The following is a 72,089-nucleotide window of genomic DNA, read 5'->3' on the forward strand; positions in this document are numbered from 1 at the left end:
ACTTTTTAAAAGTTACAGTATGACGTGCAAGGGCAGGAATGCAGCCTATATAAAGGCTAAACAGTAGGAATTTCACATCATTCCTTGGAGCCTGAGCTTCACTGTGGATATGTCTGCTGCAGTTGGAGAGAGATCATGTTTTAGGGTTCAAAAATGGGGTGTGCAGGAGTCCAAGGTGTTATTGGACTCCTGGTAGAGAGAGATAAGGACCCCGGCTGCTGCAGGTGAGTATGAGAGCTCAGAGTGCAAATCTGAGGTCTGGGATCATTTGGCCATGGACCTAATCAGTGCTACTGGTATCTCCCTGTACTGGTGAGCAGTGTCATCACCACTATGATGACCTGAAATGTAGGAAGAGGAGAACCTTGGACATTTGGGTCCAAGATGCTATTGATGGGTGCACCCCACAGATATGTAAGCATGTTTTCCAGTAAGTTATGAGTATACAAGCTGAATGTGTGCAAAACTGTTATGCATAATGGTTTGCTTCTCTTACCACAGCTGCAGAAGAGAGGGCTCCCAATGTACAGTCTCATGCTGGACGTTTGGCCAGGACGAGGCGAGTGTGTGATAAGTAAGAAAATCATCAAAGTAATAATACATAACTTAATAATACAGTAAAGTAAATGCATACTCTGCAGTCCTAACAGTCAGGTATGAAATGCCTGGGACATCCTACATCTTTATTAATGTGCCAGTGCATAATCTGAAATGGTAAAGCAAGTTTAAGCGAGTGAGTATGCAGTACTGTGTAGCAAAGTTCCAACTATCAGTTAATGTTGTGGTCTAACCTGATTAAGAGTCACTGTTCTTGTCTGCTCATTGTCTGAAATATGCTGTAGGTTGCACTCAATAAATGAACAGGGTATACGGGAAACTTAACAGAAGTCCTAGACAGCAATACATGTGTCTTAATGCCAGATTTGAAGCAACATTATCAATAAGGTTTAAAAGGAGATGGTGCTTTGATAAGAAATGTTTTCTAATAAGGTGTTCATTATTCATGTATTCACTGCTTGTGTGTTCTAATCCATCACCAGTCAACTCATAACGTGTGATGCAAGAAATAAATATAGTGCAATACTCAGATTAAGGGTCAAGCTTATGTTGTGATAATTTTGTCTGAAATATGTTGTAGATACCACTCAGTGAATGAACAGGGTATATGGGTAACTTAATAGAAGCAGTAGACAGCCATACATGTGTCTTAATGCCAGAGTTGAAACATTATCAATAAAGTTAGCAACATTATCAATAAAGTTTAAAAGGAAATGGTGCTTTGATGTTTTCAAATAAAATGCCCATTATTCCTGTACTCACAGCTTCTGGGTTCCTATCTGATACCAGCCAACTCTTTAACATGTGAAGAAAGAAATAATGCACCAGCAATTGTCAGAAATAAATGTAGTGCAATGCCCAGATTAAGGGGCAAGCTTGTGTTCTGATAATTTTGTCTGAAATATGCTGTAGATAGCACTCAATGAATGAACAGGGTATATGGGTAACTTAACAGAAGGGCTAGACAACTGTACATGTGTCTTAATGCAGGATTTGAAGCAACATTATCAATAAAGTTTAAATGGAGATGGTGTTTTAATAAGAAATGTTTCCAAATAAAGTGTTCATTATTCCTGTGGTCACTACTTGCGGGTTCCACTCCGTCACCATGCATGTGTGTAAATGTATGATTTCACACATCACAATAAAGGTTTTAAAGGACATGGTGCTTTGATAATTCATTTTATTTTCAAATACAGTGCACATTATTCCTGTAGTCACAGCTTATGGGTTCCAATCCCATGAAAGCCAACTGAGAAATGACCAGCTGTCTAATGTAATGTACACAAACATACCTCTCAACTGTCATGATTTTTGCAGAATGTAATGACTGTTGCCCCATATGTCTGGTCCTCGGATTTGCAGATATATGACATTACTTGGAATGTGATTTAATGGGAAATCTGTTATAAGAATACCTTGCTACTAATGTATGAGCACACAATGTAAAAATGTTCCCTGTAGTTGTGCCTTGTACCACCATTTCGTATGGCTTTGCCCATAATGTCCCATGCTAACAGGCTGAGAGCTATGTATGTGCAGCATCAGCTATACAGTAAAAGGGTTCTACTTTATTTAGCCGAAAGCTGATTCCAGCGAATGCAAATCCATCGACACAAATGCATTGAACCATGAAATAAGCAAACTCACAAAACCATGAAATTACCACGAAATTCGAAATGTGGAAGTGTTTTGGTTGGCCTGTCTGAGCTACAGATCTGTAAAGTAAGTATGCGATAGTTACAGACATTAGGGTGTGGGTTAAGGTAAGTGCATAGATAGGTAATGTAATATGGGTAATGTATTTAACGTTTAGAGTAGGGTTTGAGGTAGGGGTTTGGTTAGTGTATGTGTGTGTGGTTTATTTATTTTGTTTGAGTATAGCTCCGTAGGGTAAGTGTGCGGTAGTTACGGACCTTAGGTTAGGGAGGGGTTAAGGAGAGTGCATAGATAGTGGTGTATGTGGGGTTTAGTGTAGGGTTAGAAGTAGGGTTTTGGTTGATGTATGTTTGTGGTTTATTTATTTTGTTTGGATGGGTAGTGTGTACCGGGCAGTGGGATTGGCTGAGTATGACAAATCGGTATTTTGAGTTTCGCGGTTTTGTGAGTTCACTCATTTCGCGGTTCGATGTATATGTGTCGATGGATTTGCATTCGCTGGAATCAGCTTTTGGTTAATTAAAGTAGACTCCAGTAAAAGCAGTCAACATTCTCACAACTGATATCTAACATATCTAGTAGTATGTGTAGTTATAATATGTGTGAAGTTACTAATATACTTTTTCTCTCTCACCCCAACCCTTTTTTCTTTTATTTATTAATTATATTATTCTTATAATTTCATATTAATATATTATTTATAATTATCTCTTATGTTGGCCTTCTGTATAATTTAATATTGCCTTGTTAAACTTTCATTTACATTATTTATAGTTCTGTTCCTCATTATATTGTTTAATATTTCTTTCAATTACTCATGTTTTTTATCTTATATTATTAATTACATTTACTTGGTTATGTTTATTTTTACCTTATGGTTATATTTAATTTACCACAGCTTGACAAGGTAGGCCAATTCCAGGTGATCCACCTATCTTAGCTCTCCTGACTGTGGTACAAGGTCCAACATGTCTGGGTCGCAGCCTGGTGGTGCCCCCTCTGCTGTCCCTGCACTACCTGTTACATCAGGTAGCTCTGCCCCACAGGCTGATGGTGGTTCCCCTCTGGGAGTGGAGGTGGAGGATGTGATTTTGTCACCCACAATAAACTGCCAGACATGGTGCATGAGCTGCTGTACCAAACTGTCGGTGCAGTCCTATGCCGGATGGAGAGCATGCTGTCCATCCTGATGGGACAGTCTGGCCCCAGGCACCGGCATTGGCCACTGCCTTCACCAGAACAGTGCTGGTTCAGTGCTGACAGTTCCATGGGTGAGGACTTGAGTCCCACTGCTACTGTGTCTGATGTCTATGGGACTGGGATTCCACAACACCCTCCCAAACCAAGGTGTTCACCCCCTCTTGTGTCACATACCAACACTGTCTGCTTGCTTGTCTGTCTGCAAAAGCTTCCTCACCTTCCCAGCTTACATCCCCCACACATATCTATGTCCATTCCACAACATTCCACTCCCACCTTAAAAAAAATGGGCACCTGTCCCAAAATATTGTCCCATACATAGCTCTCCATTTTGCACGTGTCCACGGGACACAATTTGGTCCAATTGGCTTGACAACACTCTTATGTTGTTGTCACCACTCTCTCTCTGGGGGTGACAGTCCAAATTTAGCTATAAAATTTGGTAAAGTGCACAGCTGTTGCTGTAGAAGAAAGGGATAGCTATGGTTCTTTCCTACACCCTTCCTGCACATACCTACCTGCGTTTCACTATGCTTTTCTCCTGCTTGCACCCCATTTCACCACTGTCATATCTGCCCATTTTTCTTTTCTTTAAAGAATTTTTGCACGATGCTGCGTAAGCTAAGTTAAATGGTGCTATATCGATATATGTATTTGAAAAAAATAGTAATCATGTCCCAAAAATTACACCTGCGCTTTATCTCAAATCCTGGACCATTGCACTTGCAGAACAGTGTATCAACCCGCTAAACAACACAGCTGTTAATTAGCACAGGTGTTTTAAGTAAAACACAGTAATTATCATGGTCCCATCAATAAGTGCATTTAAGCCATGCTGCACATCAGGCCTTATCACACAAATCAGTTATAACATTGCTGGAAAAATAGGAATATAACTGGGACTCTGGTAGAGAAATACATCACTATACATGCATACACATAATAGATGTAAGTGAGGTATCTAACAGCAGGCAACTGAACAATTATATCTACAGCACATAAAAATACACCTCCTACATGAGTAATGGAAAATAGGACTTTAACTGTGTCTCTGGTAAAGAAATGCATCACTATGAAGCCATACACATAATACTGGATGTTACTGAAATATATAATAGCAGGGAAGTGTGCAATAATATCCACAACATGTAAAAATACACCTGCTATAGCAGTGACTCATTAGTTCAATCTGTTAAATGCTGTGAAAACGTTACTTTTTGGTCCATTTGTTCCTGGGGTCAAATACAGCTATGTCTAGCATTTAAAATACATGCATGTGTACATCACCAGTAAAAATTCTGATATATATGATTGTCTTATCACCTATTTCTCCATAAAAACAGTATGGATGGAATGTCTGCTTCTAAATAATGGCAGTAAAAGGTCTACATATAGGACCACATTTAAAATCTTCCTGTTACAACAGTAGAACATGCATAGAATGTCAGGCCATGCATCAGTATGAATTCTCAGAGGATTTTGAAGTATGCAATTCAAATGAGACCCAGTCATATCAGACTGCAGCCCACAGTGATTTGCTAGTGATACTACAGACAACCACAGCAGCACTAGTGAGATACATATATGGAGCCCATGCAAGAAGCAATGGTTGCCAGCACACACATTCCAGATGACTACCATGACAGAACACATTAGATGGCAGGGTATTACGTATTATCGCAACCAGATTTTTCATGGCACTAATGTCCGTTTCCCGATCGTGACATATGCTTGCTAATATTTTGCAGAAGTTATCTACTGTGTTTTCTTTAATACTGCAGGCTGGTTTCAGGAGTGTGATCCAAGAAATGTAAAAATAAAACACTGTACTTGTTTCTGTATGCACTTTACCGCCAGCGTGTTGCTTCTTGCGAGTCCGCCCGCTGAACGTTCCTTTTTTTCATGGCAGCAAATGCTGTCAAGTAACGGCAATAATTTGGGCTGTATTCTTCCTTAACTGCTGTTGTCAGATGAAAGACAGAAGATCTGAGGGTATAACTGGGATGATTTACATGTCAGTTTTTTTCATTTAGCTTGCGTGTGTGTTTTAATGAAATTGTAGTTCTCAAACCCTTGTAGCATCCTAGTTCTACACAAATAAATGTGAATGTATACTGTCTGTGCCAATGTCATTGTTTTCCACACACACAGCTCCATGTACTCAGGGAAACATTTTCGGAACACCTACTTGCCTTTTTGTATATGACACTGTCAGGGTTATGGTCAGTGACTTTCAAGGGAAGCCAGAAGCCTTTGTACTGCCATCATTCTTTTCAAAATTATCTTGTGCGACGTGACTGCTAAGCTTCTCAGTGTGCTATACGGCATGCTCATGTTCTATTGCAATGTAGCGGCAGTAAGCCAAGATATAAAAGAAGCATACCTAAGCAGCGATAGTCTTTTTTCTGACATTTAATTGATAACAGTCCAGAAAAGAAGACATAGTGGTAAAGAAAACACACAAAACAACTTTTTCACAATGTTTACGAAGATATTTCAGGATCGGAGAGCAGCCGCTATTGCCATGAAAGATCTGGTTGCGATAATACGTAAGTACCGAGGGCAGTTATCATACTGTTTGACATAATGGCTACTGCCTCTCCTACCTTGCTCTATGATACAACAACCATTTTTTCCTTTACTCTGTTAATGAGACCTTTGGCTAACATACTTACCTTAAACACATACCTTGCTTCCCAGTGAGATGGATTCCCTCAATCTGGTTCTGGCTGTACATCAAGGCTGCCACAGGTCACACAGTTTCACTTGTGTTGTTCTCCTGCACATTCTGTAGACTCTATAACTAGGCCTGTTTCCTGCATCAGCAATATCAGCTTCAGCCTGTAGCACACACATGTGTATGTAACAAGTAGCTGTACAAACATTCTCTCTGTGCTGACATAACCCCACTCCAGTAATTTCCACCCTAAAATGTGAGAAAGGGGATGCAATCTACATTGAGGCCTTATATATTGTTTGAGTAGTTGCATGGGATTTGCTGATATACTGCAAATCAGCTATGTATGCTGCATGTAGCATTCCTGAACCACAGATTGGTTCAGGGCAATCACCTGCTAATGAGAACCATCTGGAAAAGGCAAACACCTACCTAGGTGAACCATTGTATATGAGAGTTAGTTTGTATGGATAACTCATTCACACAGTACTCATGTAGTGGTATCTTTGAACAGAGGACTTTTGAATGCCATCAGGTATGTAACCATTTTGTGTCCAACTTGATGCGTATGTATGAATATGCTTAGGGGTAATAGGGATTAGATCAGTAAGCCTTTCTTAGAACTGTACTGATAACATGCCAGTGATCTCCAGCTGTTTTACACCTACAGAGGCTGTAGAGTACAGCAAGGGTATAATGGTTTGTGTTAACTAGGTATACAGGTCTCATGGATAATTCCTTTGTTAGCAGTTGTAGTAGTACCCTGCTATTTGGTTAGCACTGTTGTTCATAAATATGTTATGGGTGGGTACTTCCCTGATATGGAGCACACTATAATGGACTCCTGTGTTTGTTGTGTGATCATACATGAGTATCTGTCAAGTCTCAAACAGGAGTGGGTTACTATTACTACTATCCTTGTGGCTTCCACAGCCTTTGTATGGTTGGCGCCCTGTTGATTATGAGATGTGTAATCTGTTTTGGAATACTAATAAGCTTTCTTTATTGCTGTATCTCTATATACTGTACTCCCACATATTTGATCCTGACATGTGTTCTCATTTATTTGTCTTTCAGGAGATATCATGCATGTCAGATGCTGTGCACCTTTTACTGAGTCTAAGAATGACCTCAATATTGATGCCTTGAGACAACATTACCAAGTCTTGATTTCCCGAGGGAGGGCAAATGGATAAGACCATGCAGCCTTGTGGGATGAACTGGTGCACAACATTAATGCTGTGGGCCACCAGAACCACATATATGAGCAGGTGCAACACCATGCTACAGATATGATTAACTTGGCACATAGACGTGCAGCAGATGTGGTCAGGGATCATCAGGTCACTGGTGGTGGGCCTGCAGCAGAAAAACCTCTGACAGACACTAAAGAATTCCTGGTGAACCTCACAACACAGGACAGCTTCCAGGCATCCATTGCACAGTATGTCGTGCATGTAGGTGCAACTGTTTCCACTCAAGAGGAATATCCAGGTATGTTTAGTTAAATCACATTGGAATACTGTAGCATTCAGCATATCAGGGTGCAAATAGCATTACGTGGGTGTCAGTTGTTTTGGGGGGGGGGTTAGCTTCAGTTTTAAGCTCATGTAGAGATTGTGACCCACATAGCTGTTAACATAGCAGCTACTGTAAATGTGAGACATTTGTAGATATTACCCCTGTTATACTTTAACGTGCGGTCCTGTTGACTTTACCTCTTCCTCCAATTTTTTCAGGGTAGTCAGGAGTAGGAAGAGGCCATGTCCTTGCTGGTAAGCACAAAACCATTTTGCCAGAGATGTACATTTAGTTCATGTATTTGCTACATTGTCATCCCAGGCCTGCTGGGTGGATTGATGTACTGTCTGCATGATTGCCAACTATACAAATATTATCTGGATGTACACAGTGTAGACTCATACCCATACCCTGTAGATGTGACCACAGTGATTGATTTGACAGTATTGTCAGGACTTACATATTACCATTACTGTCAACTGTTCAGAGCTTTGTGGAATGTCAGCAGTGTACATAATTTATGTTTTGCTCATGAGATTCTTTTTTAAAGGCTTTTATTTCCACATAACAACAGATTTGAGTTAGACAATAATATCCATATGTCCTACTATGTGACGTTGGGGGGTTATGCAAGTCTGTGACAGCAGTGTACACAGCTTAATAGATTTTTGTGCCATAGTATGGCAGAGCATATTAGTGCAGGTATTAAGGTTTTGCTTATTCATTTTTTTCACAGGTGACCATGGATGGTGGTCTTTTTCCCCTTCACAACCTGATGTCAAGGTCTCTTCACACTCTAATCATGATGGTGGCCAAATTGAGGCACAGCTGGGGTTGCAGAGGCTTAATCTGACAGAGTTTGACATCCCTCATCCACCCTCATTATCACCATACACAGCCCAATATGCCTACACATACCCAGTCCCCTGTAGCCTCAAATATTGGACAGTCAGAGGGTGGGGACATTGAACAGGGAAGTGTGGATACTGTGGCTTCAGTGTCTGTTGACACTGGCCACAGCCAAACAGTTGGCTAGATTTCACACAGGCAGATTGATAGGGGTGCTCATAGGAGGCCTGCTGTCCCTCCACTACCTGTTATAGTTGTCTCATTTTGTGTCACTCAGTGTATGTTTAAGGCCATTATGGAGGCATAGGCACATTCAGAAAGGAACTCTAGACAAATGCTCAGGGTTATGGATGCAGCACAGTCTGACATCTGTGACAGCCTCCACCATGTTGCTGATACCCTGGAACAGTTGACTGACACAGTGGAAAGATGTTGGTCAGAGACAGATCACACACTATCTGTCTTGGAATACACATTGTTTGTGATGGAAGATCTGGTTGGAGTTGATCAGCTGAGAGTCAGCCTCATGGACGTAGGTCAACAACTACATCTGCTGAGAATCAACGTGGCCGTGAGCAATCATCCTCCCATAGTGGCAGTACAATCAGCCTTCCAGAGGGGAGTGTGTTGTCCACACCCTGATGTGGCAGGCCATGGGCTGGCTAGTGGTCTTGGGCGTTCCCTTGCAGGACACGTTCCCAGAAGACAGTAGTCACCCTCTGGTAGTAGCATAGCATCTGACCTTGGACGTGGAGGTACCAGTGCAACTCCCAGCAGAGCCAGTTCACATGTTTGGGGGTGGAGACAAGAGCTGTCATCTCTACCATATACGGTTCACATCTGTCCAACATACAGACATGTAGGTTATCACTGAGTTTGGCTGTGTTCATGCAGACACTCACACACCACTGTCATATTCATGTCACCTACAGACACACATGCCACATTTCCATGGTCCATCTTGCCTGGTTCCATTCCTGACTCACACACAAACTTGCCAACCTATTGGGTCAGCTTAGGCCTCCTGCACTCCCACATAGCATCCTGTGCAAGTGATAATACCTGTGCCTGCCACATCCATATCATCTTTCTCATGGATATAGGGAAATAAAGCTATGTGCCTGATGCACAGGGTAACTATCTACATTAATAGGCATTTGTTTTATCCAATGTTGCTTTTGACATACCACTTGTACTGGTCATTTTCAGAAATTGTACTTTGCCATTTATGAATGCCTATACCATAATAATGTGTGTACATTACAATGGATGCTGTTGTAATGGCTGAGTAGTCACACAGTGACAGGTGCCACATTAAAATATTTACATTTCACTTTCAGGATTGAATAGGACCACCTATGTGTACACATCTACAATCAACCAATCAACATCAGAATTGAATGTCAGCACAAAAAACAAATGTCAGAAAAGTAACACGGTATAGGTACTGGGGTTCGTATGTTCATATGTGTTTAATACACTAACGGACATAAGGACTTCTTTATGCCTAGCCATGCATTCCTAAACACTGTCAAGGTCTGATACCATTGATAAGTGTAAGCAGGATTTTGGGAGCTGAGACATCTATAGTCCAAGGGAGTAGGGGGTGACCATCCGCAGTTTTCACTGTGTCCATCAGAAACATTCGTCCACAAGCAGGTATGATAGTCCTTCTCCCCATCCACTTGTGGAACTTGCACTTGAATTGTGTTAGGGTGGAACTCTGCTTCACATGGATGGGAAGCCTGTTCCATATAGAGTGTAGTCTCTGGGTTACATAGCTGTCTCTCCAGCATGTCATATATATACTACAGTCAGGGCATAGACCTGTACAACAGGCAATTCTGGTGCTACTTGTTTCATGGATATGCAAGAGATCCACAGTGGGGTCTTACACTGTCCTGTATGGCAGGCATACACCTCTGCTGTAAAGCATGTAGGAGACAGAAAACATGGATAAGTCCTTGACATGGTCTGCATAGGACATGTTATGTACACCATGTAGTGCTGCACTGAGGTACCTCTGTGGATGTTACAGTTGTCCCTTACATACCAAAGGTGGCAATGCACCAATGATAGGTCTGATGAATGCTGATTACAGTGGAACAATGGCTTCCTTGAATTTCCATATTATGTCTTTGTTTATAGGTTGTGCAACATAGAGTGATGTCCACAATATTATAGACATGTGACAGTCAAAGGCTAGATCACTATCTGTGTCCATAAGTCACTGACTTCTTGGCCAACTGTTCGATGTGTGCTGGAAATATGATAGTTACCAGGGGTGGATGACTTCCCAAAGCATAGTATTGTGCATTTCTTGGTATTTAGTGTTAGTCCATGGCTCTGACAACAACTGTATGTCTGTGTCAGCCCCTCCTGGAGAGCAGTTGTGTCAGTATGTGACTCATTTGCATGACACCTGTGATGACTAGAATGTTGGATTATGTGTCAGCTTATCTTATGGGCTTATAGGTTGGTCCTTCATGAGATATTGCTCTATGAGTTGATATGTGTGTGTGTTGTTTTCAAAGAGTGCATATGGAGCTGCTGAGGCTATTTGTCATCTGGACTTTCTCTCTGAGGTGTTTATGATTTATGTAGGTTAAATGTCAGAGCCTCACCTCCTGTCTGCTTTGGACTTTGTATGATGGGTGTAGTGGGTGTACCACTGACTACCTTATTGACATTGAGAGTACTATTAGGTGAGATCTTTGCCTCCAGTGACATTGTGTATATACATCACTGGCATACCATATCAGTTTATTTGATTATGAAGTGGTTGTTGGTGAACATGGAGTGATGTCTACATTGCCTCAGGATGGCCATATCCACCAGGGTGGTAAAGGTCATGGTGGGAATCCTCATATCCATGGCAACAGATCCTTTATTATTAATTAAATGATTGTATTGAGAATATCACTAAATGTCACAAGTATCTGTTCCAGAACTATGGGGACAAAGCTTGACAGCGCATGCTGGTTGTCCTGGATGCAACTGAGTAATGGAGTTAATGTCATCATGGTGTCTGAGAAAAATGTCACCCAAGGTGTCTGAGTTTGTATAGAGCATCACTAAAGACTGGAAGGGAAACTGATACATACACCCTGTAAAGTTAAGGATGGTGTTATTAGGCAGTTATTCTGAAGCTACACACTAATCCAGCAGTGCATACTGAAAACAAAGAATTACCTTTTTAAGAATGCTGAAAAGAGATGATTCACCTGAACTGCTGCTACCTGGCTACTACTACTGCTGGTCTCAACATGGCCTCACTCTGATGGGATTCCAAGCCCATATTCTTTGTCACTCAACCCAAGCAAAACATTAGCACCAAGCTCAAGATAAGAAGCAGGCCACAGCCTGCTTCTTGACCCACACACTTGTCCCACATGATGTAAGGCTCTGTAGGCTTGTTGTAGCCTTTTTCAGGTAGATGCCTTGATTAGCAACCAGAGCAATCATTTGACATTTGCATGTATTATGCCTTGGGTTCTGAGGCTCGTAACATTTGATTAGAGTACTGACCTGATGGTGATTAGGAACACAGCTGCTGCATTACAATATAACGTTAAGTCTCAGGTGACATAGATGTCCAAGGTTGCTCTCGCAAGCTCCACAGCAGCAGTGATCCATGTTAGGTGACACAGCAATGCATGCAGACTGGCCTTCAACAGCGTAATGGTGGTGATATGCTTGACGTGGATGTGAGGCCTACTGCAGAGGGATGGCCATCTTTGGACAATGTCTCTGTCCCTTCCACATGTCCTAGGTGTGTCATACTGTACATTTATGTTCACAGGACACTAAACTGTGTTTCTGCTTCATTTCACATAACATCCATTTGTTGTCTGGGTGTTTGACAGACATTGTAGACTTGCAAGGCTAATGTAATGACTGCAAAGTTGGACAGGTTTTCTGTACATGCATGGACAAGGACATCTTCACTGCAATGAGTGCCTATAGAAAGTGTGTGTGAGGCTTTGAACCCCAAGGGTGTGGCAGCATAACCCTTACTTTGCTGGAGTTGTAGATTGCCATACTTGTAAGTATGCTATTGCAACCCTGTCTAATAACGGGATTATGGGTCATGCAAGTGCACCAAGCCTGGCAAAGCAGCATACTCAATTTACCATGTTATTCCACACTGTCATGTACTGTTGTACCTTAGAATGACACCGTAAAGGTTATAACTTGTTACATGAAAGCATCTGTCAGGCTACAGTCTAACCATGTCCTGTTGTGATATATATGCAAGCAATAATCTATTGCTAATGGTATTATCTCTGACTGATGCAGACAAGTTGATAGTGTTCCCAAATGCCTACTCCAACTCCACACAAACACGTGACAGACGCATCTAGATTAAATACCTTGAATCCATGCTATCTCACACACCTGTCAGTACATATGACAATGAGTAGGGTGCCAACAAGTCTACCTCATCTCCTACTCCACTCCAAACCCACATCACACATACCCACATATCTGGAGGTCCATACCACAAACATACCTAAACACCAGACACCTCACAAACAGAAATACATGCATGCTACACCTAATACTACCTCTGCAGAACACTTTACACATAATGGCTAATGCACCACCATCTCACTGATCAAACCCTTAACGCAAAACACAAATTCAAACATATTAGTCATAGGTGATTAAATTGTGAGTCACACTGATGTCCCTCACCAGGCTAGATAATGGAAGGGTCACAGTCAGCTGTCTGTGAGGTGCCAGGATAAAATGTAACACACATACACTCAAATCTGTCAACAACAGGTACTGTTATGACTACATCATAAGTCCTGTTGGTGTGTAAGACTCGAGACATAGCTCTCTGGACTGTGTGATGACAGACTGAGCTCCTGCACTATGTGTCTCAGGCAATTATGGCCTTGGCCATTGGCTGCATTTTACCTTTACCTAGGATGATGCCTCAATACAAACAGAAGATGATTAACTGCAATAATAGGCTTAGCATCTAGTGTCATATTAAAGGGATCCACTATCTGTCAGCCTGGGATGACATGCTCAACAGACCCTGATGCTTTGTCATAGATGGGCTTTATCTGTCACCCCTGGGATTTCAGCTACTGACCAGGGCTATTGCCACCCCCATAGTGACCTTTTTATGTGGTGTCTCAAGGACAACATTTCCAATGTAAAATTCACATGTACCAACAACCTCGAGGTTGTACTACTAAATGCCAGGTGTGTCAAGAGGAAACTGCAGTCATTGAAAGCTGTCCTCACCTTGGAACACACAGACCTTTGAGCAGTCACAGACACCTGGTTCAAGGCTGTGGACTGTACCACAGCCATACCAACCTATACCTCATTCCACAAGTGCAAACTGCAAACTGAAGGTGTGCAAAGTAATGGCGGCAGTGTATAAATATTCATTACGGATACATACACACCCACATTGGTTACACAGTATGATTCCATGGATACACTTCAGGTGCTATTGACTGTTTGTGGAGCACATTTTCAAGTCATAGGAGGCCCCCCATGAATCAGGACACCCAATCTGCTTATTTGGATATACATGGGTCTACCAAGATACATCTGGACACCATGGTTTGGGGTGACTATTACTATCCATCGACTGGCTAGATTACTTGTGTTCAAACTCACTTTGCTCAAAGGTTACGTGACTTCACAAACTTCAATGCCCTGGACCAGCTGGTTGACACCCCCACAAGGGGAGTTAAAATACTGTATCAGGTGCTTACCAATATGGGCCACCACTGTAGCACTACCACTGTGAGGCTCTTCCTGATGAGATCTGACCACAGATCAGTCTCATTCAAAGTAGGTATCACACCTGGCATCCCCTTACAGCAAATACACTAAAGAAATTCACCAATCCAGATTATAACCTCCTATGGGATAGTATAAATAGCTTCACTGCACCTCTTCCCTCAGATGCAACTGACAACTATTCTGAACTCTACACAAATACATTATGCAAACACCTGTATGACTGCACTGACTTGGCTGTACCTAACATGAGTGCAACAAGCTCCTCATGGTAAAGCACACCTTACTGGTGGACAACTGCCAGTAACAGGCTTTACATTAATAGGAAGACATTGCTGTCCAAGGGTAAAAAGAAGGGACCCCCTAAACAGGAAACACTCCCTCCTCAGCTTAAACTAGAAAATAAGTGTTGTTGTGAAGTCCTCCAAAACAAAGTATGGGTCCAAATTAGCCTCCTCCACAAAGGACAACCAAAAGGCATTATATAGTTACATCTGTAACCCATAAAGAAAGGCCCAGAATTGTGCTGAACTCATAGTTAATGATACCACTTATACAGAGCCTGTTAACATAGTTAACCTGATGGCCGACAGGTTCTGTAAAACCATCATTCCCCTGTCCCCACCACATGTACTCCATGACATCCCTAATACCTGTCCCTTATCTTGTATCTGTAAAGAGCAGGTTGAAAATGGCCTCTCTAAGGACAAAAACACAGCATCTATGGGACCTGCTAACATCCCAGGCTGAGTCTTACATGGTCTCCAACATGGAGGAATAACACTATTGGGACCTCTTTGCAATCATAGTGTAACCAGTGTTTTGGTCCCAGCTGATGTTAAAACAGTCACTGTTATCCTCTTGCACAAAGGTGGTGCATCAACTGACCCCGGAAACTATATACTTATTATCTTGAGAGCCATATCTGTGGGGCCATGGGGAAATCATCACAGACCTTATCAACAAAGATATAGGTAATCTCCATACAGGTGACCCTACAAAGTCTGGATTTGTCAAAGGCAAATCATGCCTGTTAAACTTTGCAGATGCTTCGTGCAAGAGCCATGAGCTCAAACTCAATGCCAAGAAATGTATAGTTATCCACTTTGGGAAAAAAACATGTACCCATGGATTACCACATAGGTGGCAGTACACTAAACACTGAAAGTGTGATAAGAGACTTAGGGACACAGGTGGACAGTGGTCTTACCTTCGATAATTCACCCCGGGGATCACATCAGTCACCCTGCTCGACAGGGGTCCAGTGAAGTAAATATTGTGGGAAGAAATAGCCAGGGAATTGTTATGGCTAGGCTTCTATAGGCCCTAGGGCCTATAGCCTTGTACCAAATTATTAACCTATGAGTGAGTTGCCTGGCATCAGTTTTAATATCTGTATGTGAGTAGGAGTGAGGTGTTAGTCCCTAGGTCCCTAGGTTGTCAGTGAATGTCCTATGCTTTTTCCCTTGGCCAAAGCCAGGGCATACTGAGCACACCTACGTCTGCCTACAGGCACATCAGCAGGTGTTTCCTCCTCCTCCAAGTCCTCCTGTGACTGTGGCTGTGATGACCTAGTCACTGGTGGTGGGCTTTGTATCCCTTCCCTTTGCTGATCCTGCTGCAGCTGTTTCTGCAGGATCAAATTGTGAAGCATAGCACATACTGTAAATCTCTATCCACATGTGGTTGGAGTATACTGCAGGGCTCCACCAGATATATCGAGGCACTGGAACCATGATTTCAGAAGCCCAAGCACATGCTCTATGATGTTCCTACTTTGTGCGTGTGCCTCATTATGGTGTTCTTCCATGGGCGTGTGTGCATTTTGATGGGTGTTATCATCCATGGTTCCAGGATGTAGCCAGCATCCCCTGGTAAATGGTCGTGTGGGATGTCCACCCTAGCAAACATCTGGTATGGCTGTGATGAGTGCCAGATATGTGATTCATGATAACTGCCAGGGTTGCCAGCACACACATTCATGATAATCCCCTAGGCATTGCACATGACTTGGCAGATGATGGAGTGGTATCCCTTGCAGTTAACATAGATTCTACCCTGCTCACCAGGTGGGCCCTTCATGTATACATGAGTGAAATTTATGGCACCCAGTACTTCAGGGTAGTGTGCTACATGGTAGAAGTGTTGCAGATTGTTGGTCCTCACCTCAGGGTCAAGGGGAAAAGATATGTGCTCACTAGGATGTGGGAGCACAGCATCCAGAAATTGGTGGAGTATCCTAGATACAGATGCCTGTGACACCCCAATCATGTCCCCAGTTGGCCTTTCAAAAATACCTGTAGCTAGTATCCTAAGGGCTGCATACACCTTGTTTCCACTAGGATGGGTTCCCCTCTGTTAGCCCTGAGTTGATGGCGGCTGAGCTCAGTGAGTTCTTGTAAAATATCCCTCTCCAACCTGTAGCTCTCTATAATCTGCAGCTCATGTAGCTCCTGGAAAGTTACCCTTGGCCTGAATGCTCTTCTACTTCATAGCCTAGGCTTACTGTCAGAAGCTCCAGCAGTATTGACTTCAGCCTCTAGCACATGCAGATGTAGAATAGCTGCAGCAGCCTTTAGCATTATCTCAGCAGCTAAAATGTTTAAGTCTGTACTCCAATGGTTCAGATTATTGAGGGAAAATCAGAATGTAGGGTGTATGCATACTTTATACAGGTCTACTGTAGGTCCAACATGTGGGATTGGCTAATTATGATGCAGTTCACCTGTATAGGATGAAATTGACATGACTTAAAGGCCCTATTTTATTGTGCGATGTGGCGCTATGGGCAGAGTCGCTCAGTACAACTTATACAAAAGTATATATTATTAATTGAATATTTCCGGTTTTACTTGACAGATGGCCACGTCATCACTGTCACGTGGGTAGTCTATCTGCCTGAACATGCTAAGCTAAGTGGTGCACAACACAAATGTGCGCACTGAGCACTAACAATTCCTAATAGTAAGATGACACATTCCCTTGATGTCATCCACATCCATTGGGAATATGAAAACTATGTAGTAGCCTACACGAAGTGGATATGCAGACACTGTTGCTCCTTTTAGCGATTCGACAAAGCAACCTCATTTCCATACATATTCATGCTGACAGCTTGGAAACTGCATGATTGTTAGCCATATAAGCTGGGTAGCAGCACAAATGCACCCTTGTATGGACCCGATGCAAGGTCCTACAGTGCATTTCTGAAAACTACATTATAGCTGTTATATATTTATATTTTTTATTCAGCATGTTTTCACAATGCGGTGCATAGTGTGGACGTGAAAATTATTAATAAAAAATTATTACTAATTTTATATATCCTCTTTCTTTTGCAAACATGTAGGGTTTTGCACAAGTATGTATGTGATGTCCTATTTCAGGGGAGTTATGTCCATATTTATTTGTGGACTTTCGCACCCCCTTCTGTCTGTGTAGACTCCTGACTATGAACATGGACATGGAGTCTACACAGATGCTTTTCCCTTGCCTCATTTGCATAAACTTCACCTGCATAAGCAGAAATTTGCATGGCACGGAAGTTTCCCTGTTTGCGCATGCTTGCGAGCCACTAAGCAATGCTTACTGAATCGAAAATTGTTTACACTCGTGCACGCATCATGGTGCAATGAGTACATGAAAAAAAAAGTGTAGGCTTTACTGAATTTCCCCTTATTTTATCTCTCATTTGGGATTCAAGCCATTAAATATGGGCAATATTTTAATGTAACAATGTGTGTCTGCCTGTGTTTGGAAGAACAATCTATGGATTGTGATGGTCACAGCTGGGAGCACAGCATGACTAAAACTGTGCATACTCATGGACATATTTTGGTATGCAGGCTAGTAAGTATGAATTAGTGCAGAGGTCCGCATTTTCAGCCCGTCAATAACTAAAAAAGTCAGTGTAAAATACACAATATTTACGTACCATTGCATGCACTATGAAATTTAGTTTATAAAGTGCATTTGGAAAACAGACTCTTATTTTCAAAACAATAATTAAACATCTCATAAAGTATTCATTCTTATGTTGCACATCAATAGAAAAATTCTTTATTTCTCCTGGTTTAATTTCTGCAAGTATTTTAGGTTTCTTGTACCATGGTGGGAATGGCCCTCATTCCTACATCATGGTATGGCTGGAGTTCATAAAATTAGTATTATTTCTGTCTTTGATGTCGGCCAAGAGTACTCTTCACAGCACCTACAGTGTGTCCAAAATTTCCTTTCAGTGAAGTTCATATGAGGGTTACATGTATTGGTAGCATATTTAAGTGCAATTGCAAATTCTTTTTTATTAGTTCCTCCACTCCTACTACTTTTGGAAGTGTTTGGATATGTTTCTTCTACATTGCTCTAGTTTTTGCTTGCAAATCCTGATATTTTATTACTTTGTACATGAGACACTGTAGCAATTTCTGTCATGAATGCTACTTTTGTCTTTCTTCTTGAACTATTATATCTGGTTTTCTTGCATCTCTTTTTTGAACGTTTGGTAATAGCTGAGCCAATCTGATATAAACTTCATTGTTATCTATAATGCTTTGTGTTTAATGTTTCTAATGCTTCTCAGCTACTTCTGTATTGCAGTATTTGCACAAACCTTGTACAACAACCTTTTCACATTATTGAGTCTTTCACTGTTCAGACCCTCAGCCATGAGTGTATCACACCCAGCAACAAGAAGTGCAACTGTTTTCAGGTCTCTTTTACAGAACTTAACATTTGTCTGTTTTTCCCACTTCTTCTATAGACTTTGTAAACCAACTTGTAGGTAGTCCACATCCCTGGACAACTATTCCTGCATCAAGTCTTGTTTTTATATATCATTTGATAACCAAGAAGCATTTTTCTTGTTTTGTGGACAGTTAATCACACCAAATCTGTAAGATAGAACAGGAAGAGCAAATAGATTTCTAGTTAGGACTTTATTCCAGGATGTCAAAGCAGATTTCAATATTAGTTTAAGACTTCCAAAATAGTCCTTAGTGAGCTTTATTCTCATTTCTTCATGTTATATTGTTGACCCTTTATCTATTCCCAAGTGTATATACATTTCCTCCTGATCAAGTTCCTTTACATCACATTCTGTCCCAAGTTGATATTCTCTTAGTGATGAAACTTTCCTTTTATAAATGTTGCTTTTGCACATTTATCAAGACCAAATGTCATTCTTCTATCATTTGAGAAAGTTTTAACAATTTGTAGTTGTGCCGTCATTTGTTTGTCTGATGAGTTATACAGTCTGAAATCATCCACAAAAAGTAGATGAGATGTCTTTAGATAAGGTTGCCTTCTAGAGTTAACCTATAACCATAACCTTACCTGTTAAGTAAACAATGTAATGGGTTAGGGGAAAGCCAAAAACTACAGCAGTGACAAATGATCATTATGAAATATCTACCTTTGAATTTGTATCAGTGGGATAATAATTTGCCCATTGTCATGACTTAGCTGCAAAGCTATTTGCACTATTGCTACTATTCCATAGTCACTGCAGTGAAAGCGATCAGTATAGGCTGTGCCTTATACTTCTGTATCTGTGTAGGAAATGCTATATTACACTAATGATTTATTTATGGGAAATTTGGGAAATTTCTATCATAGCAACTGTGCAGGATTTTATATAGTTATCTGACACTAAAATCTTAAAAAGTATTCAAACATGATTTGAGCTCTGTTTTATATATTTTTTTATTGAATTCAAATTTCACGTTGTCAGTATTGTGTTTACTTATCTAATGTTTATTTATTTTTATGTAACTGACATATTATTGCCTTTGTTTGTCAAAAAAGAACTTCAAATCTATTAATACCAGATTTATATACAGTTTGAAATTTAAGTGATGTTTACTACCTTATTCTCATAGTCAAACATTTCAGGAAATGTCTAAGGTTCTCTGTTTCTAGATTGCATTATCAGTTCTCAGCACCAAGGGTATTCACAAAATGACTAGCCAAACTCATAGCTTATTGCAGACTGAATGGCATTCATGTCTTTTTTTATTTATCTGACTTGCTTATCTTTGCAGACTTTTTATCCAACTATCATGAGGCAGTAACTTGAGTTATGTCTCTTTTGATCAAGCTGACCTTCCAGATAAATATTGTAAAATCCTTTTTGACTCCATCTCACAGGATTGCGTTTCTGGGATGTCTTACAGATTCTTCTCTTCAAAAGACCTTTTAACACAAGACAAAGTGGATCATTATTTGGATTTTTCCTGGACTTCTCCAATCAATCTTAGACTTCTGCAAGAGAATTCCTCAGATCCTAGGTTCCTTGGCGTCTACGATTTTCATAATACATCTTGCCAGATTATACATGAGAAAGATATACTAGGGTCTAAAAAACACATGCACCCAATATTTATATTCTCTGGAGTATAAAATTCCAGTTTTGGGCTTTATAAAAAGGGAGCTAATTTGGTGGAGACAAAAAAATTCAACTGAATCCAGGTTTACTCTTCTCTCCTCAGACCATGGTCCAATGTGTCACCACAGATGCCTCATATTTGGCTTGGAAACAGTTTTCAGAGGGGAAGACGCGTAAGGCCTATGGGATACTTCAGGGAGAGCAAAGCACATCATTTTAAAAGAAGTGTTGGCTGTGATACATGTCTTGAAGGTTCTCTATCACCTCTGGTCCCCTGGACCTCCTCAAGTGATTACAGACAATTCTATAAGCTATGCATTATATAAACAAACAGGGAGGTATGAGGTCAAACCCTATGCAAGCTGCCAATGCTAGCTTGGGAGTTAGCTTTTCAGCATTTCTTAAACCTCCAACATTCCATCAGAACAGAACATAGTGGCAGACAAGTTGGGCAAGACCAGAGCAGACCCCCACAAATGGAAATTAAGTGACATAGTCTTCCAGGAATTGATCAGTTGCGGGGAACACTTCATACAGGTCTGTTCACCTCTTTTCAAAGCAAACAACTAAACAAGTTTTGTTCTGGTCTTCCTGTAAGCAAGCATGGAAAAAAGATGAATTTTCATTCCCTGGGAAGGGAATGTTCCTTTATGCATTTCCTCCATTTCCACTGACTTCCAAAGGAATTCTGAAGATTCAAAAGGATATTCCAAAAATAATTGTGGTGGCCCCCTTTTGGCACAGGCAATATTGGTTCTCCCTTCTGATGGAATTAGCTAAAGGCAATTACCACAAGCTTCCTCACAGACTGGATCAACTCACAAAAGACAGAGGGAGCTTGAGACACCCTATTATCAATCATCTTGAAATGACTGCCTGAATGATTAACTTTTATTACATTTTAGGCACCTTTTTCATGAGGACATGCAGCAGATGCTAAAGGATGCAAGAAAGCCTGCTACTAGAAAATCCTATCCTGGTAAGTGGAAATGATTTTTTAGGTGGTGTCCAGCCAATAACCAGGGTCTCATCAGGGATTTTGTACCACTGGTACACAAATATTTGTGTGTGTTACTATCCTCTGGCCTTCCTTTTTCCTCTATAAAGGTTCATATTGTAGCTATTTCAGCATGTCTGTCCATGGATCCTCCTCTCTCTTCTCTGTTAGTTGTCAAACAGTTCCTGAAAGGGTTTACACCTAAGACCTCCTCATAAACAGGTTGCTTTTCCTGGGATTTCAACTATGGGCTGGAGAAATTGACTATGTCACCTTTTGATCCTGTCCATCAATCCAATTAAAGTGTTTTGTCTTGGAAAACTATACCCATCATTACTTTGATATTTGCAGGGAGAATATTTGAGTTGCGAGCTCACATGGTGGGTGATCCCTGTCTGATTTTCCATAGGGTAGGTTATCTTTATGAACAAGCTCCTCATTCATGCCTAAAGTGGTTTTAGAGTTTACTTTGAATTAAACCATCAAGTACAGATCCTGCAAACTCTGGATGAACATAAGTAGCTTGGGAACTATTGTGACAGATCTAAGCCCTTTAGAAAAAAACAATCAGCTTTTTATTTCTTATCAAGGGGCAAAATATGAACACCCTGTGTCTAAGCAGGCAAGTACCAGGCAGTTGTCCTCAACTATTGCATGTTGTTATTCTCACCATTGTAAATCCATTCCAGGCAGTATCAAGACACATTCCATTAGAGCCTTGTCTTCTTCGATGACATACTGAAAAAGGATGGACTCTAGAAGCATCATAGAAGCAGCTACATGGTTCTCTCTATATACTTTTACAAAGCATTAAATACTGGATGTCATTTATGGGTCCAGATCAATCTTTGCTAGGACCATTCTCCAGGAGTTCCTGGATGAATATCCATCCTCCTCCCAGGATGGATAGGCTTTGGTATTCAACCCATATAGCTTAATGGTTACCGTAGCAGTAGGAATGGTGAACATAATGCAGTTGTGTAAGTTGCATTTACCCATAACAGTAGATGTTTGAAATCCTCAGTGCTGCAATAGCCATAACCAACCTCCATCCCCCTACTCTTTTATGTAGTTGTACCTATGATATAAAGTAGGGTTGTGTTTGGTTTCTATTTTATATGTTTTATTATTAATAATAATTGCTTATTTCACATTATACAATGACTCCCTATTACTATTCGAAAATGTGCACATCCATTGTAAATTCCACAATATACCAATGGAAAAACGTCCAGTCACCTGGACTTTTTTCCATTAGTATAAAGTGCCCCAAACCTTTTTTTTTTTTTTTTTTACAATTAAAAAAAAAAAGATAGAAAACAGAGCAACAGAAACTTTCTTTTCTCCATTGCTTCCATTTCAAAGCATTGATGGACTGGGTATGCATGGGAACACAACTCCCATACGCATGGCTGTACATCAAAATGAGGAGCAGTATACCACAACCGGCGGAAGAACAGTAATCCACCATTATACAAAGACATTATTTAAGAAAAGTAAGTATTTTTTTTTCTTAAGTAATGTTATTGCATAATAGCAATAACCGACTCTGTGGTTGTGGTATATTGAAAATTTACCCACGGTTGCCTTTGTTTAATCACTCAGGCTTGGCCCTTGTGATTAAACCACACCAACCATGGGTAAATCTTCAATATACCACACCACATCATCGGTTATTGCTTTAATATTAGACTCCTCTCTCATTGAGTGGGCAAGGAAGTCCTACAGAAAACTCTAACTGCTGATTTCCCTCCTCAGGATTAACCAATCAGCAGTCAGGATGAAAGAGTAGATGCTAGACAGAGCTTTTTGAAGATGGCCAGTGGTTGTTGTTTCCATGGCAGAAAACAACCAATATAGTCTAAGGGCAATGGTAACAATGTGAAGAAATTGAGCATCTACTGTTATGGGTAAGTGCAACTTACACAACTGTAGTTTGTTTACTGACAGCTGTGCATTGAGTAATGTTGCTTGTTAAGTGTAGTAGGCAAACCAAGATCTGTTGGTGCTATAGTGAACATATATAAATGCTGAAGCTAATAATCAGTGTACACTGGACAGCCATTTTGTATCACTTTTGTCAGGCATATTGTGCCTGTGTTGCCTCCCTGGAAGTTGACAACAGTATATAAAAGTATTCTCTATTCACTGTATAAGGCATCTTACATAGCAGTTGTCTGAAAATAAATGGCCTGTCTAAACTAACACTAAGAGTGCTAAAAGCAGCTTTCAGTGTAAACGACTTCTAGAATTGCAAGTCTCTAAATAGCCTCTCAAGTCAATTTGAAACCTATTTTGGAAGATTTGTATAGAGTCACACTAATTAAAAGACGTGTGCATGCTTGTTTTTCATAGAAAGCAATTCTAGTAAATTCTTTTTACTTAAGAATTACACTATGGGAAAAATAGCATGATGCCATGATATCCAAAATGAAACAGAAGGCATTTTCTGAGACTTCCCCCTTACTAAATCTAGAGTAATTCTTAGAGCTGAACAGAATGGAATACAATTTGGGGATTTTCTGGCACAGGAAGCACAAGCCTCAGTGCCTTATAAATGTCTGCTGCTTTTGGAAATTATTACTGGTGTTGCCTCCTTCTACATTTTTACAAACCCAAGAAAGTGGAGCAGATAAGCCAAGCAAGGGACACTTTTGCAATAATGCTGTGTTGGAAGTCAGCAGTAATCACAGTGATGCTTCTCACTGCATGCCTTCATTATAGCAATGCAGGTACGGTAATGCATATTTTTAATTATTTCAAGAATAAACTACACAACAGCAAAATAAAATGTTGCTACCATAGTTAATGATTTAAGTATTCCAGTTTGTTTGGTTCTGACATTAGACCTATGATGTAAAAAGTTAATGGAGTGTACTGTTTTAATTTCCCTTGCTTAACATTTATTATATTGTGTTCTGAAACATTGTAACTTTGTCTGTGTGTGTGTGTGTGTGTGTGTGTGTGTGTGTGTGTGTGTGTGTGTGTGTGTGTGTGTGTGTGTGTCTGTGTTCATCCACATCTTATCATGCAGTGCATGATGTGAATGGAAGACAGGCATTTTATAAATGATGATTTGTTGCACCTTATAAAACAGGTTCAAACCATGTTTTTCAGCTATTATAATATACATAACAGGGAAGGCATTAACCATATACACTTCCTGGACTATGACACTATAGTTTTTCTTTTTGGTGGAGGGTGAAAAATCTCATGTTACAGACAGACATGGATGTTTCATTTCTTGTTTAGTGGGATTGTGCATTTTAGGTAAGATACTTTATCTGTGGGAACAAATCCAGGATACTACTGACATGACACCTCAGTATTTAAATATTCTTTTTAAGTATGAGAGTGTATGGTTTCATAACTACACATGCAATAAGCAAGATACTGCATTCTCTGCAAGTGCCAAGTTGTCAGGGTCTTCAAATATGTCTAACGAGCAAACTTATCTTTGCTTTGAGAAAGCTCTTTGTTTATGTGTGTGAACTCTGTTTATTATTACACATTGTTGCATCCGTGTTTTACTCCGGATACTCCATGACACATTCCAGGTCTATTTCATCTGTTAAATAACGTTTTTTCCTGGCACTATGTCAAAATGACATATTGAAGTATATATAGTTTTTTTTGTGTAACCTGTTTTTTGTCGATTGCTGTGGTTCCTAAGTCATACGTGTATTGAGCTGGCTGTGTTAGGCTTGACCATCAAATCCTTTCTTTTGCAAATTTATGGATGCTTGAGCCCTGTACTGTCCTACACATAACTCACAACTGCAGAATGTCCTAATTTTTCCTCATCTTTTTGGTCTGTTCCTCATAAAATTTGTGATTTTATGGCAAATTTCTGAGGATTGATGTCACTAAGAAATGACCAATATTCGGAGTTCTTCCTATCTTTCAGAAAATGCATGTTAACAAAAATCATGTTTTTCTAGCAACTGTCTAAATATATAAGAGCAGTATTTAAAATCTGTCCCTATTTTGGGGTCTTTGTCCTCCCCATTAATTTAGGCTTTGCCAGATTATGATGTTGAGAGGTATGGTCTCAAATGTTTAACAATTTTTCTTTAAGCCCATTTTGTTGTGCTTCATTACCATCCATATAAATGGCTGAGCCAGTTAGTTTGCCTCTGATATTTAACCAACTGCTTAAAAAAGAATTTAAATGTGGCAGAAAACTACTGTTGCCAGCAAGTAATGTCAGTTTTCAGAGTTTTGATGCACTGATAGAAATGAATTTCTAAATGAAGTGTCTAATAAGGGCATATAGCCTTTTTCAAATGGTTAAAATGGTTATAAGTTAATAAGACAGAAAGAAAGAAAAAAATGTATATGTGTTGCAACGAGTACTGTGTACTGATAAGATGTTAAAAGGGAGTAAATAAATGGATAAAATGTTATACTGGGAAATGAATGTCATGTTGCATTTTGCTAGGATAGACTGGGGAATGTAGGATAACCTGAATAAAATCCAAACTAAAGACTAAAACACAAGATCAGAAAATAAGAGACATAAAAACAACACTGAAAAAAGGCAGAAATAAGCACCAAACTGTCATGTTCCAGCGTTCTTTTGTGGTATTTTTTATTCTTATATTTGCTTTTATTTTCTGCACAGTTCCCAGTGCTGTAGAAGAAGCAAGTACCTGCTGCTATACATTTGCAGGAAAACCCGTTTCTATCAAAAGACTGAAGGGCTTTTACTGGACAAGCAGCACATGTTCCAAAAAAGCAGTTGTGTAAGTATTACAGAAGTATTAAATGTAATAGTTTGTTTTAGTCAGAAAACTCTTTATTTTTCAGGAATGTCATCCAACTACAGTTAAACTATACAGGCACCCTGTTCATACCAGTGTCAGTTTGCATATGTTAACTGCATATTATTATTGATGTATTATTCATCTGGTAAGAGAAAACAAATATGCCTCATTTATATTTCAGTCAAAGACTGTATGCCTGGGTACCACTTATATATTCCATTCAGTACTAAAGATTAGACAAGCAATGGAAAGCTACACTTCGTTTCCTACAAAAAGTGGGTAAATTATTTTAGTAACGTATACAAATTAATTATTATTTGGGATCTGTGACTCTTACCCTGACATCAAATTGAGTGGGTCAACTTCATTGAAACACACACCCTCTGAAACTGTGTGTGACATCTCCAATAAAGTATATTTTATAGGAGGCAAGCCCTTCTGCAGCTGCCCGTCTGGGTACTTCACCTCTACATACATTATAGTTACTAACGTTACAGTTTTACAATTGTGGAGAAAACAGAAACTGCTAATAACAATGAAAAAATGGCCTGTACAACTGCTGTGTTGCAGTAGACGTGATACACATAACACCATTCCAGGGGTTGTGGTTTGGAGGAGATGGGATTGGGAAGATGCAATTCTGAGACTTACAATTCATTCAATGGTATATTTTTCCATTCTTCTTTATGATTCTAGGGAAATGTTGGCTTTATCTTTATACCACTATTGGTAGCACTGTTATGCTTTATGGTTATATATGGTTGTACATGTTACAGTGTGTAGCAGTCATTTTAATGAGAATATTAGATCTACTCTAAATTAATACTAAATAATGTTTAATTAGTAAGTGTCAAACTGAATTACAATTTAGAGCATTATCCTTGATATTAAAGTAGTACATGGTGCTTCAAGATTATGCTTTGATGTCGGTAAAAATATAAATTTGATATCAGCTGTGCTAGCATGAGACCTGATCATAACAGTATCCACCCAAGAGCTGTTATGATTGAGTCTTTGTATAGAGACAAAAAGCTAAGAGTTCTAGCCAGCAAACAACAATGGCAGAAAGTAAAACAGCTTCATGTCTGCCTGCTGTCCATGACTCGCAACCGTCCCTGAGTTTGTCACTTGTACATTAAAGTTTCATACTTCTTTTGTTCAGAAAATGCATAATGCAAAACCTTCTGTTCTATTAAATTCTTAAATGAATAAGAGCAATGTTTAATAATTGCTCTTGATTTTTGGTTCTTTGTCCTCCCTATTATTTTTGGATTTGTCAAGAATTCTGCTTTTGTGGCGTTAAATGTTTTATCATCTTTCAAAACCAGTAAAAATATTTATGATCCTTCAGGTTCTTTCTTTTTTTTTCTCTATCTGGTAGCACACATAGCACATAAAGCACAATGCATTGCAAAGAATTATGACCATGTCCTGTTGTAACGTGTCTTGTGCTCTTGACATGGATAGCAAGATTCGCCTCTTGAACATCAGTCTAGGGTGAATTTCTTGCCATCCATGTCTCAGATGCATAAGAAGCAAGTTATGATCAGAGACCCAGTCATAATCTTATCATATTTCCATAAACAAACATGCAGCCATACATGGAACCAGTCAATAACCAACCAGATTCTGACTACTAATAAAACAAATATTTATGCTGACCTTTATTACACAGAAAATAGAAATCACTAATACATTGAACTGGTCAGAGAATATTTGATGTGTCATTAAACTTCAGTAAGACATTTAATTTAGTGCTTCGTGTGAGATCGGACATGGGGCTATTAGGAGCAGGGGTTAGACAGGAGGCTATTGAGAGCAGGGTTTGAGATGTCTGCTTGGAGAACAAGACTGACTGGTAGGAAAGGAGGACAGGGACATCTCTGAAATTAATTATTTTGAGCTGCAGTAGAAAACATTAATATGATGAAAATAGAAAGCAGTGGCATTCAGGCATTCATATGACACATGCCTGAGCTATATGATAAAAGTCTCCAGAATGCAGCACTAATATGGGAGAAGCACCTTCAACTTATTTTTTTATTTGCATATGTAATAGCATGCTTCAGATTTGTTTCCTGAGCTGTATAACAGGTTACTAGATGTATATAGTTGAAGTCATCATTATAAGTAAGAAAACTTAACCAAGCACACTCTGTTCTTCTTTGTTGCCTAATGAAACATTTGCTACTGCATAAAATATGAAAAGATGCACTGGATTTATCGTTTGTTTAGGAAAATTATTTATCACATCACATGCATATAGAATCCCAGTATTAGTTACTTTGGCACAGATTGTGTGTAAATTATTTAAAAAATATTACAATTTCAGCCTTTTCCTATATATACTGAACATATGAATAAGCTATTTCTGTACAATCTCTGCCATGTGCACAGTATGTCCAAAATTATAATACTTTCGTAAAACGACAATTCTGTTGTTTTCAACCTTCTGATCTGTAATGGGACTGTATCTGTTACTGACAAAATATATCTATCCACAAGACATTTCAGAAGCATATGAAGGTAACAGAACTTTCCTTGTGAACAATATCAAGTGAAGCTTGACTTGGACCGCGTAGTTGTGCAGCGGTAGCATTGTCACTTCACAGCAAGAGGTTCTCCAGTTCGATTCTCGGCTGGAGTGCCTTCTGTGTGGAGTCTGCATGTCCTCCCTGCATTCGTGTGGGTTTTCTCTGGGTACTCTGGTTTCCTCCCACATTACAAAGACATGCGTCTGGAGCATTTCTCCCAGGGCCTCCACTAAAAATTTGCTTCATTCCAAGTCGGACATTCCCAATAAACAAATGCTAAATAAATATCTGAATGTGCTCATCTACAGAACGTCAGATACCATTGTTAAGCACTGTGAAAAGTTTAGCATTTGACTTAGACAAACTGTGACCATATCTGTATTATTAAGGCTTCACTGATATACTTCATGCATCTGGAACAATCAGAAGACTCCGTACTGTGCCCAGTCATCAACATTCATCTGGTATGTCTGTGTAAATGAACCCCTTACAGGTAGTCAGTGTCCTTCACATTGCTGACTATCTAACAGAGCTTTAACAGCAGTGGATTCAAAGTGGTTGATATGCCTTCATCTGCATTAGGATTTGTAATTAGAAACACTTCATACACTACATTTTTTGAGAAGAGAACCAGTCACAGAATAAAGGTCACTGAATGGAGGTTCAATAAACTGTTTCCAGTATTTAGACAAATAGCTTAGATTTATTTATTTATTTCCATTTTGGTTTGTTGACCTGGATAGTAGATTAATCCAAAGTGGCCCCATTTCAGTCACACCTTGAAGTTACAGAGCATAGGAAAAAGTTGGTATAATAGCTTACACAGTCTGAAGTAATGCAGACCCAATTATATATGTGTATATGTAATAGCAAAAAAGATGAGATTTTTCCATGTATATATATATAGTGCAGTATGGTATGGAATAATGGGAAATAAACAATTATTCATATGTACAGAACATCAGTATGGGACTTAGTAGATGGTGGTTAGCTATGAAGGATGGGGTATTAATGGGGGATTTAGTGGCTAACTATGAAGGATGGGAATAGATGTTAGTGGGAAGCTGTCAGTTGTTAACTATAAAAGGATGGCATGCCAGTGGGTGATTGCTAGTTGGGTTAGTTTAGAGGGTGTGAAGGTGACTGCAGGAATGAGGGGGGGAACTGGATTAATAATGGGATGGAAGGTATGAACAGAGTAATAGGACTGTCAGGTGGAGGGACAGCCAGGTCAGTAGTGTGAGGGGTTACCTAATAGTTAACAACATGATATTTAGTCAATTTTTGGTGATGTGGGTCACAGTCAGTGCTTCATCCCTCTGTGCCACACAGCTCAGTAAGAGAGTTTATGCAACCTATATGTTAGAGATGTAGGACTCAAGTCCAGGGTGGCTTTTGATCAAGTGACACCCTAAGGAAAAGGGCCCCATGGTGCCCCACCCCACGGCTCCACATTAAATCATATGAACTCATACATACCCACATCCACACACACACACGCACACACACGCACACACACACACACACACACACACACACACACACACACACACACACACACACACACACACACACACACACACACACACACACACACACACACACACACACACACACACACACACACGCACACACACACACACACACACACACACACACACACACACACACACACACACACACACACACACACACACACACACACACACTTTGGTAACTTGCACAGAACCACCCTCACTGGGATGAATCTCCCATCAGTCCAGCACAGTCAGTTCATGGCTGGTGTGCAAACTTCTAATATGGGTTTCTAACTAACCAGCAAGAAGCAAGCGGCAGGAGTAGAAAGAATGAATCCTCCGTTTAATTCAGACATGTAAACGTATCAGCAATGCAAAGAGAAGTAAAGAGACACTGACTGACAGCAGCATTCAAACCAGCAGGCATTTATCTCTTCATTTTCAGCAAGCACAACGTGCACAAGGCAGCAACAATCTGAGCTTGCATTTAGAAGTACAAAGTAGATTGCAAAACAGACTTCAGCTGCACAGATGGTCTTATGTCCTATTGACCAGTTCACAATGCAGATTTATACCTACTCTCCCACAACCGTTCAAGTTTTGCCACAGTCTGCTGGGCATTAGCTTTTAGGTGCATGGCCACACAAAACAGTCTTATCAAACTTAATAATGGGGGGGGGTAGGGTGCAATGTGCCAAGAGAATACACAAACTATACCACCCTTCAAACTACGTATTCATACCTCTCAGCCTCTAATGGGAAGAAATCTGAACAAAGCCTAAAATAATGGGGGAAGGTCCAAAAATAGGGGCAGATTTTAAGTATTGCTGTTATAAACTTACAAAGTTGCTAGAATAACAAGCTTTATGTTACCATGCACTTTCTGAAGGATATAAAGTCTGAAACTCCAATGTGTGTCATGCTCCTGCACTAATCCAGGGTGAAAATATTGTCCCCCTCTCCTCCATCTGTTCCTTACCAGACATCTCTCTGTTATTCTAACTCTCCATCTTTTCCAGTGTCCTCCCATTTTCTTTTTTAGGAAATGTTATATGTCCTGTTTCCTCCCTTTCTTCCTCTTCACTTGGACTTAAGCCGGCTCATCCACACAAGACTATGTCTTTGCCACCCTCTCCTCACTGTTATACTTTGCTTTTTCTCTTTCCTATTGCATGTCACAGATGTGATCAAACGCTCTTTTATTTTTGTTTCCACGTAACTACTTTTATATCCTTACCATCAACGTCTTTGTTTTGCACTGCTTATTCACCTTATATATCATTGTTATTTATATATATATTTTTTCATTTTCAGTTAAAATACTCCATTCATTAGAATTCTTTTCGTTAGATACTGTCGTTTGGAATTCTCTGTATGGAGCTTTTCTCCTTGGGCCTCCACTGAAAATGGATCTTTGGCCCAGTCGAACTTTCCCGATAAACAAATGTAAAATAAATAAAATGAAAATAAATAAAATTATTTATTGATTATTTAGTGACTTCAATCATCACTGATATGCCAGAATACCACACATTTTATATTAAGCAAAAATCTGGACAGTTGAAAGGTATGTATATTTTTTAGAGAGCATGTTATAATGAAGTCTTAAAACAAAAGTATAGAAAGTCATCACATAATAACTACATGGAAAAAAAAGAGATAAAGTAATATGAATGTGTAAAATCACTGCAAAAGAAGTGCATTTACCTTTTAAGAACAACGTAAAAGTCAAGAAGCTGAAAACATGAATAGAATTGAACACAATCATGTTACTCTACAACCAACATATACAATATGCAAGTTAGATAAGCTACAGGTCTAATTCTTAATTAATCTTATAACACTAAAAGAACACTGGAAGAATGTTAAATTACAGTGGGATTATATTATCAGCTGGAAGTGCATATGCTGATTTTATTTTAACTTGCACATAGGACTTAACATTTTGAATGAGGGATAAAGCTAGATAAAGATAACATACTCTGAGGCAGAATGCGATTACCATGATAACTGGATCTTGTTTTTCTTCTGGAAACCACACTAGATTAAACAGACAATTAACTGTTTCCCTGAGTACTGTGTTCCAGGTGAAAGGCTAAATAGCTTTGATGATATCTGGTGCAGAAATAGCTGGAATATGACCCTTCTGATGCATTCACTGTAGATACTAATACTATCCTTATTAAAATTATGTCAGTAGTGCAAACATATAGCATTGCCTACTATTTGCAGCTTTTGACCACAATAAGTTCCAGAAATCCACACTCTGATTGGATGTACAACTGAGCAATGAAAAAGTAAAAATCATTGCATTCTGTGGTTAAATTACAATGGCAGAGCAGACGTGCTTGAGAAGGTTAAAAGTGGAACATTCCATCAAATATGGAAGAACTGAGAGATATGGTAGCCTTCACCTGTGGTGCCCTTCACACTGTGAGTACATTTTGGTTTAACAGGGTGCTGTATTTATTTATTTAGTTATTTTTAGGGCAAAGAGATGCTGCATTTCATTGCTCTAAAAAAATAAGCACGGCACCTTAGATGGCTGCCTAGTTCACCTATGGGTAAAGTTGTCCCTACCCTACTGATGTCAATAATAGGTAAGAGGATGATGTCATAAGAGTAAACCATCTGTTTATTTAAGCTTTATTTCTAAGATATATAAATGACAATTAGTTTTTATGACTAAACTGAGAACTTTAAAGGTTATTAATGTTAAGGATCTAATATTAACAGTCAATTTTACTGAATGCAGATGTACAGATGGTCATACATCCAAATGATACAATATATCTAGTACATAAAAAGGGACATATTCAATGCCCCTCAATATGTTGGCCAATCTTTCATACTCCTGCATACTAAACCTAAATATATCATCTCCAATGTTTCAGTACCTCAGGGTAAAGGTTTCTTGTAGAACACCATGCATTCTCTCTTTCTTAGATATAGTTAGTATATTTACTAATCAAAGGATGTAGTCCTGTAGCTATAAAACATAATCTGTACTTACTCACATATAATATTTAGGTATATTTTTATAATTTAATATTAGATATTTATTTTTGATGCTGTAAAGACCATTCAGCGGACAATGTAGCAGCGGTCACCATACATAACCTATAGGTATATTACTGAAGGCACGGTCACATTAGTAGCTGTTTAAGTAAAATATCAGCAAAGGCTTAAGAGTAAAATATAATGACAATACAACATGTACAATGAAAATTAGTTTTACCAGAATTCATACAAGTTTTTGGACTAAACATGTATATGTAAGATATGGAGTACTGACTGCATTATATTTCTCATACAAAGTTTTGAGAGAGTCTTAACTGTATCTTTTATTGAATCACTGAAACAAAATCATGGTTTTGTATGTTTTTAGGCTCATCACCATGAAAAACAAAGAGATATGCACCAACCCAGAGTTTCCCTGGGTTAAGACAATAATGAAGACAATAACTCAAAAAAAGAATCAGCACTGAGAAGAAAACTAATCCTGTGCATTGCCTAAAGTCTTGAAAACAAAACTGTGCATTCATTAACTGTGCAAGATTTAAACTGAACACTGTGAACGCATATGCAAGAGATCACCTAAAAATAGTTGCTTGTGTTTTATCTAGTGCATAATGAAATGTGTTTGCCAAAAGTGAGTTTACAGTAATCTATATTAGATGCAATAAAATTATTTGCTTTTATGCATACACTTCATTATGTCAAAATTATTTAATATTAAGTATTTTAAACAGTGCTGTAAAACTGTAATGTTTTCTATTTTTGCTGTTATACTTCAGTTCTGTCATTAAAGATGGTCAGCAGTCACAACTGTTCAAAACAATTATGAGTAATAGTGTGGCTTCTGGGTTTCTTCATATCAGCTTAAGAAAGTATCACTTCTCTTTTTGACTTGTAGTGTTTTGTTCATGAAACTGGAAAAGTACACATTTTATTAGAAATTTGAAATGTGTTGAGGTAGAAACATGCAGTACCACTATTTGAATCTATGTGGTGCACTTCTGTGTAATAAAATATTTGCTTTTCCTGCTTCATTGTTTGACTGTGCAGTGCTTTTATTTTGTGACTGTTTTTAGTGGAGCAGGTTTCTATATTTACTTTCAGAGAGGAGTCGAGACATGGTCAAATTATACTACAGATAGACTGATTTAAGCTTCTATCTGTAGTAAATACCGTTGTGAGCAAAATCATTGATTTTTTTTGGCAGGATTATGTGAAAAAAGTGAAGCACAGTGGCAGAGGCCCAGAGACACACTTTTGTTATGGAAAGTGTTTAAAGTGTGTTAGTCAAGCTGTGAAATAAATGTAAGTAGCAAACCTTTGGAGTTTGATATGACCTCCTTACCATGTACAATACGAACATATGTAGTTTTTGATGCACAGGTATGTTGTTTGTACATTTTGTTTTGTTGATAAGGATGGCCTCCTCGTTATTTTTTCTTATAGTTGAAAATCCCCACCATAATGGTTGGACCATTGTTTCATGAAGGAACAAAATATTCTGGAATAATTAAAAAGTAAACAAAAAAAGAAACACTTTTTGCCTGGTGAGTTATTTTCATGCTACGGAATAATAAATGACTGAAAAATGAAAACCTGTTTTCACTTCTGACATCACAAAGTATTTGTAATGTATATTAGGATGCTCCACAAAGAATGAGACAACTTGGATATGCGGACAGTTTTTATGAGCTCTTGGATTCATTAACAGTCATGTATGCTTCACGTTAAGCCTACACAATGTAAGCATGTTAGAGTGATCAGCAGCAGCTCTAATCAAATAAGAACGCTTACTGTGCCTACATATTTGTAAGCACCTTTTGGGGCCAGCAATAGTGTTCACAGCCACAAAAAGGTGTTTCTGTGCACGAGCACAGAATATAAAGGAAATGGCTTGCTTATAGGGAAAGCTAAGATATGAGCACAAGCTGTATTAAGGACAAGTACAGTGAAAAAATTGTGAAGGAAGGGAAGTGAAATGGGGGAATTGTACACAGAATATAATGGTTTGAACTGCATAATTAATTAATAGGGAAGAGGAAATGGGTAACCTGTACTCATACTGCAGGCAAATGTACTAAAGTGTCAAAGAAACATTGCCAACGTATCTCTTGCAATATGGATATATGGATGAAATGATAATTAATGTCAATGACAATACCAGAGTTATGCACACAATTAAAATGGACATGCTATGAAAGGGTGTGACAGTGATACAAAACTGCATGCACTGTAACAAAAGGGGTTCAAATCTGATATACATGTTAATAAATGCTGAGTTAAGATAACAATTAGAAAGGACAGAAGATACACTATGGGATGACTGCACATACTGCTGTTTGTTATTGCATGTGAGATATATATACAGAGAATTCATGTAAGCAAACCAACACCAGTGCTGTATTCTCCACCTCAGCATATATACACAAGAACAAATGGACCTTCCAGCTGTCATGTCATGTACATCAGAAATGGGCATAGTTTTGCCAAGAAATTTTTGAAAAAAAGTTTTTGAAAAAAAACAGGGGGGGGCCCCAAAGAAAAACCACAAAATTTGGGAATTTTTCAAAAAAATTTGGGAAAAAAAAAAAAAAAATTTTTCTGGGGGTTAATTTTTTAAAAAAATTTTTGCCTTTTTCCTTTTGCTTTTTTTTTAAAAAAAAAAATTTGGTTTTTTGGGGAAAAAGGGGGGGGGGGGGGGGGGGGGGGGGGGGGGGGGGGGTGGGGGGGGGGGGGGGGGGGGGGGGGGGGGGGGGGGGGGGGGGGGGGGGGGGGGGGGGGGGGGGGGGGGGGGGGGGGGGGGGGGCGGGGGGGGGGGGGGGGGGGGGGGGGGGGGGGGGGGGGGGGGGGGGGGGGGGGGGGGGGGGGGGGGGGGGGGGGGGGGGGGGGGGGGGGGGGGGGGGGGGGGGGGGGGGGGGGGGGGGGGGGGGGGGGGGGGGGGGGGGGGGGGGGGGGGGGGGGGGGGGGGGGGGGGGGGGGGGGGGGGGTTTTTTTTTTTTTTTTTTTTTTTTTTTTTTTTTTTTTTTTTTTTTTTTTTTTTTTTTTTTTTTTTTTTTTTTTTTTTTTTTTTTTTTTTTTTTTTTTTTTTTTTTTTTTTTTTTTTTTTTTTTTTTTTTTTTTTTTTTTTTTTTTTTTTTTTTTTTTTTTTTTTTTTTTTTTTTTTTTTTTTTTTTTTTTTTTTTTTTTTTTTTTTTTTTTTTTTTTTTTTTTTTTTTTTTTTTTTTTTTTTTTTTTTTTTTTTTTTTTTTTTTTTTTTTTTTTTTTTTTTTTTTTTTTTTTTTTTTTTTTTTTTTTTTTTTTTTTTTTTTTTTTTTTTTTTTTTTTTTTTTTTTTTTTTTTTTTTTTTTTTTTTTTTTTTTTTTTTTTTTTTTTTTTTTTTTTTTTTTTTTTTTGAGGTGTTAATTTGTACTTGTTTTGTGGAGCAGTTTCATATTTATTTTCAAGGGAAATTTTTGGGAATTTGGTCAAAAAACATACAAGAATGTAGACTCATTCCTTTGTGCCAGAAGATAATGCTTCCCACATATGTTATGTAAGGAAAATGTAATCACATGTCATCATTACTCAGAATAAAAGCATTGCAGTGTGAGAAATTATCACAGCTTTTTGAAAACAGCAGATGTGTTTGACAGCAGTCTTAGCACATGTACAGTCAAAATAATACTGACACAACATAGTCTGAGCTGTTGGGGCTGTATTTGAGCTAACTACCTGAGATGACAAGCTAAACATTAGTGCCTGAATTGCAAGCACTACATGACATGCTGAGGTACAACTGGGACAGTGCACAGTTAAATGGATGACATCACCACTGTTTATTAACTGGATGTTTATGCTAAAAAGTGGCCAAAGTACACAATAACACTGTACAGCTACACTCATATATGTATTTGAAGAGTAGTATACAGACTATGAGGGTGAAAGACAAACACAGCTGGCCTCAAACATCCTACATATGTTCATAGGTTCATAGGTTCATAGGTTGGTACTAGGCTATCAGCCCTAGGGCCTATACAAGCCTAGCCATAACAATTCCCTGGCTATTTCTTCCCACATTATTTACTTTCCTGGACCCCTGTCTAGCAGGGTGATTGACGTGATCCCTGGGGTGAATTTCCTTTCTCCCATCCAAACGTCAAGGTTCCTCTTGAAGAGGTCCAAAGAGGCACTCTGCTTGACATGTATGGGCAATCTATTCCAGAGTCTGGGGAGTCTCTGGGTCAGGAACCTATCCCTCCAGCATGTTTTGTTTATTGTGATGATAAGGTTTAGATCCCTGGAGCGTGTAGCTCTGAGGGATTGGGATTTCTTTAAGTGTAGCATGTCCAACAGCTCTGGGTTTGACATGGCCTTGTATGTTAAGCAGAGATCGCCTCTGAGTAGACGATATGCGACAGAGTATAGCTGGAGTTTTTAAGGCGGTCAGCGTAGGGCATCTGCTTTAGGCCTGTGATTCTTTAGTGAGGTATTTCTGAGGCCTTTCCAGTTGTTGCAGATGTCTTGAGAGGTACATACCAAGTGGGGCGTTGTATTCTATAATGGGTCTAATGAGGGATGAGTACAGTGGGACAATGACCTCCTTTTTCTGGATGAAAAGCCCTTCGTGATGAGGTGTGCCACATAGAAGGATTTCCTGACTGTTGTGGCGATGTGTTTATCGAAGGTGAGACCACTGTCCACCTGTGTCCCTAAGTCTCTTATCACACTTTCTGTGTTTAGTGTACTGCCACCTATATGGTAATTCATGGATACATGTTTTTCCCAAAGGGATAACAATACATTTCTTGGCATTGAGCTTGAGCCCATGGCTCTGGCACCAAGCATCTGTTTCTGTAAGGCCCTTTGTAGAGTATCCACATCATTTGGGATTAAATAATGGCTCCCAGTTTGCAGTCATCTGCAAACTTTGTTAGCCAGAGTCCCTTAGTGTTGACCTGTACTTCAGAGAAGTAGATGCCAAACAAGAGCGGCCCCAGGACTGAACCCTGAGGTACTCCACTTGTCACTTGTCTGGAGCTGGATTTGGAGTCGGCTACTTTTAAAGTGTGGGTTCTATCAGTAAGCCATTTAGCAACCCATTGGGTGACATAGGGATTAATACCCAACTTAGTAAGTTTATCTATGATTCCAGAGTGGGGGATGGTGTCAAAAGCCTTGGCAAGGTCTAGATAGGCTGTGTGGACCACCTTACCATTGTCCATGGCTCTGGAGACTGATTCAAAGAAGTCAATCAGGTTCAGGAGACAAGATTGGCCCTTCACAAACCCAAACTGGGTGGGGTCCAGTGTTTGAAGGTTGCCAATGTCTTTGTTTATAAGTTCCATGATAATACGCTCCATGGCCTTGCAGATAAGGTTTGTCAGACTGATGGGACGGTAGTTTCCGGGATCCAAGGTGGATCCCCCTCTGTGGATTGGGATAACTGTAGCTCTAAGCCACTCAGTGGGCACGAAACCTGAGGTGAGGCTATGATTAAACATGACACTTAGGTGAGGTGCCAGTTCATATTGTAGTTCATGTAGTACACAGCCCGGGATGTCAACTGGTCCAATGGATGCTGTATTCTTGGCTTTAGAGAGTGCGTTTTGTACCTGTGTGGCCGTTATTACTGGAATTTGGCAATCTTCCGTATTGAGATGGGCCATTTAGGGGGTGAGAGGGGTGAAGTTGGCACTGAATCGATCTGCCAGGATATTGGCAATATCCTTTGGATCAGTATATTTATTGCCATTCTGTTTTAGCTCAGAGCAGATCTGAGCATTGCCATTTAGATTCTTGACATAGTTATAGAATGCTTCGTGGTTGTCTTTGGAATCTTTGGCAATTTTATTTTCATAACTAGCTTTGGAGGATTTTATGAGGCATCTCAGTTTCTTACTGAGGCTAGTAAGGGAGTTTTGCATCCTGGGATTTTCCTCTTTCTGCAAAAGTTTCTTCCCTTTGTTGTAAAGTTTGTTTATGGCAGGGGACCACCAGATTGGCTTCCTTTTTTTGGATGAGAGCATTTTGGTTCTATTTGGGATGGCACGATTCATGCATGAGTGGATGTGCTCGTGACAGTGCCTTAGTGTAGGATTCAGCAGTTGAACTTTCAGTTCCGCTGCATGGGTGTGTCATGAAGTTTGTCACTTCTGACTTGAGTAGCATGAAGTTGGCTTTGGAGAAGTTTTTATGGTGGTTTCTTTACTGGGGGTGGGGTGGGATGTGGATGTTAAGGGTGATTAGCTTATGGTCAGACCTGACTAACGAGGGGTGACCATAGGTATGGAGCATTGATTTGCCATGTTGGTAATGACCAGGTCTAGGATATTGGAGCCCTGGTGGGACTATGGATTAGTTGATCCAGGGCGTTGGAATTTATGAATTCCAAGAACCGCTATAAAGGTGTTGGGACATGAGTAGTTTTCCCAGTTAATGGCAGGGTAGTTAAAATCACCCAGTATTAGGGTGTTTGGTTCTATCTTAATATTTTCCAGTATGTTTAAAAAGGTGTAGTGAGAATCTTGGGGTATGGTGGGGGATCTGTAGCAAGCTACAATTTGGATTGCAGTCTTACCTAGTGTTAGTTGCATTTGGAGAATTTCAGACACATTGTGTTGGCCAACTAGCCTGGTGGTGTGAATATCCTTGGTGAATATTGACACTCCTCCATCTTTAGTGTTTCAGTCCTGGTTTGGTGGCCGAAAAGTGTGGTAACAGTTGTAGCCTGGTATTGCAGGGGTGCTCTCTGGAGCCTTGAACCAGGTCTCAGTTACTGCACAGATATCGATGTTCTCCATTTTTAGGAGTGCCTCGAGAGAGTGCATTTTGAGGTTTAGACTTCTATGTAGTTACACAATGCAGAAAGCAGAGTATCAGAGTCATGCAACACAGGAGAATTTGCATTCCAACTGTGTAATACTTCAGTTACGATAAAATCATGTAATCATTGTGTGGCCAAAAAGTTATTTTCCCTGAGGATGCTAGGATTTTCTAGTGTAACACTGTGACTGTAAATCCATCTCTTTAAGTGGAAGTGTACATCAAGGTGGTTGTGAGGTAGCCAACAATATATGACAGTAATCTCAGTAACTATTTACACAGGGATGGACTCAAACCACCTACTTATTTAGTTACATCATCTATACAGCACATTATCAGTTGCCAGTGTCACAGGACAATGCTGAGTACAAGTGACATCCTCTTCACATCTGTATAATGTACTATTTTTCAATCTTGCCCTCAGCCGATGACAGATGAAGGTATTTCTCATCCTAGCTTTATTTGATGCAATTTGTATAGTGGTTTTCTGTTGTCATCCTAGTTTTATTTGATGTAAGCTGTATAAAGTTATATTTGTGTAACTGTGTAAATGGACTTTATTATGCATGTTATATGTGTAGCTTTTCTCCCTGGGCCACCTCTGAAAAAGGACTTGTTTCCAGTAAGACTTTCCTGGTAACCAAATGTAAAATAAATAAATAAATAAATAAATAAATAAATAAATAAATAATCAGCAGTGTATTGCCATGGAGACGTGTCTGGTAAAATGACTTTTACAGTCATCTGGGGATGTAATAGTTGCCACTGCAAATGTTTGTAGCCAATCCTGAATTCATTTACAGTCACACATGCACACACTTGTAGAAGTTAAGCACTGCTGTATTTGAACCTCATAACTATCTATTTACACATTCTAGAGAATACCATAAGAAATGCAAGTACCACAGGAGATGTCTGACATTTAGTGTGACAGTTCACTTTAGAAGGAATCATCAGTGTGTTGCAGTTTCAAAGGGGTTGTGGCTGTGAAAAGTGGGATAAGAGGAAGGTGGAGTAATCTAGCAGCTTGAAATGTTTATCCACAGTAGAAGTGGATTGGGCCCAGCTGTGTTGGAGGCATGCTTATCTAAATCTAAACACCCCCCCAAAGGTTCCCCATATTGAACTTTGAACCTCCTACCTATCTAGTTGCACAATCTCTCTCTCTCTCTCTCTCACACACACACACACACACACACACACACACACACACACACACACACACACACACACACACACACACACACACACACACACACACTCCCCATACTGAGCCTCAAACATCTCTCCTATCTAGTTACACATTGTAGACAGCATTCTATTAGTCACAAGCACCACAGGAAATACCTGATTCCTAAAGGGAGAGAGTGTACTTTTGTCAGGATGACATCATCAGTGTGTTTCAGAAAGGATGTTTCTGTAAGAAGTGGAATAAGGGAGGTGTATGCAGAGTTAAATGCATTCTCCTCATGATACACCATTACAAACATACACACACACACACACACACACACACACACACACACACACACACACACACACACACACACACACACGCACACACACACGTGCAGAAGTTTCCCATGTTGAGCATCAAACCTCCTGCCTATCTAGTTACACATTCTAGAGAGCACAGTATTAGTTGCAAACAAAGGAAGGAAGGAAGGTGGCCGAATGGTTAAGGTCTTTGCCTTACAAACACGAGGTGCAGTGTTTGAATTTCACAAGGTGTAATTGGCTAGCCTTAAAAAGGCTTGCAAGGGCAGTTAGCCTAGTACTAATCTATGAACTTAAGAAGTTGTCTCAGTGTTTAGCATTTTTATTAGGGAGGGTGGCCTAATGGTTAAGGTGTTTGCCTTACAAACACAAGGTGCAGGGTTTGAGTCTCACAAGGGATAATTGGCTAGGCTTGCAAGGGCAATTAGCTTAGTACTGATCTATGACTCTATGACTATAACACCACAAGAGATTTTTGATTCTCAAGGAGAAAGAGTACACATTTGTCAGGATGTCCTCATTAGTGTATTTTAGAGAGAATGTTTCTTTAAGATGTGGGATAAAGGATGTGTGTATAGAGTTAAATGTATTCTTCCCATGGGAAGTGGATACAGCAACAACTGTTAACACACACAGAGATACACATGCATGTAAGTTTCCCATGTTGAGTATCAAAACTTCTACTTATTTAGTTACACAATCTAGAGAGCACAGTATTCGTCACAAGTGCCACAGGAGAAGTTTGATTTTAAAGATGTGAAATAGCACAGTTGTACTTCTTGAAAACACACAGTTTGTGCATGACAGGTTGTGAAACAAATGCATATGTGTTCACAGGACAATGTAACATCACTGTGATTGTCTCATGTAATTAAATAGCTCTCTACTAACATTTAGATATTGTCCTTTATGTACATTGTGCTACTGTGAGGAACAATAGCATGTGTCACATTATGGGATAGCATAGAAATTCATTGTTATAAACCAGTGAATTATCAATAAAACTTTCCTGTTACTTCATGCCAGGATGATTGCACACTTGTATTGTCTCATACTTGCACAATGTACATTGAAAAAAACAAACATACAAGTCATGATAGGACAGTACACTGTAGACTATAGACTGTAGATTATGTCAGCATAGGTTAACCAAACTTGTAGAAATATTGCAAAGCTAAACATTATTGAGCAGACATGCATTAAACAACTAAATGAATTGAGTGATCATCACACTGAATGAATTGAGTCAACATCACTCAGAAATCAAGATAACCTGTTGACAAAATTTAACAGTGAGCTAATCACAGGAAGGGCACTGAGCAAACTGATCTCTGATATATAACATTAAGTATCCTGTTTTTTTGCTTATTTTTGCGAGTTATTTATAGCACTTTTATTGTCTGCTGCATACTTTTTTAGCTAGTTTCACTGTGTGTGAGGTATTAACTGGAACTTTTCTACATTTGTTAAGCATGTTTGGGTTTGTTTGTTCTGATTTTTGGTTGCTTTGCAGTTGCCCACTCCTACTGTAAATTTGATCTGGGACACTCCTCCCAGTCTAGTGTCATTAGCTCATTCTACGCAGGGGTGTCCAACCTTTTGGCTTGACGGGGCCGCATTGAGTGAACAGAAATTGTCTTGGGGCCACATATAAAATATATCATATAGTTAACTCTTTCGCTGCCACGGGAGACCAAAGTCAACCTCCTGGCTGTACTGTAGGTGCATTCGAACAATTAATAAATGTAATAAATTCTAATATTTGCCTTAAAATTCTAATTCTCATTCTGATTTTAATTCTCTAATCTAACAGTTAACTCTAACATCTTAGTTAATATATAGATTGTTTTTACAAATAAATAGATATTCACTACAGCACTAGCATTTCTCACTGGGAAAACCACTCCAGAAGTCCATCTGCATACAGTGTCAACATTAGCAGTCTTACAATACTATAATCCACAAAAATAAGCCAACAAAAAAAGTAAAGAATGCACATTACTGACTTAATAAAACAATTCTAAATAAGCTACAAGAGGGTCTCACCCAAACAAATGACTGGTGCCAGAAACATGGCCTCAAGCTAAATGCCAAAAAATGCACAATCATCCCCTTTGAGGAATGGGATGTCCCCACAAATTATCACATTAATAACAATGTTGTAAGCACGCAATCAGTCGTGAGGTGCTTGGGCACCCAGGTTGATAGAAACCTGACTTTTGACCACCACGTTGTCTCCGTTGTACGGAAAGCTTTTTACATGGCCCACCTCATTAGTAAGGGTATCTCATCCAGGGACAAGGAGGTTATAACATCCCTGTATTCTTCCTTTACAAGAGCAATTATTGAGCGTAACACCTCTTTTGGCACGTGCTTCAGCAAAACACCATGCCAAAAGAAAGACTACAACCTTTTCTGACAAAAAAGGTCAAAGGACTGAGTTCACTTAGTTATCCAAACAGACTAAAAAGCTTCTTGCTTTCCTCTGTCTCTCACTGGCCCCTATAAATTTCATCATTGGCTTGCTTTCCAGGCTAAGAAAAATCCTGCCTTAAGAGACTTTCTCCACCTCAGAAATACTGGTTATATTTAAAGCACTCACTACAAAGACCACAGCCTTCACTGCAACTTAAACAAGCCACTTTGTATGGACAGGTTCTTGACACAAAAACTTTCAACTTCTGTAAAAAGCTCCTCTCATTATCAAACAATGTAGTTCAACAACACTACAACTGGATGGATAGCCATGAATGTACTCCTTAAGTAAGTAGCATAGCCTTCATCAAACCGGAAGGAAAATCCACATACTAAATTTTCCCAGTTGGATGGCTAAGATCTAATATTGGTTACTCAAGTCTACTTGTCTAAGAAGAGGGGCCTATTTAACCAAGAATTCCATTTGCAAAAATATATTCAGTATACATATTAGATCTCTCTCTCTTATACACACACACACACACACACACACACACACACACACACACACACACACACACACACACACACACAGAGTAAAGGAGCCCCTACTTGTAAAATAGGCAACCTCAGTAATCACATGACACAGTCTCACTGATTGAAATTATCTGGAAGTCAAAATATCTGAAAAAAAATCATAATAGAGATGGATTCATCCATGCAATTTCCCACCACCAAAATGGACCATCAATAAATCAACAAATAACTGTTCAGCAAAAATTAAATCAATAAGAAATCTATAAACTCTCTAAGATCATACTACATACTGGAGTAAACATATAACTTCCCTCCAGTCTAAAGCCATTTGACATTCAGACATTTTAATTTCTGCAGAAGTTATTCACAGACTGACCGTTTACTAAGCTGTAATGCTGACCATCGCTTTTGAAAAAAACAAACTCCCACACTTTGTCAATAGCTCAAAGTGAAGAAAGGATTACCTTTTTCTATTTATTATGTATTTATTTAATTTTGGAAAACATCTTTAAAACTGTTAAATTGATCACACACCCAGAAACACAGAAAAGTTATTGTGATAAGTAAACCACAGACTGCTGCAAGAAATCAGTCACAGCACACTATGCTTACGTCCGAACCAATGAAGCATACCTGTCAATTCCAAAAGAATTAAAGTAGCATAATAAGAAAGTTATTTGCAAGGTTACATGGCAGTTTATATTGGAAATAAGTGGAGATATTAAAACTCTCTGTTTCTCATAATTATGCTGAAAAGTCTTCCAAGGTAAATACAACCTTCGGCTTTAGCATGGAACCATAGCTCTCAACCTTAGAGCAAGAATTCTGGACAAAACGAAAAATAAAATTGGGACACAGGCCCAAAAATATTTATGCATCACAGACACCATTGAAACAAGTATAGCTGCAAACATTATACATCACGTATAATGTTTCTATCCCATTATTGTCAGTTAAGCATTATATGGCTCATTCAATCCTGCCTTCTTTTGCAACAAAGAAAACCGTACTTTGAAATGACAAATCCATTGAAAATAATAAAACACATTGGCTCCACATCCTGCAACTTTCTACCTGCAAACAACCACAGAGTTTTCACTGAAACAAGGTCTGCTTATTTCCACAGAATGACACCTCTCCCTAATTAAGTCTAATGGTATACAATCTACCAGGATCTGGACTACCTGAAATAAATGAAATTATGGCCTGTAAATTGCAAGTGCACTTTGTTTAATTAAACTACATTTCAAAGCCCACTTGCTGTATTTTTTCAGTAACATCCCAATATCCATTTCCAGGTCACTTTACAAGACATTGGCAGTGGTAGACTTAGCATCCTCAAGATCCCTACAGACCACACTCATACTGCTAACATTGTCCATTAAATGTAAATATCCATCCACTGTAAATGTCAAGAAGCTATGTCTTAAAAAAATCTATTTTTGGCATTTAGTACCCAAGTATCAGGTTTTGAAACAAAGAAACATATTCTCCACAGTTTGTAAGTCTCTGTCTTTAATAATCATCTACTATTGCAGCACTCCCAACACAAACACACACATACACACTAAAACCCCCAACATTTAAAAAATGACATTGTGCCCACCTGATTTGCCAGTATTGATGATCCACCAAAGTTATGCTTACTGTTGTCCAATCTACCACTGCTTAGAACCCACCAATGACAAGACAGTACTGGGTGATTTTTTTGTTTGTCAAAAAAAAAAAAAACAATACACTTTATACGCTACAGTCCCACATTAGTCAATCCACAAATGACCCATTAACCCTAGGCTGCTGTCTCATTCTTACTCCCTGGGACTGCATTACCTTGGATGACTACTTTTATTTCCTAAGCCAAAGACACAAATTGGAAGATGAGGCAAAAATCCAGACATTCTTTGAAAATCCATACAGTTGAGAGGTATGATTTCATATTCAATACAACACTCTCCCTGTCAGAAAAGCTGCAATTTAATGAAAGTGTACTTTTAATGTAGGATACATTTGTGAGCTAACTTGATTGTACGTTAGCCTCTTTGTGCATGTGTCTCTCTCTGTCTCTCTGTCATGCACACAAACACACACACACACTTCTACTTTCATTCACACAAACATTCTGCTTTCATGCATGCACTCACTCACACCATACTTACCTATTAACACAGGTTAAGTGTTGTCTCTTTAAAAGGCAATGGCAGTAAATCCATAGACGAGTCCCTCTTCAGCAAGAACACACACATTGTTTCTTTGGCACAAAATAATGGCGCGGACACACAGACCCTTCTTTGGTGCAAAAAAATCAAAACTAGAAGGATGATTTGGTGATGCACACACCGATGTTAAGGGCTACAGGTCACGGGTGCGAAAAACACAACCAAAAAGTGTTTTGGGGCATGTGTACATCGATGTTGGAGTTAGAGGTAGAGGGCCACATGGCAAAGCTCTGAGGGCCGCATGCGGCCCACGGGCCGCAGGTTGGACACATCTATAATACAGGGAGAATATTTGAGAAGGCCAACCCACTTAGTTTCTTAACCTTGAATTATCTTACGTGCCTCCTTTCTCCCTTTCCACTTTTCAAAAAAACAAAATTTCTAAGCTTGTTTCCTGCCTTTCCTTTAAGTAGTCTAGTCCAGATACAGATTTGCTGTATCCAGGACTGTTTGCAAGTTTCTGAGCCCCCAAAGCCTTTTTGTGTTGGAGGGAAGCCTTCTAGCTTATCAGTGGGAGTGGTAAGCACTAGGTAACTTTTCTAAAAAAAAACACGTTATGCATCGTCGCTTAGCTAGGGTTAAACTATGCCTGGCGGCATAAAGTCTGCTCTTTGAATTTTCCCTTAGAACTAGCTAGTTTTTTAGTTTTAGCAATTAAATCTGTTTTTTTTTTAGCTCAGCACTTGTTCAGAACTCATTGTAAGCACTAAATAAGATACAAATTACTACAGCACTCAACTTTCCTCACTTGTCTAGAGGAAAACAGTTTTTAATACTTAATAAATAAGCACCTATCCAGGCATGTCTAAAGGTCAGCTCCGGGTGTTTTTTCCTGTCTACCTGATGAATCTGGGCATCTTGGGGCAATGCAGCAACTGCCTCATATACACAGACAACCCTCTCCTCCTACCACCCAACACTACAACCTGTGAGAGATGCACTTATATAGCCAAACTGGAAGCAGAGCTCTCTTCATCCAAGACTGGACTAGACAGTCAAGGAGAGAAGGTAAACACTTGCACCACACCACACTCATCACATAGTCCCTCAAAACCTACACCACCAAAACACACACATAGAAACACAAAACACACACCTACATTCACGGAGCCTCTCAATAAAAATTTGCCCAAGCAACAGGGACCTCCAAAGCAGAAACGCAAGCAACTTCCACCCCCCAACACAGCCCAAATGACACGTAGCCCACAAACACAGTGTGCCACTTGACCACAGCCCATAAGGCATGACAACGTACTCAGCACTCTAGTCATAGGTGACTCTATAGTCAGGCACACTGATGTTCCACTCACCAGGCTAAAGAAGGAGAAGGTTACTGTCAGCTGCCTGTCGGGTGCCAGGATCAGCCACATTATGCATGCACTCAGGTCACTCCACAACAAGTACAAATATGACTCTGTCATTGTCCATGTTGGTGTGAATGACCTGAGATGTACCTCCCTGGACTACATGAAAAGAGACATGGAGGAGCTGTCCGATCTTGTAGCCCAGGCAGGTATGACCCTAGACCTGAGTAGCATCCTGCCATCACCCAGAATGATACCACAGTACAAGGACAAAATTATTGACTTCAACAATTGACTAAGCTTCTGGTGTCATTCTAAGGGGATCCAGTATCTGTCTGCCTGGGATGACATGATCGGCAGACCATGATGCTTTGCCAGAGACAGCCTGCACCTGTCGCTCTTGGGATTCTGGATACTGGCTAAGGCTCTTGCCACCCCTATAGTGCCTTTTTTAGGTAAGGTTCAAATGACACACTCACCACCGTAACAGGTACAAGCAAGCAAAATCTGAGGGTAATGCTACTTAATGCTAGAAGTCTAAACCTCAAAATGCACTCACTCAAGGCACTCCTTAACATGGAGAACATCAACATCTGTGCAGTGACAGAGACCTAGTTCAAGGCTTCAGAGAACACCCTGCATTACCAGGCTATAATTTATACAACACCTTTCGGCCACCTAACCTGGACTGAAACACTAAAGGCAGAGGCATGTCCATATTCATTAAGGATATCCACACCTCCATGCTAGTTGCTCAGCATAATGCTTCCGAGATTATCCAAGTGCAACTAACTCTGTGCAAGACTGCAATCCAAACTGTAGCTTGCTAGAGATCCGCCACCATGCCCCAGGATTCCCACTCCTCATTTCTTGATACATTGGAAAATATTAGGGTACAAACTAGCACCCTAATAATGGGTGATTTCAACTACCACACCATTAACTGGGAAAACTACTCATGCACCAACTCTTTTGCTCAATCAGTGATGTGACTCTTATAGATCTTGAAGCATCCGATAAAGCCTATTGTATCAGGTAGAGGGTGGTCGACGGAGCCCTTCTCCATCTATGTTGAAAGGTTTTTATGCCCAGTTGTGGATGCCAAGATGTATGTGTTAAGGGACACGAAGCATTTCCTGTTGGATTTGTATATGCATATGAAGGAAGTACCTGTAGATTCCACCTACTTTATGGTTACTATGGATGTCCAGTCCCTTTTCACAGTGATCCCCAATGGGGAAGGGATTCAGAGGGTCCATGATTATCTTAGATGTTATACCGAGTTGAGTGGTACTGCTATGGATCTCCTAGCTCTGTTCTTGGAAGTTGTGTTGAAGAACAATATTTTCTGTTTTGATTCTCATCGTTATTTACAAAGGGATGGCGTAGCTATGGGCACTTCATGTGCCAATAGCTACGCCAACCTATATATGGCCGCTTGGGAGGTAGAGTGTCTATTTAAACTAGATGACTTCCATCTAAAGGTTCCTTTCTACAGACATTTTGTAGATGACCTTTTTTTCATCTGGACAGGGACCACAGATGAGCTGGCCACTTTCTTTGATAAAGTGAAAGGGCTATCTCGAGTTTTGAAGTTTACTTATGAATTCTCGGGTGAGTGGATTTCCTTTCTGGATGTGTAGATAGAGAGGTTGGATAATGGGTTGCTGAATACGGGCGTGTTTAGGAAGTCATGTCACCGCAATGCCCTGTTACATAGGCATAGCATGCATCCAGGTTATGTATTTGGGAATGCGGTTAGAGGTCAAGCTATGAGGATATCTCAATATAATCTCTCCCACGTGGGTTTTGATTCTAAATTGCATGACCTGTGTGAGAGGTTTAAGGCAAGGGCATATAAGAATGAGGAGATTGAGAAGGGGATCAGTGGATTATCCACCTTGAGAGAAGGTGTGGCCACCCCTTATTTTTCAGATTTAGTGGAGATTGCTACTAACCGAGGTGGGTCAAAATGTCCCATGGACTATGTTGAGTTTATTAGTGTTAGGATACCCCTCTTTTACACTAAGGATGTTTGAAGTGTTAAGGATGTGATTAGGCTACATTGGGAGGTGTTGACAATGGACCCCAATATTAGAGAGGTTGTTGGAGATACTCCATGGTTTGTCAATAAGAATAGATCTAACTTGAAGAAATTATTGTGTTATCCCAAATGTGAGGAGAGGGATGAGAATCATGATGTGTTAGGGATGTTTCCTTGCAGCCAGTGTAATTTATGCCATTTTATAGATTCTAGAGGTAGCTTTATACACCCTTTAAATGGTATCAGATATGATTTTAATGTCTCTGCGAATTGTCTATCTGAACATGTGGTCTATCTTGCTAGCTGTACGGCATGTGAAGTATTCTATGTTGGCAAGACAGACAGAAAATTCAGGGACAGGATACATGAGCATTTATACCAGATTAGGATAAAATCCATTGTTAATGCACTCTCTAAATATGTTATAGAAAAGATGACACACGTGTTTATGTTTAGAATCATTGAGGTAATGTCTACTAACTCTAGAGGTGGTGACATTAGGAATCGGACTGAAACGCAGGAGGCCAGATGGATCATCAGACTTGGGGCAGATCAATATCCAGGCCTTAATGACAAGGTACCCCTTAAGCCCTTTCTAAAGTTGAGAGGCCTTATGTAGTAGTTTTAGGCATATTTACTTGTTTATTATTTTTTACTGTTTTAATTGCATATATTTATATATATTTTTTCATTATTATTTTTATTCATGCATATGCTCTAGCATTTTTTATGCATTTTGCGTATGCTTAGACAGAGTGAATTATATGTATTTATATGTATGTCCGTTATATGTATTCTGCTTGTATATTGTATTTGTATGCTTCTTTATATTGGAAAGGGTGTTGTCACTTTAATTTTAAAGGTCTTGTTTGGTGCCTTTTTTATATATATAAATAAGCAGTTGTAAGTGAGGATTTATGGTCTGATGAAGCCCTGTTGGGTGAAAGCGCTTAGCAAAATGTTGTTGAGTTTTGAATAAAACAGTTAATGTTGGACTGCATCACTTCACTGTGGATTGGATGTGTCTGGATTTCAACAGCTTTGTCTTGCTGCAGTACCTGGGTTTCCCGACTGCTTTTCTTTTTCTTTTTTCTTTTACTCTTTGAGCACAGCACTGCCAAGCTCAATTGCACTGCTGATGGCAAAGTATCAGCACAGCGTAATCATATCTTGAAGTCTTGAACTTAGAATGGGAATTAGCAGCACTCCGTGTTGCTCTGCTGACTTTCACATAGAGATCTGTAAAAGACAGGGTTCACAATAGGGAGCAGGCACATTAATATAACAGCAGGATAATGATGTGGTAAAGAAAGATGTAGCCAGTATTTACAGCCACTGGAGTCAGACAAAATTTTCTGAAACATTTTTTCATCCATCTGGATTCAAACCTTTAGATCATTGCAAGAAAAAAAATATTTACATCTGAGTATTATCTAAGCACACCATGTAGGAAGTCATACTTCTGATAGTTAGCATTTGATAGCAAATTTTAGAAAATACAAATGGATATATTCATAGGTTCATAGGTGTGTAAAAGGCTAATGGCCCTGCAACCTTTACAAGTCTAGCCCATAGGATTACCCTGGCATCATGCCGCCCAACCTTAGTTCCCAGTGCATCTGTCGAGTAAAGCCACTGGAGTGATCCCTGGGGTGAATTTTCTGGGTCTATATTAAATGAACGAAAATCCATTAGATTGAATACCAAAACAGTGACATGTATTACTCGAACCACGTAAACACTGAACGCACTAAACCGCAAAATTTAAAATATCGAACGTTCATAGTCGGCCAACCCCACCACCCGCTACATGCTACCTACCCAAACAAAATAAATAAACCACATACATACACTTACCAAACCCTAGTCCTAATCCTAAAGTAAAGCACCAAAACTCAACTTCTAACCCTACACTAAACCCCACATATACAGCTATCTATGCACTATCCTTAACCCCTCCCTAACCCTAAGGTCCGTAACTACCGCACACTTCCCCTACGGAGATATACCCAAACAAAATAAATAATACACATAAATATATTTAACAAAACCCTAATTCTAACAGTACACTAAATCCTACACACATTACCTAATTATACACTTACCTTAACCCACACCCTAAACCTAAGGTCCGTAACTATCGCACACTTACCTTACGGAGCTATACCGCAGATGGGCCAACCAAAACACTTTGACATTTTGGATTTTGCGGTTTTGCACGTTCGACGATTATGTATTTTGCGCACTATGTGTTGATGATTTCGTATTCGCATAAACGGAGTTTTGACAATCTAATAGGAACCCGAATTTTCTATTTTCCATCCACTAATCAAAATTTCTCTTGAAGAGGGCCAGTGAGGTGCTCTGCTTGACATGTATGGGAAGTCTATTCCATAGCATGGGCAGTCTCTGGGTTATGTAACTGTCCCTCCAGCATGTTTTGTTGATTGTGGTAATGAGGTTGAGGTCTCAGGAGCATCTGGTGTGGAGGGAATAGGATTTCTTTAGATGTAGCTTTTCTAACAGAGCTGGGTCAGACATGGCTTTGTAAGTCAAGCAGAGATCGCCTCTAAGTAGGCGATATGAGACAGAGAATAGTTGGAGTTTTTTAAGTCTGTCCATACAGGACAAATGTTTAAGGCCTTGGATCCTCTTTGTGAGGTACTTTTGCAGCCTCTCCAGTTGTTGCAGGTGTTTAGTAAGGTACATGCCAAATTGTACTCAATGACTAGCCTAATGAGGGAAGAGTAGAGGGAGACAATGACCTCTTTCTTCCTGGATGCAAAACCCATAGTAATGAGATGTGCCACACAGAAGAACTTTCTGACCACAGTGACAATGTGGTGGTCAAATGAGAGGTTGCTGTCAACCTGTGTTCCCAGATCTCTTATAATGCCTTCTTTGTTCAGTGGACTACCATCGATGTGGTAATTCATGGGAACAAGTTTATCCCAAAGGGGATGACAACACATTTTTTGGCATTGAGCTTAAAGCCATGGTTCTGACACCAGTCCTTAGTCTCAGTGAGGCCTTTATTTTTATTTTATTTATTTTACATTTGTTAACCGGAAAAATCTGACTGGACCAGGTCCATTTACAGCAGAGGCCTGGGGAGAAAAGATCTGAACTTTCATTCAACAAAAAAGAGGCAATATAATAAAAAATAAAAAATAACATTAAAAAATAACAATAAAAATAAAAATAATTTATACAGTGCTGTGCAATGATCATGTGAAAAATACAATGTGGCGCAGACATTTAACAATACACACACTGAGATTATGTATCACATATTGGATTAAGTTAGGCATTTTCCAGCAGAAAACAGACATTTACATATACATTTAATGTGCAGGTATATACTGTTGTGACATAGGAGAGGCGCAGAAGCCCTGCAAGAGTAGTATCCAGAGGAACTGGCTGGGTTTTCAACTGTAGAGGGTTAAGGTGAGTAGTTAGGAAGTTGGAAAGTGAAGGGGGAGATGGAAGAGTGAGGGTAGGTTAAGTGATACAGGGGCATAATCAGGTATTGAGTAGATGTGATTTGAGGGAGTTTTTGAATTGTGGGGTGGTAGGGGCAGTGGTCAGAGAATGGGGAATAGAGTTCCAGTTTTTAGCAACAGTGTGGGAATAGAGTGCTTTCCCTGCAGTATTGTTTGCCCTGGTGGTGCAGAGGAGAGATGTTTCACTAGATTGGAGATGCCAATTTGCAGTGTAGTGGGTAAAAAGATTGGATGTTGAAGGCTTTTTTTCAGGGTTCTTGAGGATGTTATAAGCAGTAACTAGCTGGTGGTAGTTAAGCAGTTGAGGTAACTCAAGCCATTGTAGTTCTTTTAGTGCAGTACAGTGATGTGTTCTGTAAGTGGAGTTTGTAGCAAATCTGGCTATCTTATTGTAACAGGATTCTAGTTTATCTAGGTCAGTCTTTCTAATATAGGTGAAAATAGGCACTTGCATACAATAGTGTGGAGAGGAGGTGACTCTGGGCAAGGGTGACTCTTGCTTGATGTGAAAGAAAGTTTTTGTGCCTATATAGTATGCCCATTTTTTTGTGAACCAATTTTATAGTATGGGAGATGTGGATATCAAAGTGAAGATTATTGTCAATTTCAATGCTCAAAGTTTGGTGTGGTTAGAATGGGAGATGGTAGTGCCGTCTTTAGATATGATGGAGAAGGAGAGGGGAGCTTTTGATCTATTAGGGGAAAATAGTACTAGTTTTGTCTTATTGGGGTTTAGGATAAGCTGGATACCTGAGATCCATTTTTCTACAGAGTTAAATGTTTCCTGAGTAAGTTGCTGTATAATGGTAGGAGATGAAGCAGTGCAGATCAGGGTTGAATAATCTGCATATTGAATCAGTGTGGCATGCTGGGTTGAGCTATTAAGGTTGTTTGTGAAAATAGAAAAGAGAATTGGGCCCAGTATAGAGCCTTGTGGGACTCCTATGGTAGTTGGAAGTTGAGGGGATAGTGTTCCTTGCCATTGGACAGATTGTTGCCTGTCAGATAGGTAGCTTCTGAACCAGACTATGGTAGATGGGGTGAATGATAGTGAGGTTAGAGAATCTAGCAGGATGGAGTGAGACACGATGTTGAATGCCTTTGAGAGGTCCATGAAAATGGCAGATGTATATTTGTTGTTGCTCCTGTGGTTAACTAGATTAGAGAAGGAAAGAAGAGCAGTGGTTGTGCTGTGATGTGGGCGGAAGCTGTGTTGTGTGGTAGAGAGGAGCTTATGTGTGTTCAGGAATTTCTTGACTTGCAAGTGGATGCATTTCTCTAGAATTTTAGATAGAGTGCATAGCATGGCAAAAGGTCAGTAGTTAGGGAAGTCATAGGAGTTACCCCCTTTATGAAGAGTAATAATATAAGATACCTACCAGAGTTTGGGAATATAGGATTCCTGTATGGAGAGGTTGATTAGGATGGAGATGGGGCATGATAGAGAGTCGTTGGCCATGTTTAGGTAGGTAGCAGGTATGTTGTTGGCTGCAAGGGTGGTGGGTTTAAGCTTTAGAAGGAGTTTTTTAATTGTAGAGGCGGGCACAGGTGATAAAGTAAAGGAGGGGGACCTTTTGTATAAATTGGATTGGGTTTGTGATGAGCTATGATTGGTTGACTGGAGAGGGCTAAGATAGATTTTGTGATTTGGAGATTAAATTGAGTGGCTATGTCTAAAGTACTATCTGTAGAGTTTGAAGCTGGAGTAGTGGTTTTTCCTGGTTTTAGTAAGGAGTTAATAGAATGCCAGAATGTTTGCAGATTTTTGAGTATTTGTTTTGGGCACTGAGGAAGTAGTTTTATTTTGTTTGGTTTCAGCCTTGGCCTGATTTCTAAGTCATTGATAGTTTTGCTTGGCGCTAGTGGTGTTTTCACTCTTCCAGATTTTCCAGGCTTTTTCTCTGGCTTTTAGTAGGGCTCTAGTGTCTCTACTTAGCCAAGATGCATAGTTAGCTTTCACTGTAATTTTCCTACTGGGGGCGAGTCTGTTAAGAGCATTAATAAATGTAGTATTAAAGTAGTCGACTGCCTGGTCTAATCCTAGGGTTCATAGTGGTTACCATTTACAGTGGTTGAGAACAGTATTGAGGTATTGTGGGGTAGGGTTGTGGTCATCTCGTATTACTTTATAAACAATAGGTTTGGGTAGGTTGGAGTGTTTGCGTAGTAGAAAAGTGGGGAGATGGTCACTGAGACCATCTGGGAGGCAACCTACTTGATAACTTTGCATGGAGTAGATGGTTAGAGTCCAGTTAAGAATATATTCTTTTTTTATTTTTTTTGTCTATTCTAGTGGGCTCTTTAATGAGTTGAGAGAACCCATATAGATTAATATGCTTAGTGGGGTTGTTGGAATCACAAGCTGTCCAGTCGGTGTTTAGGTCACGTAATAGTATAGTTTCTTGTGGTAGGTTATTTTTCTCCAGTGTAGAATTTCTTCTATTATTTGAGAGTTATTACCTGGGGGTATATAGCAGTACAGAATATTGATTTTCTTTGTGTTATTTATGGAAAGGATAGTAAACAGGGTTTCGGCAGTTTGAAATTTGGGTGGTGTGGTGTGGAGGAGTTGGAGGTTCAGGGTGTTTTTGAAGAGAATGGCTACCCCACCTCCTTTCCTGCCGACTCTATCTGATCTTAAGGTATTATAACCTGGGGGGAGGAAGTCTTCATCTTGGATGCTGGGGTTCAGCCATGTTTCTGTGATTGTCAGTATGTCAGGTGTGTAGTGGGCTATAAATGCATGCAGTTCAGATATTTTGTTGGCGATACTTCTTATGCTGATATTAAGAATCGGCAGGTCAGATATCTGTTTGATTGTGAGAGGACCTGGATTTGGGTGTATATCACCAGAGGTTAGTAGTTTTTGTATGAATGACAGTATGTGCTTTGTAATGTTTGTTGTTTGTGGGTTGGGTCTATGTGAGTTTTTTTCTAGAATTATGTCTTGGTATCAGGATGTTGTGTAAATAAGGTGTAGTGATAAGATTTAGAATTGTAGGGCAGATGAAGAAGTTTGTGTGAGTTTGTGAGGGTGAGGAAATGTGTGTTATGTGATATGTGTTATTGTGTCAGATAGGTTTGTTTGTATAGCTGTGAGAAAAGCTAGTGATATGATTGCTAGTGATAGGGATGATAGTGTAGTTAGCATGATTGTATGGTAGAGATGCTATGGTGATGGTAGTAGGTGATTTAGGTGAATGAGGTAATATAGTTTTTTGGTTGGTTGGGTGAAGGGTGGAGGTGTGTCAATCAAATATGTGTTGTTTGGGAGTGGGATTGGTGTACGTAATTGAAGGGGATGTTGAGTAAGTGATTGGTGAAGGTTGAGGTTGGGCAGTTAGGTCAGGTGATTAGGGCTTGGAATAAATTTAGGGATAGAGTAGGCGGGTGTGAAATGGGGGCAGGGTAGGGGAGCGGAGTGAGCCGAGTGAAGCGAGGCAAATGGAGCAGGGCCGACCAGATCACAAAGTTTTGAGAAAAATTCAATCAAATACTCCTTTTCCTTAAGGGAAAACAGTATGTAATCTATCCAAGTTTCTATTCAAATTTTCTGGTAACAGCAGAGTCTTACAGCTTTAAGATGTAGATGGGAGAGACCTACTGGGCACTGTTTGTGCTGCGGAAACCCTGAGTGGTTAAGTACACCCGCACACAAAGTTTTATGCAGAAAGCTTAAGGAAAAAGAAATACACCTTGCTTCCTTCAATTTTAACATAAGAAATATCACTCTTGTGTAGTTTAATTGCCCATGAATGGTAGTAGCAGAACTGCTTCTGTACTAGGTGAACGCTAGGGTGAAATTAGGTTGGGCTGGAGGATATAGGTACAGAAATACCTAGAGAATGATAAAGGATATATGGGAGTGGGTTAGGACTCAGAAAGGGAGAAAGCAAACATGTAAAGTTACCTGCACAGTTATAATTTGATTAACAACAAATCATTTCAGTAAACATTATTTTGCCTCCCCTTCCTGCTTTACTTATCAGCACTGTAATCACAATGCCCTCACTCTGAACTGCTATCTAAACCCCTGAATCAGGTCTGTACACAGTCAGCAACTCTATACTATAAAAACATTCTTCACCAGAGTATGCAGTACACAGTGCTATGTTCAGTGTTTCAGAACTCACCTGACTAGCATCCAATGTGCTCTGCTACATTATCAGTATCATAAAAAGTATGTATACACAATAAACTGCCCTCTCAGGATAGCAAAAAGCCGTATACTTTTACTAATAGACAGGCGACTATCTTCACAGAGAATTGCAATGCAGTTCTACTATATTAATTACATGTAGCTGCTTTAAAAGACAATCAGTATCATAAAAAGCTCTTATACACAATAAACTGCCCTCTTGGGACAGCAAAAAGCGATATACTTTACTAGCAGACAGGCGACTATCTTCACAGTGAATTGCAATGCAGTTCTACTATATTAAATACATGTAGCAGCTTCAAAGAGCAACATTCTTCTCAAGATTGAAAACTACGACATTAATAGTTGTCTACAAGCTACAATATGAGCAGATAGGCCTCTAGGTACGTAATGGTAATCTAATGTACATTTAGTAGAGGCACACAATTCAACATTTTGCAACTTTGAATAATATTATAGCAGCAGTGTGCTTGCCTCGGGCAGAAGGATCCGCGAGCACTTACAGTTTGAACAAATTTCTGTCGGATGTCAACATAACTTGGGGAGTTAATAATAGTTCCCAACTTGCAATTGTCTGGAAACTGTCAGCCAGTGTCCTTTTGTGTTGGCCTGGACTTCAGAGAAGTAGATACTAAACAGGAGAGAACCCAGGACTGAACCCTGTGGGACTCCACTCATGACTGATCGGCACTCTGACTTGGAGTCAGCTACTTTCACACTGTGGGTTCTACCTGTGAGCCAGTTTGCAATCCACCTAGTGATACAGAGGTTGATGCCTAGCTTAGTGAGTTTTTCTATGATTCCCGACTGGAGAATAGTATCAAAGGCCTTGGGCAGATCAAGGTAGGCTGTATGAACCACCTTGCCTTCATCCACAGCTCTGGTGACTGACTCACAGAAGTTGACCAAGTTGAGCAGGCATGATCTTCCCTTCACATAACCAAACTGTGTGGGATCCAGAGTTTGGAGAGTCCTTACATCTTTGTTTATTAGGTCCATGATGATGCCTTCCATAGCTTTGCATATCAGACTCATCAGGCTAATGGGGTGACAGTTCCCAGGGTCTGTAGTCACTCCTCCTTTGTGGAGAGGGATGACTGTAACAGTGCACCATTCAGTAGGGACAAAGCCTGAGGTGAGGCTGTGATTGAACAGGGCACACAGGTGAGGTGCCAGTTCACGCTGTAGTTTATGTAGAACACAGCCAGGGATATTGTCAGGTCCCATAGAAGCTGTATTTTTGGCCTTGGACAGTGCTGTTTTAACCTGTGCAGCAGTAATACTGGGTACCTGGAAATCTACTGGTATTGTGACTGGTCCTTTGGGGAGGGTTAGAGGGGTAAAGTTGGCACTGAATCTGTTGGCCAGTATTTTGGCAATATCTGTTGGCTCTGAGCAAATCAAGGTATTGTCGTGGAGATTCTTTACATAACTATAGAAGTCCTTGTGGTTGTCCTTACTATCTGCTGCAATTCTGTTTTCATAGCTAGCTTTAGAGGATTTGATGAGAGATCTCAACTTTTTGTTGAGGCTGATAAGGGAGGTTTTCCAGTCTTATTCATTCTCATTACCATACTGACCTCTGTAATTTGTACATCCATCACTTCAGCTAGTTGAAAAAGTACATTAAACTGAATAAGCATAGCTAATCACAGCAGCATGAGGCACAACAGAGTAATGTGACGGAAAGCAATAAATCACACAATATTGCCATAGGCTACATACTTCCATTTATCCTTAGTTGCATTTGCTGCCCAGCACCAGACATTGTGTACATCTAGAAGTGAAAGAATAATGATACAGAAGGGAGAAGATACACTGACAGGATGAGATGGAGGCATTAATAAAGTAGCTTATGAGAGAAGAAAAATGGTGTTGGCTCATAGCAATATGTGGCTGACAGGTATACATAAAATAGTCCCCAAAACAGCCAGTAACATTTAGGTAATGGATGGATTAGAACCCTTGAAAAAAGTAAAACATCTGTCTATACATGTGAACATTATCTCATCATACCACAAAGGAATTCCTACTTCACAGCATTTATATAACACAATTAGTGGGGTAAACAGAGAGAGAGAGAGAGAGAGAGAGAGAGAGAGAGAGAGCTAGTGATGCAGACAGGAATAGCAACAATATTTTGTTTAGGACATGTAGGGACATCTGCATTGTTGTTTATTCTTACTTATTAAATCATTATTAATCTATCATTCTCTGTACAATAAAGTACTTGCTATAGGAAGAAATAAGGGGTAGGAGAGTGAAACAAACATGAAAGCATAAGCAGGATAAGGCTGGCTTAATAAGTCTTCCTGTTAGGGCTGCAGTGATTTTTCAAATGATGCCTTGCTGCACTATTCAAATGATATATTAATAAAATGTATATGGAGAAATACAATTGTTTACAGTTAAATACATTAGAGGAATATGAACTCTCATGAATCAATGAATTGACCTTATCTGTATTCAAGACCATGACACTATGCAAAAATATCAGTCTACAAATAGATACTTATCTCAACATTCAACATAGGATCTCATACTTCATTACATCCAACAGGCTAAGAACTGTTACATTACCCATTCTGTAGTACAGCCTTTAATCTGCTTTTACTCTTTGTTCCCATAGTGCAGTGGATTTAAGCACATTTTCTTTTAAGTAAGAGGATCACTGCAGATTAAAATGAACTCATCAGCTTTTGCAATAAGAAGCTGAAATGCATTCACTGTCACTCAGCACTGTTGCGCTATGCCAAATTCCATGCAAATGCCGAGTACATAAATTGAAGGCTTTTCCACGAGTCATTTCTGGCCATGTATGTTGTGTGCATATCTTTTTTTCACCAGATTTAATGTCTGAAAAAGGGGTAGAGAGGACAGTGGTGAAAATGGGGTTGGCAAGCAGAGGGTAAGACACAGGGGGAACCATACAGGGTCATGGGAGACCACCGCAGCCATCCACTTTTTCACAACATAAATGTACAATTGTATATGCAATTTCATGACTTTAGAGAGGCATCCCATCAATTATGGGTGACAACAACAGAATAATTTGTATGACCAATTGGACCAAATCAAGTGTGTCAAGATGACACATCAGCAAAGTGGAGAACTATGTATTGGAGCATATTTTTTGTGGGACAGGTGCCCATTTTGTTTTTTTCTTTTTTGTGAGAGAGAAATGTTGGAAAAGGTGCTAAGGAATGAGTCGGTCAGGTAGGTAGGGTAGATTAATAAGCATTCAGGACATACAAGACAGACAGAGATGATGACGGAGACAAATGTTTGAGGAATGTGGTGATTGGGGATAGGTAGGTGACACTGGAGGTGTACCGTATCCAGCATGAGAACAGTGAGAAACTAGTCCTCACCCTCAGAACTGTCATCACTGTCTCCTGCAGCAGCTGCCTAGGTAAGTGCTGGATGTGGCATCATCTTTGCAATCCAATGCAGGACCTTTCAAAGCTGCTAATATATACACTGATGTTCCTCTCCATGATATCCTCCACCAGCCCTATCTGCACCTGCTGGTTGACAAAGTCACTACCCCCACTTTTATTGCTTCCAGAGGGTACCACTGTGGTAGCAGCCAGGGCAGAGCTATCTGATGCAGGTGGAGCAGGTAGGGAAGGTGTTTTGAAAGCAAGACTAACAGATTGTGAACCCAAAATTCTAGGTGTCTGCACTGTTATCTTTGGAGGTGTCAAGTGACAGTGGTTAGCCTACCTCTTTGTATTGTTCATCATTTTGTTTTCAGCAGCAAGGTATGCAAACAGAAGAATGTCAATAAATAAAAGAAAATGAAGGAGAGGTAGGGTGGAGGACACAAAAAAGATAATTAGATTGATGGCATGTCACATTAATTTATTTATTTAATACAATTTTCAGGGCAACACATACACCGTTATGATAATTTAGTATTGTACTTCTTTGCCACACCCATATATAATGTTAAGGCATGAGTGTGTCATACACTAAAGAAATCTCACTGCTAAGATATAAGAAAGATCAACTTTTATTTCCCTACAATGGATAGGGTGTATGCTTTTATTATAATAGTTGTAATTACCATATTTTAATTGTTCCTGACATATTCTTCCTGTTAATCATTTAGAAATACCATCCTGTAATAAAAACTTTGCTGCTTCTGGGTATTGAATCCATACACAGTTAAGCTGGTGTTTTCATTCCCTAACGCAAGCAGCAAAAGTTATTGGGGAAGGCATGAATGCTTGATATCAAGGTTGAGGTATGCCTGCTCAAGACGTAAGTGACTAAGGGAATTAAAATAATTTGTCCGGATTGAATTTGGTCCTGAGTCATCCTTCCCCTGTGCTTCTGTGAGGTGAGTTAATCTCTCCTAAAGTGTCTCACAGTTTGCAGCTATTTCCTCAGCAGCTGTACATTACAAAAAGAAAAGATACATATTAAAGCATAATGAGTAAATATGCTGGCTGGCCTAGATCATATAATGCCATATCATAGACAGGTTATGAGTCTGTATGCTTACACAATTGAGAGGTGCTCACAGTCCTAATTTCAGGCTCCCATCAGCTTAGGAGTTTCTACTTGCACTTCTTAATTTCACTATAGTGGTGACAACATTGTTCCCCAGTGCGAGGAATGCCAGTTGCACTTGAGACAGCCTTGGCTAAGCTACAAGCCTTAGCCATATGTATACTGACACCTGGTATAATCCCCCTGCAGCAGCCTATGGCTGTAGCACTTCATGAGGAGTGCCACAAATATGCTGGACTCCTCAACATCCCACCTTTGGCTCTTAATTTAGCACCATTCTCTTTCTTTCCAGCCATGTCTGCAAAAGCAAGCTAAGAAATGAGGCTGAAATGGTGTCCAATTCAGAACTTGTGCGCAACTGGTTGTATACAAAGATGCACCACCTCACCAACTGCATTTGCACAATTGAAAGCAGATGGATTTCTTGGCAGACACATTGGCACTGCTTACATCACATAGGCATGAAACATGGCATTGAGCTTTGTCATGGATGATGCTCAATCTATTGACACAGGTTCCAATGTTTAACAATGAAGTGCTTAATGGCATGGCTTTTAATCCTTGTAGTTTGGAAGGAGAAAGAGGATTAATTGTGATATATTGTGATGTTGGGGCTTACACAATGTTAAAATATTGTTGCTCCAGATGGGAATCAAACCCGTGGGATAAATCTTGCAAAGACTGAAAGTTAGTTTACTAAGTGACATTGTCTTGGAGAACTACCTTTTAAGCATGGAAATCAGATATATACTAATTTCAGAACAAATGGATACATTTCAGAGAGGCTGGTATGAGTGTGATTTTAATTAGTCATGGGAATGCATGCCTATATAAAAGTCAGTATTTTTTTTTTGTATTTCAGATGGAAACAGTTGAATGAGCTGAGTAATACAGGTTAGGGTATATTGCATGCATACTTCAAAATACATAACTGTCCTAACCACATAGGATATGAGAAGAGTCATAATAATTATATAACAAAAGTATTCTGCCCATCATACATATGTAAGTGAATTTTAAATTAAACATCATTGTCATGTTTAAGAAATTGGACACACATTAACTTGAGGTTATAGCTGAAGCATTAATGATATATGCTAAATATAAAAGTTTAATTATGCAACCATTGTTGATAGATTACTTGCAAGAAACATGTTTAACATTATAATTTTCTCTAGTTTACAGTAGTAGCCAAAATGTCTTGAGAAGTGGGATTATTGCACGCTTTGTAAATATATATTCTAGCTGTATTCAAAACCTTAATCAGCTGTATTCATTATCTAAACTCACAGCACTTACACCTTGTGCAACAGAGATAGATATGTGACAGGAGGATTTGTTCCACTCAAGCCTGTCCAGAGTGCTGAGGACACTACACCATTGTGAGGTGTGTTTGCATTACATAAGGCAACCTAAACTAAACTTTTCACTTTTTTCCTTTGGTAGAGAACTATGTTTACTTGCTGCCAATCAGAGAGCAAATGCAAATTAATATGAAAAAAAAGATACATATTGAATAATTGCAATGTGGTCTCTAAATAGGATTCAGACAATGCATCATGTGCTTTATTTCTCTCAGTTCACTTCAGCTGCACTTTGCGCCACAAAGTTACATGACAGATGCACTTTCATTACTGACTACTAGCCAGAGTGCTGCTGGCTGTGCAATGCTGCCAGGTGTGTTTGTGCTACATAAAGCATCTTAAACTACATTTTTCATTATTTTCCTTAGGTAGTGACCCATTTTTTCACACTGCCAAGAGGAGAGCAAGTGCAAATTAAAATAAAAAATATTACATATTGTGAGTAATTGCAATGTCATCTCTAAACATGATTTTAACAATGCATCATGTGTCTTTTTTCACTCAATTCACTTCATTTACACTTTGTGCCATAGATTTGGACATCTGTCTGGTGTATTCTCTGCAATAATCACTATCCATGGCTTTGAGGGCTGTGCACTGATTCCAGGTATATCTGTCCTACATAAAGTAGCATAAACTAAATGTTTCACTTTTTTTTTGCTTTTTGCTGACTGCTTAGAGAAGGACAAATGGAGAAGGCATTAGAAGAAAATATGTGATAGAGCAAAAAGATGACAGCAAATTAAATGCAATCAGTGGGTGTATGTAGCAATGACCAGAGAAACAAATGCATTCAAGTGACACATTCCTCCTTTTCACATCTCATTGCAACTTAGAAATGTACTTTGTGTAGCACATTATCAGCCTTGTAGTTAAAAATAAATGATGTGAACAAGGACAGACAAAAGCTCATATCATGTCAGCAACAGTGACAAGGGTTGCTTTTTAATGAACAACACAATGTTATCACAAAATGTGGTTAAATATGCATTCAGACCACCTCTGTAAAATTAGCAGTTAAGTAGATTCAAACCATGTAACTGTTGTCCTTTTTCTCTAAGCTCGATGTACTCACACCTTGTGCCACACACAAAGTTACCTGAAATGTGTATTTTGTGTATTTTTTTCACTGAGTACTATCCAGATTGCTGATGATGGCTGCACAATAACATCAGGTTGGTGTGACTACAGAGCCTAAACTAAATCTTTCACTTTTTTATTTAAGCCATGAATGTACATTCCCACTGCCAAGTGATGCACACATGCAGAAGGCAATATTTATCAGAAACGTTCACAGCACTTTTTGGAATAACAATTTGAAAAAACATGAAATGAATCACAATGTATATTTAGCAATGAGCAGAGCTACTACTGCATTACATTGATATGTTCAGATATCTCACATCTTATTGTCACATCAGTGCTATCATTTATATCTCACAATATCAGGGCTTTACCTAATCCCATGGGAATGGAGAAAAGCACAGGGAACAATAGAAATGCTTTCATTTTTCACACAACACACACAATTAGTGTTTTTTTAAACACACCTTTATTGAATTATTACTTGTAACACAGGCAATTTTATAGTTATACAAAAATAATTAAACTGTTACTCACATAATTTCGAATGACTTATTTGGCTGTCACTTTTATTTAATAATGACTACATCAGCACATTCATAAGCCAAAATGAGTGTCAAGATTTATTATGCCCTGCTTCAGTAAAATGATCTGGGACCTGTTTTTAAACTCTGCATCACCTATACAGTTTCTTTAAAATTAATGCATTTATGCATTATGTCCAGAGATATGTGTGTGACAGTTTGAATTTCTTTACTCAGTACAGTCTGGACTGCTGAAGAAAGTGCAACAATGCCAGTCTTAATTGTACTATTGATGGAAGTCCACATATAACTTGTGAGTTCTTACCTTGAAGTCAATGGAGCACAATGCCAAACAGCATGCAAATAATAAATGGAAAACAGTTTGGAAACAAGTACTTTAAATGTACATTTCTGATATTTAATCATCTTTATTATCTTTCAACAGGAACCTATATGGATTTGAACACTTAAAACAGAGTATTAAGAGCTATCATTGAAGAGTATGTCCCATATTTGCCACAGACAAAGAAATATATTGATAACGAAATAAGTGTTTGGATATGTTGAACAGGTGACATTGTATCAAGTCTCATTGAAAGTGCAACAGAAACAAGTTACAGATGTTGTCCTTTCAAGTTTGACAGTAAATGTCTGGATGATTATGATATTTCCAACAGTTAGGATACCCATGTACTCACACAACATTAAACAAAGACTGCAAACGCTGCAGTTGCATTCCTGTTATTCTTTATGTTGCCTCATTCCCTTATCTATGCTTTCTTAATGCAATTTTGTCTCAGTTTTATTGCAGATGTTATCTGTATCAGTGCTTAATATACTGTCTTGAATATGATCAACCTTTCTTAAGAAGGGGCAGTAAATGTGGTCATTAAAGCCAGCATTTGAATGTTTGGAATGTTGCTCTCCTAACTCAGTCAATATAGTCCAGCCCAGAATGCCACTATAAACTATGCAAACACCTACCCCTCTGTTTTTTTCCACACCCTACACCACCGATGTAAACAAGCAGGGAACTTGTAAAACTCACAACAGCAAAATGTTAGGGGCTGCAATATCATACAACTTGTGGAAGAGGCTGAGGGTGGTGAGGATGGAAATTCTGCCGACCAACCCACAGTGAGGAGACAAAGAAGAGTGTATAGACCCAGGGTCACCAACCAAGGGCTACATGAGCTGGAGATAATGGAGTGCTACAGGCCTGACAGGGACATCCTACAGCAGATTGTTGAGCTGTGCCAGCGATCCCTGACTCACAGAACTAAAAGAAGGGAACTCATCCCAGTAAAAACAAAGGTATGTGTAGGCCTACGAATGCTAGCTACAGGTACCTTCCAAAGGCAACTGGGGATATGATGGGGATCTCACAGGCATCAGCATCCAGGGTACTTCACCAGTTCCTGGATGCCATGGCAGCACATGTTGGTGAGCACATATATTTCCCCCTCACCCATGAGGGGTTGGCCAGCAGTATGCATCTCTTCCACCAAATAGCAGAATACCCTGAGGAGTGGGTGCAATAGACTGCACGCACATATGCATCAAAGCACCACCCGGTGAGCAGGGTAGGGTTTACATCAACCACAAGGGCTTCCCCTCCATCAACTGCCAGGTCATGTGCAATGCCCAGGACATAATACTGAACAGAACATGTCTGCTGGCTGCCCGAGAAGTTATCACGATTCCCATCATCTGGCATCTGACACAGCTGTACCAAAAATTTGCCAATGGGGACATCCCACATGGTCACCTAGTGGGGGATGCTGGATATGCCCTGGAGCTGTGGCTGATGACACCCATCAGAAATGCACACACACCCGAACAAGAACTCCATAATGAGGCACACGCACAAAGAAGAATCATAATAGAGCGTGTGTTTGGGATGCTCAAGTCACGGTTCTGGTGCTTGGACACATCTGGTGGAGCCTTGCAGTACTCACCAACTACATGTATCCAAATTGTCCTTGTATGTGCCATGCTACACAATATGATCCTGCGGAAACAGATGCAGCAGGAGCAGCAAGGGGCAGGGCCATATAGCCCCCCCACCAATGCCAAGGCCTGCACAGGCACAGAGTGACTTGGAGGAGGAACAACCTGAGCCTGCCCCAGTAGGCAGAAGGAGGCATGCCCAGTATGCCCTGGCCCTGGCAAAGAGGTAACACATAGCACATACACTGACATGGGAAGGACACAGGGAATAGCACCTTTCTCTCTGACTCTCACATACAGCAAAAGGGATGCCAAAAATTACACAACCTGTGCCTAACCATGCGTAGGCAGTGTACTATGTGCATCTGACATAGGCAGCCCTGCAGCACCACCCACAATACTGGGACACCTACAGCATAAGTGACTCACACATGCCAGTCAGGAGGGGGGTCACATACCCAACAACAGTCACAGCCAGCAGGACAGGTGTAGACAAACACAAACAAATGCCATACTATGGCCTCTGAATGAGGGGTATGGCTGACCCCCACCCAGGCCTACACAGACAGACCACAGCAGGTAGTGGGATGTCACTTGTGACAGTTAGGAAGTCTGACACCAATGTGTATGTAATCAAAAGATAGAAATGGAAGTACACCGGTATGGCGTAGCCAGCATGATGGGTAAGACCGCTGACAGAATTGGACTACAGGACATACTAGTACAGTCCTAGCAAATGTGTACAACTGAGAGGTGTGCCCCCCACCTCATATAGAAATACAGTAACAGTCAGGTGCGCCCCCCCACTCCTGTGTTGAAACATAGAAATAGTCAGGTGTACCCCCCGCTATGCAGACATGTTGCAACAGTCAATGCCAAATGATTGGTGGATACCCTGCAGACACAGCATGCTACCTGTCGGTGTACAACACAAAGGTCAGCTGTGCAGTACAAACCACCGGACATGCTCCACACATGCATAACAGACCGCCTTACTAGGCATGCTCACACACTTAGAGTAATGAAGGAAATGTTAGTCATTAACATACTGAAAGGTCATACTGGGCATACTCACACACTTAAACACATGAAGGCCATGTATGCAAACACCAGTGGACCAGACATATCCAGCGGTTGCAATAGTTACTGCAGACACATGTCAGTATGCACCACTCATGCCTTTCACACACAGCGGATAGGAATACAGACATATATGTAAGGACAGCACACCATAATATGCCAAAGGTAGATGGATATAGATGTGTGGAAGAGGGTGACTGTGACAAGGAGCCATGCAAGCCAGACCCACCGAGCACACAGCCAAAGGGCCCCAAACACATCAGTTGCAGATGTCACACACTGCAGTTACTAGTAACCAGTACCTGTCAGCACCACAGACTATGTGGTCCACGTGCCAGCTGTGCAACATGGCTGTACAAGGACATAGTCAGCTAGTTGCCTTAGATGTGCACCTGTGACATATGACCCTGTGTGTGGCTACATGTGGTGTGTCACCCTTACATGAATGGTGTATGGGCCATGCACACACTGGACACCCCATAGTGGTACCCTGACAAGCCTGATGAGGTTATCCAATGTGTAATACACCTTTGGGAGAGTTGTAGGCCAGTAATCTCTGTGGCGTGTCCCATAACTGCGTACTGCTGTAGTGTGATAGACTAGTTAGGTAAGAGTTCTACTCCCAGCCATGGCAACTGTGTGTGTGTCAATCTCTCACTGACTGTGTAGAGAACAATGCTTTTAGGTAACTCACACCTCGTACATTTCACATACCCACCTTTGGCAAGGCTGCTGATGTGACCCAGCTAGAAATACTCCCCTGGGAGAACTGCAGCCCAGTACTTTCTGTAGCGCATGCTGTAACTGCATACTGCTGTAGTGTGATAATGTAGTTAGGTAGGAGGTTGAACCCCGGATGTGGCGAGTGTGTGTGTGTATATGTGTCTATCTGTCACTGACTGTGGAGAGAGCAATGCTTTTTAGGACACTCACACCCCTTAAAAGTGGAATACCCTCCTTTGGCAAGGCTGCTGATGTCACACAACTTGAAATACACCTCTGAGACGATCATAGCCAAGTAATCTCCATAGCACGTCCCATAACATCGTATGGCCATAGTGTGAGTAAGGAGTTAGTTGAAAATTCTAGCCCCCGACCTGCCAACTGTGTGTGTATGCGTGCATGTCTGACTGTGTAGAGAGCAATACCTTTAGGTAACTCACACTCCGTACATTTCATATACCCACCTTTGGCAAGGCTGCTGATATCAGCCACCTAGAAATACTCCCCCGGGAGAGCTATAGCCCAGTAATCTCTGTAGCACATGCTGTAACTGCATACTGCTGTAGTGTGATAATGTAGTTAGGAGGTCGAACCCCAGGTGTGGCAACTGTGCATGTGTGTCTGTGTGTGCGTGCATGTCTGTCACTGACTGTGTAGAGAACAATGCTTTTTAGGCTACTCACACCCCTTACAAGTCATATACCCTCCTTTGGCAAGGCTGCTGATGTCACCCACCTAGAAATACTCACCTGAGAGAGATGCAGCCAGTAATCTCCGTAGCACATGCTGTAATTGTGTACTGCTGCATTGTGAATTATACACATGTTTGAGTTCCATCCCCACACATGGCAGTTCCAGATGTAGTGTGTGTCACTGTCGGTGTAAGAAGCAATGCATTTTAGGCTAGTCCTTTGCAGTCATTTCAAAACCCTACTTTGGCAATCCTGCTGATGTCAGTCAGTGTGAAATACACTTATGGGCAAGGACTGCTCCAGTAATATCCGTGGCACTTAATATAACTGTATAGTGCTGTAGTGTCATACACTAGTTAGGTAGGGGTTCTACTCCTAAACATGACAGGTGAGTGTGTGAGTGTGTGTGTAACCCATATCCTGTGTACAGGTGGTTGTGACTGTGTGACACCTGTGGCCAATGTGGAGTGGGTTTTGCATTTTCCTGTATGGTGGCCATACTATATATCATGATATCACTGTACAGGGATAACACATGTGATATGGCTGAGAGGCTGGGGTGTAGAGCCATACCCAGACATGTGACATCAAGGCCAGGCAATCACAGTTAGCAACCCCAGTATTACTCAGAGCACACTCTCACCCCATGTGTCAAACACACACATGCCTAGGTAACAGCCAGTATATGAGTAGTACACTGCACATTGGCCACTGATAGTAACTATGGAGTGACAGCGGTGGGCCACAGAGGGCATGACACTCAGTCCATCTGTCCAATGTGCACATACGTGCAGACAGTGCACCTACCTCCCCCATGTTGTCCAATGGACAACTGCACCACCTGTGGTGCCATCACATGTGACCCACAATGGACATACCATGCCTGACAACATGCCCATATGGACAGATGCCACTGACACCAAGGAATGCTGATAGCATGCACACCATGTAGGTGCAGGGAAAAGCTGCTGGCCATTACCAGCCTCCACCACAGGTGGGCAGGACTGGCACATCTGATAATAATCTGTGTTCACAACATTGGCTGTACACCCCAGGTACAGTTCCACATGTCACTGTAGATGCATGTGGGAGGTGTGCACATCCCAGATGCAGTCCATGTCATGGACGATGAAACACAGACATGGCAAGTGATGCACAGCAATGCCCACACACAGTAGTCACCCAGGTGACCGGATGGGGGAATACAATACCCGCCTGTGTGTGCAAATGCAGACACTACATCCCTGAGCCACAATGCAGACCATTGTCATGTGGCCTGATGCCAAGGTACACCCATCGCCTAGCCGTGGACAGCCATCTGGCACAGTGGAACACCACACACCTGTGCTATGTCAGACACCTTCCCATACCCTTTGCCTGTATAGCCCCCATATGACCTGTGTGGTGCATGGGATACCTGCACTGTGATGTGATGTGGCAATCTCACAACTGATGAGTTGTACACCTGGCCCTGCCACGTGTGTCCTTGTGAGAGTGCGACTGTGTTGACGTTGTCACCTGTTCATGCTGACAGGCATGTGTAAGTCACCTTCCATGCAGCTACTGTATCCCTGCTGCAGACATCACTCCCCATCATATATATGTTCTGAGTGCTCCATAACAGGTAACCCATGTGGTGCATCCAATAATTGCAGCAGACTGTGCTAGCACTGCATAGTCATCAGGGGTTTGATACCCTGTGCTGCTAGGTGTGTGACACAACCATGCCTCAGTTTTACCCTCCCATCCCTCCCTGACACGTATTAGCCTCTGACTGCATCCCCCACCCCCTCTCAGGTGGATGTGGAGACCTACACCTGCCTTGCTTAGGCAGCAGCATGTGTAATGTAGGTAATGCTCATGATCAGCTGATGGCCTCTGTACAAATCATAGCCCTCCCCTAGCTGATTGCATGTGAAACAGCTGTGGTAACATTCCCATTGCCAATTGTATGGAAACACACTCCAATACCCAGGAACATCATGGTGGTGTTTGCCTTTGTCACCCACTGTGAGCAGGAACTAGATCTGGTGTGTGCCAAACAGCATCCCAGATGGATTATGGTGTACCTCTAACAACATACACTGTAGAAACAGTGCATCAAACGGGAGGTGGATGTGCCTGACCTGACTACAGCCTGTGGGTGCTGCTATACTGCATTTGGAGTAATGTTGTTTTCACAGTGTTTGTGTGGATATGGTTGATGTACATGTCTCAATACCTGCCATG

General features: G+C 40.2%; 1 protein-coding gene across 1 annotated transcript; it reads left to right on the forward strand.

Annotated features, from left to right (window-relative positions):
* Positions 1 to 24,212: 24,212 nt before the first annotated feature.
* Positions 24,213 to 34,926, forward strand: LOC122792492 (monocyte chemotactic protein 1B-like). Its single transcript, XM_044060262.1, has 3 exons — positions 24,213 to 24,347; positions 26,240 to 26,360; positions 33,821 to 34,926. The coding sequence occupies exons 1-3, from the start codon at positions 24,278 to 24,280 to the stop codon at positions 33,918 to 33,920; spliced, it is 291 nt and encodes a 96-aa protein (XP_043916197.1). The 5' UTR covers positions 24,213 to 24,277; the 3' UTR covers positions 33,921 to 34,926.
* Positions 34,927 to 72,089: the final 37,163 nt, after the last annotated feature.

Source organism: Protopterus annectens, chromosome 1.part2 (assembly GCF_019279795.1).
Source record: "Protopterus annectens isolate FY-2018-M chromosome 1.part2, PAN1.0, whole genome shotgun sequence".
Classification (NCBI taxonomy): domain Eukaryota; kingdom Metazoa; phylum Chordata; order Ceratodontiformes; family Protopteridae; genus Protopterus; species Protopterus annectens.

Bases quoted from the DNA above. Each gene is read 5' to 3' on its own strand.
- LOC122792492 (XM_044060262.1), top strand. From the start codon at position 24,278: ATGCTGTGTTGGAAGTCAGCAGTAATCACAGTGATGCTTCTCACTGCA. The intron at 24,348-26,239 runs GTACGGTAATGC...TTTTCTGCACAG, and splicing joins CCTTCATTATAGCAATGCAG to TTCCCAGTGCTGTAGAAGAA. The intron at 26,361-33,820 runs GTAAGTATTACA...GTATGTTTTTAG, and splicing joins TGTTCCAAAAAAGCAGTTGT to GCTCATCACCATGAAAAACA.